Below are 72089 nucleotides of genomic sequence, written 5' to 3'. Positions count from 1 at the left end.
TCTTTGTGATTTTTTTCATGCTTGGATCAACTGCTTTGAGGTTCTTGGTGGATTCGATTCCCCATAAGTGAATTATATTTGGACCAGACCATGAGTGGCTGGAACAAACTACTTTGCACCAAATTGCTAAGCACCATTAATGGAACGTAACTTACAACACCCCATAGCCCTAACAACAATATCCACAGCTTGTTTCCTCCACGATATAACAAGGGCACCCAAAGCATCCAAGGTGCCATCCATTCAATTTCATCCCTAATAAGCCTTCGCAAAAATAAAACCCACTCTTTCTTAGTCTTCAATGTCGATCATTAACTTATGTAGAACTCTTTGATTGGTGTCTTATTTTGAAGATAAAGCTTTGAGAAAGCACTCTTCCCACTCTTAAAATGACTTCTGACCCACACTTATAATAGCAATACACATCCTATGAACTGTCCTTTTCCATTTCGTCAACAAAAATTCAATGACTAGATGGTTTTTGCTAAGACTGCTAGTGCAGGATTAATTGTTTGGGTTTTAATTTGCTCGAAAAAATCTATCACAGTTATCTCAATATAACCTAAAGTTTTCAAGAAGATTACATGCCATACAATGATAGAGCAAACACAGCCATGCGTTGATCATCATTTAAATGCTCTTGAATAAAATCTCAGAGAAAATCTTAATGGATACTGAGATGTTAATCTTTAGGCTTTGTAAAAGAATCTATGATTTCTATTTTTACCCCCATAAGCTTGGCCAACTTTTTACAATAACCTAATTTTGGCTTTCGGGTAAATACTTTATCCTGACACTGTAATTCTATCCCAAGCAAAGCTAAATACTCTTCAATAATTGGCACCAAATCTTCTTGATTAAAAGTGAAGCATCTATTTGATAGATCCCAAAACTGTATAGCTGCCCTGACTAGCTGTTCATCAATCACTACTAAAATGAGAGATACAATATGTCCGTACTTCTTGTAAAAGCTTTCTTTTCTTTCTTCATTTAATTGATCTCAGATGGTGGCTAAGTCTTCTAAATCATTCTGTGTGAGATCTAAATACACTTTCTCGGGTAACTCAGACACATAACCGATAAGCAAACAATCTCCACTTTTTTGTTTGACTTTTTTTAACCAAACATGTACTTCATTATATGGCTCACATGGGGCACTGACTAAAGATGAGCAAATATTAGTTCTATGGGATCCATGAAGACTTTTTGAGAAAAATATCTCCTAGAGAAAATATCTCGATGCAAAACTGCACGATATGATTAATGTAAAAGGAAAAGGAAAGAAAATAAAATTGAGTTAGTATGAGGATGTAATTTGAGAAAAAAATATTTTTTTTAGATTTTTTTTTTGTTTTGTTTTGTATTCTTACACGTTTCGGACTTAAGTATTTTTTACAAGAGGGTGGCCAAGGCTCTACTTAAGGTTGGCTTCTTACGGCTTATTATATACTTGATTTAGATTAATATGTGTCTAAAAGTTCTCAAATTGTCTTCATTGTTATCCGTGCTGGACTAGTAAAGCACCCCGATCTTCACCCATTATAGGCTATGAACGAAAATGGTTTAATTTAAGTGAAAGTATTTCACTAGCCATTACGAAAGTTATCACCTCACGAGGGCATAAGTACTCTACTTTCTCATATAATAGACGAAACTCGGGTATAGGGCTCATGCATGAGGTGCATCATGTCATTGTGTGTGCAAATGTATCATAATTTATTGAGAGTAGTATATACAAAAAAATAAAGCATAAAAGGCGTAGTAAAAAAAACGCATGTGAATTTTTTTTTTTTGACTTTTTTATTGAAAATGAAAAATAAAAATCTAAAAAACCGATTAAGACTGTTTAAATCAAAATTTAAGGATAACATGTAGTTAATTTTGGCCTGACTCTTGAAAACAAATGGCATCCCCAGTGGAGTCGCCAAGCTGTTGTTACGATTTTGTGTTCGCCCAACGAATTTGGAAAAAAAAAAGAGTTGCCACAAATTTTTTTTGGTTAGGTGTGATTGGTCACTTATTAAAGTATATCCTTTTAATGAAATCTTAAAATTAATTAAAATTTATTCAAAGGATAATTTTAGGGTTTACAAAACAGTCTGGGTTCAGGGAGTCGGTTACGCGTGGGAAAGATTAACACTCTCACAACGCCCGTCTAAAATGGTATCGATTAATTATGTGTTATCCATTAATTTTAATAAAAACAATCTTATTTTTGGTGTTTGAAAAATAATTTTCTTGATTTTTCATTTATTGAAATTTGATTTTTTTTAATTTAATTTAATTTATTTATTTTTTAATGCTCAAATTTTATTTAAAAAAAATAAATTAGAACCATTTTTATTGAAATAATTCTTAAAATATTTCAATACGTTGATAACATTAGAAGAACATTTTCTCATCTAGAGATTTTTTAGGCATCGCTTTTTGAAATATCTTAGAATCTCATCCTTGGATGCTCGAATTTAGTTTTTGCAAAGACTTTATCATGCATGCAATGCAAAATGCTGATATGTTGATGCATGTATTTTATTCTCTTTTTTTAGAAATTTTATTGATTGTTTTATTAATTGAATTATTGTTTTATTATTATTAATGTTTTATTAAAGAAAAGAGAAATTTTTATTATGTTGACGATTTTTTATAAATATTTCAATACACTGGTAATATTTACAAAAAAGCCTTTCACCTAAGGATTTTTTGAAGCATCTCTACTCGAAATACTTTTAAAATCCTATCGTCGGATAAAATTTCTTTTTTTTTTTTCATTTTTATTACTTATTTTTCAATAAATTAATTAATTTTATTTTTTTATTAACAAAAAGAAATATTTTATTGTATTGAAAACTTTTTATAAATACTCCAATACACTGGTAATATATTAAAAAATTTTCTTATCTAGAGATTTCGTAAGCATCACTTTTCGGAGTACCTTTGAATCTCATTGTCAGATAAATTTTATTTTTTTGATTTTTTTTAATTTTTATTTAATTATAACTTTTTTACCAATTATTTTATAAAGTTTATTCAAAATTATAAAAAAAATTTATTATATATTTCATCATTTTATTTTTATTAATTATTATTATAAAACAAAAAAATTTATTTTGATAAATTTAAATATTTTAACATGTATAAATAATAATAATAATAATAATTAAAATAACAAAAATAATATTTAAAAAAAATTTTTTTACCTGAACCAGACTGATCAACAGTTCGATCAACGCGCGGTCTGGGCTAGTGATTTGGTCTGGTTAGGTCGGTTCGACGTTAGTAGTTCGAGGGTCGATTTGATCTGATTCGATTCAACTGGATTGATCAGAAGTTAATTGAATAAGTGGGTCGCAGGTCGAGTGCATGGACTCCAGGTCGGGTCACGGGTTCATGCGCGGATCCTTAAGGCTCAAAATGATGTCATTTTGATCCTTATTGAAACGACGTCATTTCAGTTATGACGGTTTATATAAAAGGCCCAAAAATTTTTTCAATCATTCTCTTATCTCCTAGAAAAAAAAAAACCTCTCTTCTCTTTTTTTAAACAAAATCCAAAAGGGTCGATCAATCATCGTCACCACCATCGCCGCCGTCACCACTGGTCACCGATCGCCATCATTGGTGATCGAAAAATTCAATAAACACCAAAATGTTTCACTCAATCTCTGAGTCCAAATCTGATCCTATTTTTATGAAAAGGGGCTTCAAATGACGTAGATCTAGCTTGAAAGGTTCGGCCAATTTTTTTTTTATGTTTATGTTGTTTTTTTTGTTTTGGCGTTGTGGTCCTCATTTCCGGAGGCTATTGTTTTTGTGTTTGTATATGTTTGGCTTGCTTTGGATTTTTTCGTTTGACAAAAAAAAAATTTTTTGAATCTGATAGATTTTTTTTGCAAGGTTTTTGGATTTTTTAATCGATGGCCTTCTCCTTTTATGTGCAAGCAATGAGCTCTATTTATAGAATTTTTTGGGATTCAAATTTTAGATTTTCAAGCTAAAATTCATGCTACCAAGTTAGACAGGGTGTTAGGCGACTACTGATGGTGACGATGGTTGGAATTTTAGATTTTTCGAAAAAGTGCGTTTAATGCACTCATATTTTTATCAATCTGAACCAGATAAGAAAAGAAAAAGAAAAAAATTAGAAAAATAAAGAAAAAAAATATTATAATAATAATAATAATAATAATAAATACAAAATGGTGTTTACATTATGCTAATGTTGTGACAATGTTTGTATCTATCAAATTAATACCAAAACCTTTGAGTTCAATGGAAAAGGCAGAAGCCCCATTTTCTCCAATTGATCAATGGTTTTATACCATCACCAAGCTTTAAAGCCTTTTTATGCTCAAATCTTTTGATTTTTTTTTTGAAATGGTAACACCTTTTTTTCTTTCTAAATTTTATCAATCTTTTTTCTAACCACAGCACATTTATAACATATTTTTGAAATTTTGTAAGATTATTAAGTATTAGATGTATATAAAAATAAAAGTAAAAATCCAAACAATTAAATATTAAATAAATTCATGAAATAAGAAATTAAAGAACTATATACATGAAAATTAAATGTAAAACCCATCTTAGTGCCTGTAAAAATTTTAAATCAATTAAAATAGAAGATAATAAGTATCACATTCAGTCAAAAAATATCAATTAAAATAAAAAAAAAATGACATTAGGTTTGCTTATAAATTCAAATTCTTCATTTATCACATGACTGTTTATCTATACTTCCACTGCCAATTGGCTGTTCATCTATCCTTCCACTCCCAATGTAACTATTGCTAGCAAAATTATAGCTTATCTTTTTTTTGTTTTTTTTTGAAATCAGTTTTCTTTAGTTTGATGATAATAAAATCATTAAAAAATAAAAAGATAAAAGAACAACAAAATCAAAAATAAAATTACCTTTAAAAGTTACTGATACTTGGAAAGGCAAGATTGCACCCGAAAAACTAAGTCAGATACAGTGTTCGCGAATCATCTTTCCTTTTTTCTCTTCCTATCTATCTTAACTCTATTTCTATTTATTTCTTAGAAAAAATTTTAAAAGAAAAAGAAAATCACTTGAAAATCTCATAGTCAAAATAAAAAAAAAAGTAAAAAAATAATAAAAACGAAAAAAAAGTATGGTCTGACCAGCCTGATCTTTTATGTTGAGCTTGGTTCTTGGTTGTTTTTCATTTCAACCATTTCTTCTCCCGATTCATCTTCCTTCGTTTTTGTCCTTTCCAGTGGGCTGGTTGAAAATCCAAAATGGGTTAAGATTGTTAGCTTCTTTTTCAATTCTAATACCTCACTCTTTTACATTTGAAAAAAAAAAAAAAGCAAAATCGATAGAAGATCATAAATGATGTGAAGGAAACAACTGGAAATGGAATAGGTTGTGCGTTTGAGAATGAAAATAAAGAAAAATGATGAAAAATGGAAGTCCTATCCCACCCACCCCTATGCCATTTTAAAAAGCAAAATTGATAGAAAAATGGCGTGAATAAGACGAGGGGAATGGAATACGTACAGGATAAGAGAAAGAAAGCAAGAAAAAGGAAGAAAAATGAAAGTCCTTTTTCACCCACCTCTCTGCCATTTTTTTAGATCAAAAGGTTGTAGAGATTTGTTATGTGAAGGGCAAAAAAAAAAACAGAAAAAAAGGCTTGTTTTGTAAAGGCAAAAGAGATAGGAGATAGAAAAAAGAGAGACACCAAACGTTTGACACAAGACTTGCCTTAGAAGGAGTCAAAGATCAGTCAAAATAAGCAAGATTTATCTTATGGATTTGCTTAAAAATGGCTAGTCCATCACTCTCCTATTATCAAATTCTCTTTCTACTTTCATTGCAATTCATCGTGATCACAGGTTGTCCTCATCAATGCTGACCTATTGAGGCCAGTGATAAGGATTAAATTCAATTTGCTCGAAACTTGGAATTCCTAGAAACAGAATTTTCACGAATGGTGTGCTGACAGAAGTCTAAATATTTTTGCTCCAAAATTGGCTAAAGGTGGACCTCCTTCAATTGACGTCGAGAAGGCCAATCTTGACCTTGTTACTCGTCGAATCATCGAGGAGTTTGATTATAAAGAAATTGGTCATCTCAGGTAACATTAATTTCTCAATGAAAGAACTTGATAATTAAGCCATATGCCTAAATTGATGCCTTTAGATAGTGTCATGTTGAAATGATAAAATATTTGTCCACTTTTGTAAGGCCATTGTGACAACAGTAGGTGGCATCCTAAGGCCTTTGTTAGATATCAACTCTGAAAATTTTTCCAAACTGTTTGACAAAACAGTAGAGTACTGCCTAGATCCACCATTCGACCCATACGTAGGCACCATCAACTTTCTCTTAGCATCATATGTTATGTGGTACTTAAATTTTATATCGAAATATTTTAAAAATTTATTATTATTATATATAAATTTAAATTTAAATTTAAATATGTTAAATATTTTTGTGACATAAAATCATAAGATTTTTAAATTAAAACGAACAATACTTTATTAATTAGATGTAGGTCTTTATAAATAATATTAAAGTAGTTACTAGTCAAATAGAAGCTAAATTCTATATATGATAGTTACTTCTAAAATCTCAAAGGAGTTAAATGTTGCACGATGAAAACCACTTCTAAAATTTTAATATCTGATGTAATTTTGATTTTATAATTTCATATATACTTTGTATTGTACATGACGAAAATATCAAATTTTAATGAGAAAGAGTTTATAATGCTTTAATCTCACATTAAAATATTATGAAAATTTATAAATTTAAATTTAAATCTAAATTTATAAAATATTTTTTATAAAATAAAATCATAAAAATTTTAAATTAAAATAAATGATATTTCATGACGTGTGGTTTTACATGCTATCCCCTGTGTGAGACTTGTCGGCTATGTAGGTACTATTATCACCGGCTCCGACCTTAGACTCAGAAACCATGCGGCCTTAGGCTTGGAATATCTTCTTTTGTGCCTAAATCAGCTTAAAACACAAGCGTGCGAACACTAGAACAATGAAAATGGCTGATTACGCAAGTTAAAGAGAAACAAGATACAAGGTATAATGCTGGAATATGCTATATATTCACTGAAACAAAAGTGTTTGATGATGTACAAATGAGAGTGGAGCAACCCTCTATTTATAGTTGAGGTTCCAGTTTATACTTAATGGCAATATCCCTAGAATAAAGACTAAAATCAAAGGATTATACAGATTATAATCAATCAAAATTCTAACTCCTGATTTCTAGGGTCAATCAAATCTGTCAAGAAGATCTTGCTGATCCTACAAGGTTCCAGAAGCTTCATTTGCGTATCCAACACCTTAGGCCCCTTTAAATGTGGTGCGAACAGCCTGCATGCTAGGCCTTAGCCTCACGGGCTAGTCTGCAAGTTGGACGGGCGTTCTGGCCTCATCTCTATGCCTTGCGTGCGAATATTCGTCAATGCACCTGATCTACGGGCCTTAACTTCTAGCTCACGTGCTGATGCATCTGATGTGCTTGACGCGCGTGCCTAGGGTGTTACATTATCCCTTACCTCGCTAACTACACTTCAAGAAGGGTAACCGCCTATTCATTAAATTCTGAAGTCAATCTCTAAGCCAAACTTTGTTATTTACAAATATTTTAATGTTTTCTCACGTTAGCTAAAATTTTTTCAATGTTTTTCCATGTCATGAATAAGTCATAATTCTTATTTGCTTGAATTTGCCTACTTTAATTTTTATAGTTGGTTGCAGCATTGTTAAGGGTGGAATCTAAACAAGATTTAGTTTTATGAGCATTGCTCTATGAGAAAAGCTACGAAAAGTATACTTATGACATAACGGTGGCTGACTTCACAAACAAGATCTCAGGGCTAAGAAACAACCTTAGCAAGTGCAGTATTAAAGATGAAGGGCTAATAGTACCCCTGGAACTTGGGACTGAGAACCGAACTACCAATAACATCCTGTCAGCTGACACCAGTTTACTTTTCCACGCAAGAAATCCACCAGAGATTCTGAGGATAGTGTACGAAGTTGACACTGCGCATAAGCTTGATGAATTCTTTCCTGAGGGAGCAAATGGGAACATTATAGAGCCTAACTCTAAAGATCATCATTAAAATATGAATTGATATCTTTTGTAAGATCTCGTGTTAATATAATTATTGGAGTAATTTTATTATTAATAAATTTTTTATAATTATAATTTAAAATTATTTGATTTGTTTAATAATAATTAATTTTTAAAAATTAAATATCACTGTTTTGATATTATTAAAATTTAAATATTATTTTATTAAAAAATATGAAAATAATTATGTATATTATAATAATTACACAAATTAATAATTTTATAGTTGTTTAAAGATAATAATTTATTAAATATTAGTAATATTTATTTTATAATAAAATATAATAAAATTATTAAATTAATAAATATATTTATTGATAGGTTAATTTATTTTATAATATAAATTAATTAAAAAATATTTGAATTAAAAAATAAAATCAATCTATTAAATTCATAATAAAAAAAATTTATGTTATATATAAAATATTAAAAAAAAGTAATAAATATACAAATTATTTTAAACTTGTTATAATAAATATTAGTTTAAAAATATAAAAAATTATAATATAAAATAATTATAATTTTAAGATACAATAAATTTTTAAATGACATATTAAATGAGTAAAATTAATTATTATTAATTTTATATATCACTTCACCTTAATAATAAAAATTTCTCATATTTTTATATAAAAATTAAATTATTTTTCAATACAGTGATCTGATTACTTTCGATGATTTAAGATTATCATCATATAAGATTATCAAATATTTATCAAACACAATAATTTAATTATCATGTTTAGTTACCATAATTTTTAAAATGATTATCCTATACCTAATACTACTTAAAAACTTTGATTAATTTATTTAAAAGCTCTCAACCACGCTATATATGCTTTGAGATGCTTTAATTAATTAGAATAATCTGGCAGGTGTCTCCGGAGGAGGTTTAATGTATTGCTTATAGGAAACTAGTAACTACGAATGATTGGCATTTGATAGTAAAATCTACCATTTGTTTGCGTGATTGTTTTTTTTTTTTTTTTCTTGCCTTGGTACAACTAGAACCTACTGCTACATTCATGAAAACCCATATCTAAAGATCGCTTGGGCTGAGCTTAAGCCCAAAACATTTGGAAGTTATCCCTTGTACTTCTTTGAGGATTCTCCTGGTATGATTGTCTCGACTTTCATGATGGGCATATTTGATGTCCCCTGGTCTAATGCTTGTGTTTGTGAGTAGATTTTTGCCTTTATACCAAAAATATATTTGTAGGGATGTTGACAACTTATCTTGGAGTCGGGTGGCTTTAATTTTAGCCATTTGGCTAATTAACAGACTTTAACGTAGTACTTTAGTTAGAAATATACTATTGGTTAATTAATTGTTAAAATCCTGGTTTAATTTCGGTTAAATTAAAACATTTTTAAGAACCTAAGATTGGTTTAGTTATTTTATATAATTATTTTTAAATAATGATTTCTAATAATTTTAAATTTTAAATTTCAACACGAAATATTTGCAGCCTCTTCTTTATCAAAAGCTGTATGGATAAAAGTTTACACCATTATTTAATGTTGAAAAATATTTTTAAAATATAAAAAGTTAATTAACGAGAAATCATTTTAAGCTATTTAATAACTTAAAGTAAAGTTTTATGTTCAAAATGATTGATTCTGGGCTTAAAAAATTAATTTAAGAAGACATTCCATAAAATCAGTCTACTACATTAGCAAGAGTAGTCGATGACCATATACTTACATGGAGGAGCAATCGATTGCCATGCATTTAAGAAAGGTACAAACAAAGCTTAACAAAGAAGCAACTAACTGTTTACCCTAAGATAATCGATTACTATGGCTGAAATCGATCGTGCTATTAATTGCTATCAGTTTTAAGTGTTTTGGAATTTGAGCAAATTGATTAGTCTAAGATAGCAGTTGACTACCTTATTTAATGAAATATTTTAGAAATAGAAAATACAAAAGGATAATCGATTATCTTATAGGAGCAGTTGGTTGCTCTAATGAAAAGTTGTAATTTTTAAAACGTGAAAAATAATTTTTATTAAAAAAAAACTTTTTTTATTGGAACAACATAATAAAAAAGGCATAATCTTAATATTTAAATTCTATAAATAAAGATGATATGAATTCAATTGAAGATGTTGAATAATGAGTTTTTTTCGTACTCTCATTTTTTCTCAATTTGAAGCAAATGTCTTTAATTTTGTTTCTATAGAAAACATTATTCAAAGATAAATATTTTTGTCTCTCATCGAAAGATATTTAATGATTTAATATTATATGCACAATGTGACGTTGAAGAAAGTTTCATTGTATCTCGAAATCATTTCAACTAATCCCTCTTACATATTATAAATAATTGAGAGAAAATAAATTAAAAAAAAAATGCATTACAGTACGTCTTGAAACTGTTCTTTGAAATTTTCATTTTAAGTTCAACACGAATTGAAAAAATGTGTTCTAGTGAAAGATCATTATCCAAAGATGCATGGAGAAGCAAGCTTTGTACTCAACATTTTATCTATTATTTAATGCAAAACATGAGAGATGGGGCGTTGATATTTCAGCCGCCCCGCCCCCCCCCCCCTAAATTCAAGCACCCCACTCACAGAAAATGGGAATAAAAAGTAATTTAGTTTTATTAATTAATTTCTTAATCTGATCCCATCTGATCAACAACCTTATCCGAAAAAATTCGCATTTGAAAATTGTGTGTGGTCACTTTTGCAAAGAACATTTCCTTGCCCTCCTGCGGTGTCGATTTTTCAATAGTAAACGAATCTACTTTCATCCTTGTCTTTGCTTTTACCCTCCAACTTTGTAAGTGCATTTTCTTTGGACATTGCTTACTTCCAGTTTCACCCTCACCTTTATTCTCATCATTTGCACATGGAATTTGAAAGCTGTTCTTTGAAAATATGTTTCCAACCATATATAGACGAATCAAAATTCTAAGATCCGAAATATCAACCCGATGCATACCTCATGCGATGAATTTAATGATAATGAATTGATCCCTTAATAATCCACTCTTTAACACCCTAAAAAACCATTGTTACAATTTATTAATTTTATCTTTTACAACATATGGTTCAAACACAGGAAAATGTGAGAAAATAATAGTACTGGATTTGACATCAACATTGCTAAAAGATGCTATGTATTCATACTGTACCCTTTTAAAGTAGTTTAAAAGTCATTTTCTTCTTTTTTGTGAATTTATTCTGGAAGTGGAAACTACAGTAATGGCACTGCATGTGGTAGGGGGAGCGAGTGACGGGTGAACTGAGTGTGAATGAGAGGGGAAAATGTTTGTTTCTTCATAAGAAAAAAAAATCCCTGTTTTTTTTTTCTTTTAAAATCATACCTTCTTGAATAATTTCAACAGCATACTATTTTCATGTTCAGATCATATAAAAACTTGTTTTGTGCCTCACTTTCTAGGATAAGTGTGTTTGAATTTTTGTTTTTTGAAGTTCATTAAAGATTGAAACTTTAGATTATCCATTTGAGTGTGGTGTGATAGTTAGCCTGTTCAATTCCAAACATCACAGAGCAGCATTGCCTAATAATGTAGGTATAATTATATATATATATATATATGTAGACATTTAATTTGGTCTAGGCTCGGATCAATTGCGTCTGGTCCAAATGAGTAGGTTCATTTTATTTTTTATTTTTTATATTTTTTATATTATATATATTTTTTGTTTTGTGTATCTTATGTATTTAGTATGTATTTATTATGTATTTATTTATTATTACTATTTATTAATATATTTTTATTTTTATATTTATCTGTTAATATATATTTATTATTATTTATCTATTTATATATTATTATATATATGTATTTATTATTATTTATCTATTTATATATTATTATTTATCTATTAATATTTTATTTATCTACTTATTTTCTTTTAATTATCTATTAACATTTTTATTTGATTTGATTTTTTTTTCTTCTTATTCGGATGGGATTGGGATGGAAATTTAGAAATTATACCGTGAATTAAGGATTCAATCAGAGTCCATATTGGATCCAAGGATTGAATCTCAATCCAATCAGGAGTTGGGATTGATTAGAAACTCTTCTGATCAATTCCTATAAATAGATCCACGAATCACAAAGACAAACACACAGAAAGACAGACATTGATGGAGAGAGAGTGAAAAGAGAAAGAAAAAGACGTCCAGAAGGGTCAGAAGCAATTTCAGGATTTTGTAGAAATTTTGGCGAATTTTTTTTCTAAAAATTTTTGAAACATTTTCAGATTTCGGTTGAATTTTTCGACGAAGTTGGAATTTTTTGGTGACTTTTCCAGCCAAGTTTGAATTTTTTGGCAAGCTACCCAGTTTTCGACGACTATTTTCATAAACCCACCAGCTTTTCGACGAACTTCAGGCGAAAAACTCAGATTTCGACAAAAATTTCCAAAATCCGATGAGATTCAACCGGAGTTCTTCGTCTGTTTAGAGAGAGAGGAGAGGACAAGAAGGGAAGAGAGAGAAAAGGAGAAAGGAATTCTGAAAAAAAATTGACCTTCAACCTTATATACCCTTCCCAAAACGATGTCGTTTTTGCGTTTGTAAACTCACAGGATCCGCGTGTTTTGCCAAAATCTGACCCAACTCGAGCGCCAACCCACGTGCAACCCGAATGCGAAGTCGAGCTGAGTCAAGTCGAGCCGCCTACACCCGAGCTGCATTTTCGAAGCCGTTTTTCTTCCTCAAGCCAAGCCGAGCCGTTCCCAGTTTTTTTTTTCATTTTTTTATATATTTTATTATTATTATTATTATTGATTAGATTAAAATTATTTAGTACTTTTTATTTTATTTTATTTTTAGTTTATTTTTATTTTTATTTTTTTTCTTTATTTTTTTTTCTTATTCTTTTTTTTTTCTTATTTCTTTAAATAAAATTCAAAAAAATATTTTTAAGGAAAAGTTGAAAGTATCAATTTTCCTTGAAAATAAGCTTTCTAAAAAATAGTTTTGAGAAAAAATTGAAAGTATCAATTTTCTTTGAAAATAAGCTTTTTAAAAAATATTTTTGAAAAAAAGTTGAAAGTATCAATTTTCCTTGAAAATAAATTTTTCTTAAAAAATATTTTTAGGGAAAAGTTGAAAGTATCAATTTTCCTCGAAATTAAAGTTTCTAAAAAATATTTTTGGAAAAAGTTGAAAGTATCAATTTTCCTCGAAATTAAAGTTTCTAAAAAATATTTTGGAGAAAAGTTGAAAGTATTAATTTTTTTCATATAAAAGCAATCATTTTTTTTCTTTTTATTTTTTTGAATTTTCTTTAATGTTAAATAATCCGACGCTGCAGCCTCTGCAAGTTAAACAATAGTTTTCTTGCATACTTTTGAGGTGAGGGAATTTTTTCAATTTTTTGCTAAAAGTATTAGAGTCAATTGAGAATAATTTTCAATAATTAATTACTTGGTAAAATTTTAAGGCTTATTGGATAATACAAAATTAAGCTGGTACCATCTTTCGATGGGTGTTGTGAGGGTGTTATAACCTTCCTCACATGTAATCGAACTCTCGAACCCTATTCTGATTAGTAGACCTGAACCTATTCTTTTAGAGACCCTTAAACTTAGGTGTTTCCTGAAAGGATAGATTCTTTAGGTAGTCAATCGCATCTAGATAAAAAAAGATTAGTGACAACTCTTTAAGTTAATGTCTAGCGATAGATCCTCGGATCTAGACGTTATGACAGCTTGGCGACTCTACTGGGGACGTCTGAGAGTCACGCCAGCAAATAAATTTGTGTTATCTAAAAGCCTAATAAAATTAAACCTTTTGTATAGATTTTTTTATTCATTCATGTTTATTTACTTTATTAATTACGTCATTCATATGCATATGCATAATATGAGCTTTATACCTAAGCTCTGTCCTTCTAGGAGGGAGTAAAGTACCTATTGCTTTGGTGAAGTTTAATGCCTCCGCAGTGGCTAGCGAATACTCCCACTCAAATTGAACATTTTTCGCTTATAGCTTGTAATGGGTGAGGATTAGGGTACCTTACTAGTCTGTGATGGACAATGATGTAAGGAGCAATTTGAGAACCTTTAGACTTTAACCTCAAATCACATATAGTGGACCTTAAGAATGCCTAACCTATAGATAGAGCCATCATCCTTCCCTTTTAAAATTAACCAAAAGCATAGGGTTCATTCCTCTTATTCTATGTGATGTTTTAATTTACTTATTTATTTATTTATTTTTTCTGGGCATACTAACCTTTTTTCTCATTCTTTTGCATTGGTTCATGCTCATATCATAAAGTTGCATAAAGAACATTTGCTTAAAAGACGGTCTTCAACAAAATTTTTCATGGACTCCATAGAATGACTAGTTTGTTCTTCATCTGTATTAGCACCTTGTGAGTCACCCAACGAAGTAAGGGTCTAGTCAGAAAAGATTCAACTGAAGATGGGGGCTTGTTTACCAATTGGATACGATTCTACCTTGTTTGAAGAAACATCTATCCTCTTCAAACAAAATAATCTAGAGGATTTGGTTGACATATGAAAAAAGATGAGTCCTTCAAGACAATAATAGTTTTGCCAGAGTCACGGGCATATAGCACACCTTCTTGCAGTAGTTGTCGACGATAAACTAATCAGAGCTGCAGCGTAATTCTGGGATCTTGCATACAAGTGTTTCATCTTCAATGAAATTGATATGACACCAACCATCGAAGAATATTTGATTTTATTGGGTTTGCACCTCAAGGCTCTTGATAAGATATATGTCAAAAAACACAAGTTAGGATTTCGTAAGGGTTTGGCTCAACTCATGGGGATAGACAAAGAAGTTATGGATTCTCATACAAATAAGAAACAAGAACAGGTTTGCCTACCTTGGAAGTTTTTTCATGAGTTTCTAGTGCAACATGCCAACGAAGAATGGGGATTAGATGTATTTGCCTTAGCTATATATGGAATGGTGATATTTCCAAAGGTTTTGGGTTATATCGAGATAGCAGTGGTTGACTTCTTTGAGAGTGTGATCAACGATTGTAATCTTTCAACGGTAATATTAGTAAAAACTATCAGATCTTTGAGTTACTATCGTCGAAATGGAAGGCACTTTATAGATTGCATACAGTTATTGTACTTAGGGATGAAAAGCCATTTCGAATAGGGAAAAAGTACTTTCTCGAAGCTTTATGTTCGTAATCGAGCTCCGATCAAAGAATTTTGTGAAAGTGGGTAGTCAGAATGAAAGTCTAAAAAGGAATGGATAACTTTCTTACAAAAATTGACCAGTGCCAAAGTAAGATGGTTGGCCCCATGGATGAATCGTGAGCCTATATTGTATTAATGTGGGGATAACACAATGGTCCCACTTTTAGGTTTATGGGGAGCGATAAATTATGCACCATTCCTAGTGAAAAGGTAGTTTGGGGTAGAACAATTCATTCCTATAACGCAGGGACTTCATCGGTTAGATTTTTTTTATATGAGCCAAAAGCATTTCAGAGGATGAATGAGATGATTAAAGCATGAAAAAATCCCCGAAGAGTGAGTCATAGACCGTTTACTGATAAAGTCACTACAAGGTATTTGGATTGGAGAGCAAATAGAAGATAAGAAATGGTATTCACTTATGAAAGCTTTCAACTGCCAACAGAAAGAAAACTTGAAGAGACACTATCAGAATTAGAGCTTGTGACAAAAGAATTTGAGTCTGAAAAGGGTAAGTTAAAGCAAGAAATCCAAAAGCTTTAAAAAGAAAAAGACCAATGGAAAGATAAAGCTGAAAGTCATGAATCCAGAGTTCGCAAGATTGCTAGAGAACATGATACAGCTGTTGAAGACTTAACAGAGCTACACCAAGAACATAAAAGGTTATGTGTGAGAGAAAAGGCCAAAAAGATAACCATTGTTAAGCTGACTGAAGAGAATGCAAGGTTGAAGCAAGAGTATGCTGAATTGGAAGAAAAAAGTACCTCAGTACAGACAAAGAATAACATGCTGAATAGCTATCTAAGTAGGTTGAGACAAAAGTTAAATGAACAAGAAGACCATATTACTATGTTGGTTAGAGAGCATAGAGAGTTATCATACAAAGTCTGGTGTGGTAAAAGAGAGAACTTAGGAAGACAGAAGTACATTGAGCACCTAGCGACCCAAATTTATAAAGGGGTATGCAAGGTAAGAGAGATGGTAGAAGAGGCAGAGACATTAAAACAAGTAGTGACCTCAGTAGGAGAGCATGGGTAGCGTCTATTAAATTTCATCGAAGAAGCCAAGGCCCAATATAAACAAATCAAGCAATTTTATGGTTATAATTCTAGGATGATAAACTCAATGTAAATAAAAGTTTTTTGGAATAAATGAAATCTTTTAGTTAAATACCATCTTTAAGGTAAATGTTCTTTACATACATGCATTCTCATTCATTGCATTCTCACTCATTACACTTAACAAAGTAACCATGAGATAGTCATGCAAATTTACTAATTCTAAGATATGGTACTCAAGGTTTAAGGATAGCTCTATCTAGCAAGAACCCTGTCCATCGATACAACACAAGAGCCAGAGTCAGACAAATGGAGCAAGAAAACTCTCACAGATTTGAAAAGCTAGAAAAAGCATAGAAAAAGATTTAAAATGAGTTGAGCAAGATTTTAGATGCTCTCAATAAGCTGAATAAAGGAAAAAGAGTAGAAAAAAATACAAACCAACAAGTTTCCCCATTATAAGAAGTGGCTGACCCTTTGTATCTTCTAGGTTTTAGTCCACCTTAAGCTCAGTCTACACAAGAGATTCCACCACAACACTTCGCATATCCTACATATCCTGGAATGCCATCAGCCTCTAATCTAGGGTATTACTATAGCTATATAAATCTTATCTTTACTGAAAAGGTAGTAGAACCGATTCCTGATCTAGATGACTTGAAAAATAAAAAAAAAGTAAAAATGACAGAGTCTCAGGAAGATCCAAAGATTAGTATGCTTGAACAAAGATTACGAGCTGTAAAATGGATTAGATTTTATGGTTCTATTGATGTTGCTGGGCTGTGCTTAGTCCCGGATGTATTCATTCCACCAAAGTTCAAAGTGCCAGGATTTGAGAAATATAATGGTACGAAATGCTCCAAAACTCATATCACCATGTATTACCGAAAGATAGTAGCCCATGCCCATAATGAAAAACTATTAATGCATGTTTTTCAAGATAGCCTTACAGGCTCTGCTGCCAAGTGGTATGTCCAGCTAGACAGAAATCGCATTCACTCTTGAAGCGATATGGCTCATGACTTCATCAGTCAATATCGACATATTATCGATCTAGCTCATGCTCATTTATCTTTACAGAACCTGAAGAAAAAGGCAAATGAGTCTTTTAAAGAATACGCCCAGAGATGAAGAGATGTAACTTCTCAGGTACAATCTTCTCTGACTAAGAAAAAGACTATAGTGCTGTTTGTCAGTACTTTAAAACCTCTATATTATGAAAAGATGATAAGAAATGCAACTAAAAATTTTACTAACATGATAATTTTAAAAAAACTTATCGAGAGTGCCATCAAGAATAGCAAGTTGGAAGAAAGTGAAACATCTAGCAAAAGAGTCCCGAAGAAGAAAGAGACTGTAGCTCAAGCTGTGAGCTTTGATAGACAACAATTTGGGGGTTATCAACCCTACTCACCATAAGGATACCTTCCATATTACCCTACTGTAAATAACACTTCCCCTTACCCATACCAATCATTTGTACAATCATATTATCTCCAAACATATCAACCTCTTCTTAGGCCTCAGAATCCCACATATAGTCCTAACACTCATCCTACCCCAAGGCCCCAAACTCGTCCAGCTAACCCAATAGGTGGTTCGTAGGAGTAATAAACTACTCGTAAAAAATTTGTATTTAATCTAATCCCAATGACTTATACAGAATTATATCAAGAGCTTTACAACAGTCATTTGATTGCTCCTAGTAAGTTAGAACCCCTCAAGCCACCTTACCCTAAGTGGTACGATCTCACAGCCCATTGTGACTATCACTATGGGATTGTCGGTCACTCCACTAAAAATTACACCGCCCTAAAACACAAAGTGCAATGATTAATTAAAGATAGAATGATTAGCTTTGATACAGGAGGGGTGACTGCACCAAATGTTAGTGACAATCTCGTACCTAATCATAATGTGAATGCTTTAAGTGAAGAACATGAGCACCATTTGAAGAAAGAAGTGGCAGATATTAAGACACATCTTAGTCAGCTGTTTGATATTTTATGAAAAGTTGACATCATACAACCAGTGAGTCCACACAGCTATCATAAAGTATATATAATCGGTACTAGTTGTAAATATCATAGCGGGGCAATGGGTCATTCTATCAAAACTTGTGAGCAGTTTCACCAAGAGGTGTAAAACTTCTTGGATTCATACCAGATGAAGGTCTATGAAAGAGGAGAAGACTTAGAAAGTGTTGAAGTGTTCATGACTGATAAGCCTGCAAAGCTGTTTTCAAAGTCGGTGACAATTCATTGTGGGAACAAGCTAATGTCAATTATAGACAAACTCATTCCTAGGCCAATAACTTTTAAAATTTTGACTCTCTTTCCATATAAGGATGATAAAGCTGTACCCTGAAAATATGGCTGTGATACAGTAGTTCAGGGGCAAGAAAGAGATGTCTCTAGAGTTGACACCTCTAATATAACTGGTGTAGGAGGCATTACCCAAAGTGGAAGGTGTTACACTCCAAAAATATTAGAGAAAGCTAGAAAAAAGAAAGTCAAAGAAGGAGAAGAACGAAATAACCCTGAAGTAAAACCTGAAGAAGATCGCCTGAAGTCAGTGTCAGAAAAAAAAGGTTGTGAATTTCTGAAGTTGGTAAAACATAGTAAGTATTCAGTGGTTGAACAGTTGAACAAAATGCCAACACGAATCTCATTATTATCACTACTATTATATTCAAAGCCACACCGAAATGCCCTGCTAAAAGTATTGAACTAGGGATATGTGGCACATAATGTATCTATTGAATATGTGAACCACCTGGCTAAAAATCTAGTCATATCGAATCACTTTTCATTCAGCGATGATGAGATTCCCTTAGAAGGAAAGGAAAATGCCAAGGCTTTGCATATCACGATCAAGTGTAAGAGCCATATCATAGCTAAGGTCCTTATTGATAATGCCTCTACTATCAATGTCATATCTATGTCAACTTTGGCGAGGCTACCCATTGACTACTCTTATATAAAAGATAGTCAAATAATTGTAAGAGCTTTTGATGGGACCAAAAGAAAAGTCTTGAGGGATATCGAGATGCCTTTATAATTTAGGTCGTGCACTTTTAATGCGAAGTTTCAAGTGATGGATATCTCTTCCTCCTACAACTATCTACTGGGAAGGCCATGGATTCACATGGCAGGTGTTGTTCCCTCTACCTTGCACCAAAAGATCAAGTTTAATGTAGAAGGTCAATTGGAAGTGATAGTTAGAGAGAAAGACATGCTAGTGACCCAATCGTTGAATGCTCTATATGTAGAGGCTGTCGAAGAAGCAGTAGAATACTCTATATGTAAAGGTTACCGAAGAAACAGTAGAATGCTCCTATCGATCTTTTGAATTGGTTAATTCTGTAGGTGAAAGACTTAAAAATTAGTCTTTTTCAAGGATAGTGATGAGCCAAGTCATCAATAAGGGCTGGTATCCAGAATTAGGGCTGGGCAAGAACTTGCAGTGAATAAAGGAACCCCCGATAGTGAATAAACGAATCTACTTTCATCCTTGTCTTTGCTTTTACCCTCCAACTTTGTAAGTGCATTTTCTTTGGACATTGCTTACTTTCAGTTTCACCCTCACCTTTATTCTCATCATTTGCACATGGAATTTGAAAGCTATTCTTTGAAAATATGTTTCCAACCATATATAGACGAATCAAAATCCTAAGATCCGAAATATCAACCCGATGCATACCTCATGCGATGAATTTAATGATAATGAATTGATCCCTTAATAATCCACTCTTTAACACCCTAAAAAACCATTGTTACAATTTATTAATTTTATCTTTTACAACATATGGTTCAAACATAAGAAAATGTGAGAAAATAATAGTATTGGATTTGACATCAACATTGTTAAAAGATGCTATATATTCATACTGTACCCTTTTAAAGTAGTTTAAAAATCATTTTCTTTTTTTTTGTGAATTTATTCTAGAAGTGGAAACTACAGTAATGGCATTACATGTGGTAGGGGGAGTGAGTGACGGATGAACTGAATGTGAATGAGAGAGGAAAATGTTTGTTTCTTCATAAGAAAAAAAAATCCTATTTTTTTTTCTTTTAAGATCATACCTTCTTGAATAATTTCAACAGCATATTATTTTCATGTTCAGATCATATAAAAACTTGTTTTGTGCCTCACTTTCTAGCATAAGTGTGTTTTAATTTTTGTTTTTTGAAGTTCATTAAAGATTGAAACTTTAGATTATCCATTTGAGTGTGGTGTGATAGTTAGCCTGTTCAATTCCAAATATCACAGAGCAACATTGCCTAATAATCTAGGTATAATTAAATATATGTATATATATATACATATATTTTGTAAATAGAAGGTTGTATCATGGGAATAGAGTAAATGGTTATAGGTATTAGGATTAGAACTTCAAACCTACTGAATACTATCTTTTAAGAGTAAATATGTCATGGGCCAAAGCTAAAGCTCTAGCTCGTATGGCTCCAAGAATCGGGAATAGGCTCATTTTGCATCCCAGATTAGCTTTACAATCAAATCAGTGCACAGACACTCAATACTCCAAGGCCAGCTGCCCAAGTTGAAGTGTGTACAATGAGGGTAGGGGCACCCCTTATTTATAGGTGAAGCCCATTTACATCAATGGTTGATATTGTTCCTATCTAAGACTTACAAAGAGTCCAAAGTATATAAGAGATTACAATAGGATTACAATGAGAGTATTCTAATTTATATGGAGTCTTTTCATAAAAGAGTTTGAACCAGGTTGGACTTCTCCTTCAACAATGCCCGCGAGAGACCCACGCTTAAATCAATTCTGCTCGTGTTTATGCTTGGGTCTGTCTGAAAGCTGTCGAACTAGATGCCTTGGCTTGAGCTTCTAGAGCTTGTTTTCAGTGCCTGCGCACCCATTCTGGGTCAAAGTTATGCCCACAGGACCTCTATTAAACCTCTGGGTTTGTTTTCCATTGCATTCTAACTTGGTCCCACTTACTTTAGAACTACTCCCTATCTCTGCAAGACCCTTAGGCCTGATCCCTTTTGTGAACTGTGACATTCTTTCCCACTCATTTTAGCAATGCCCTCGTTACTAGGGGATGTTATGCCTGGACTACACGCCCTTGTGTACGTTGGCTCCATTTTCTACCCTACAAACCAAATTTCCAATGTTTCGGTCCCATACCCTAACAAGTACTTTGTTGGTCTCCACTGATCTCCCGAGTATCAATAGCCTTATGCTACACTAGCCCTTTTGCTTGCACACCCGATGCTTCTCCCGTTTTCTTCGAGTTACATGTCGCATACTCTTTTTGGAAAGATCTAGCTACACCTAGGGACTTATACTGTGGCACTCCACTGTCACTTTTGTTTCATCTCCTAGAGAGGTTCTGCCCTCTCAACAGAATTAAAAAACATCGAGTCACATTATCTTGGGCTCTTATTGGTGCTCATCACCGCTATTGCTCTTACCTATGAATAACCCTTTATCTGGTTGATGATTGAAAGCCTTGCATAGCTTGGGCACTTCTTAACCCTATGTAGACTATCGTATAAAAAATAACTCAAGGGCTTCTTCTCCTTACCCCTGCTGGTGGCTTTATTGACTTTATAAAATCTAGGCTTTCCCACAACCTCTTCTTTTTCTGAGGAACAATCACCAGTGTCTCCCCCACTCTGGCTTTTTTTCCTAGGCCTTGGAGACTTGGCGCATTTAACCTGAGTATTTGATCTCACAACAACACTAGCCCAATTTGATGTCTACCCACCTCTTTGTTGTAGCACGATCTTTACCTATGGCTTTAGGCCTTCCAATATATGCTTAAGCATTTTTACCTTGGGCTCTAAGCCCATACTAGCAACTATGACAGCTCATAACGCTACATGATCAACCTTAAGCCTCACTAGCTCCTTTCACAAAGTTGACAACATGGCCTCCCATGCCTCATTCCGCTGCATGAGCACCTCCAATGTCTTATTTAAGGATCATTCCTTATCACCGAACTTGTCTCTCAAGTCAGCAATGTTCACCTCACACTTCTACAGTCGAGTGTCCAGGGACATCATCATGTCTCTTGATCTAGCTTTCTTTTTTTTTTTGTAAGTAGGCACTCATCAAGGCCTTAGCTCTAGCCTTTGATCTGGTTTTCCCTAGCCATGCCACAAGCCTAGAACACATTGTCAGTCACAAATACACAAAACCAAAAGAATTACCTCAACCTTCTATGGCACTTCAGTGATCAGGTCTTGGTTCCAATGAACCAGCACCCCAGTCTGTTGACACAGCACACCAGCACACATGCTATTAGGCATCAATCTATATACTGGCTTTGCAAGCCTTGCATTCTCAGTCAAGCACCAATTTGCATACCTGTGTAGCATGCCAAGCATTCCCACAACACCATAGCAGCAATCAATCAAGCACCTAATTTGCACTCTCGCACGCCTACACCTTATGCACTAAAGGACGTATCACCAGCACACGAGCACAAATTAAATGCTCATACCACACAATTGAATGCCCACATCAACATGTCCGAACCTCTCCTGAGGCTAACTCTGGTTCCAGTAGCACCCAACATTGATCACCTAATCTAGACTAGCTTTCATTGTCGTCTCTGAACCAGCTCTGAACTTGCTCTAATACCACTTGTCACTGGCCAAAACTCAAGCTCCAACTCATGCAGTTCTATGACTAGGGAATAGACTCATCTAGCAGCTTAGTGATGCCTTACAACTAGATCGATGCACGGACATTTAGTACTATAGACAAGGCTACACATTAAATGTTTGATGGAAAACTAAAGAAAAACAATAAAGATAGGCAAAAGTAAATTTATATTACTCCAAGTTGTGATGTGTACAATGAGAGAAGGGGCACCCCTATTTATAGGTGAAGCCCCCTTACATTAATGGCTAATATTGTTCCTATCTTATGGCTCACAAAAAGTCCAATATATACAGGAGATTACAATAAGATTACAATGAGAGTGTTCTAATTTACATGGACTCTTATCAGAAAAGAGTTTGAACCAAGCTGGACTCCTCATTTAGTAGTGCCCGAGTAGAACCCTTCCCTGGGCTTAGGTTTGGATCGGTTTTGCCCGTGCCTACACCTGCATCTGGGCCTGTCTAAAAGCTGCCAAACCAAATCCACTAACCTAAGCTCCTAGAGCTCGTTTCAGTGCCCGCGCACCCATTTTAGGTCATGGCCCTACCCATAAGACCTCCATTGAACCTCTGGGCTTGTTCTCCCTTGCATTCTAACTTGATCTCACTTGCCTTAGAACTACTCTTTGTCTTTACGAGAACTCTTAACCTGATCTTTCTCATGGACCATGACAAATGCATGAACCAATTGAACTAAAACTCCGATTCAATTAAACATTATTTATTAGTAGTACTACATAATTAGCAACCATATGATAATACCCTTGAAGCAAGAATGAAATGTGAGTCATGTAAACTTTCCTCCTCCCCTTGAAACAGGACGAATTCCAGACAATTCTGTTGAAAGCTAAGCTTCATGGACATGGCATATTGGCAGCTCTTCTCAATCCATCATTTCAAATCGCATTGCTGTGTGTAAAAGATGAGAGAGGGAGGGTGCATTCACATCATGAGGCACGCTCGAGTTAGAAATATTGCAGTAAATGGTTATGTTATGATTATGTACCAAGACCTGCACGGATTTCAAACCGAGTGGGGCACTTACAGAAGGTCAAATATATATCTGAATTGGATCGAACTTTTGGATCCGATGGATGGGATGAATACGACTGTTATTGGAAAAGAAAAAGCTAAGTGCCAAGTTATCCGGAAAATTTCATCAAGCACAAATCACGTAATATCTTAGTGACGCATGCTGCACCCAAAGTGCTCATGGCTTTGCGCTGCATGATGGAGCAAACCCTCAATACTTGCAGGGTGTCAAATGCACTTGGAGGAAAAACGAGCTAACCCGGAAATTTTGCATAAGATTCTAACAAAATATCACACTTCTATGTTCTCACATGCACTCTTTTTGGCTGAAATATCTATTGGGGTCGATCAAAATCCAAGTGCTGAGGGCTGAGGCCAATGAAACAAAGGGAAAATGCGGTCATTGTGGTAATGTGTTCTTTTGCTTTGTCTTGTCAAACTAATTTTGCGTTGAAGAGTATATAGATAGGCAGCAGCTTTCCTAGTCATCCGGTAGCAGTAGTAGTCCTTGGCAAATCCGTGCGAACAGAAACTTAATTGCTTCATAATATATACTCATGCAACCATTAAGCACATGATTATGGCTTATTATCTTATCTACACAAACCTTTACCAAACTATATATGTAAAATTTTGTAGTTAAGTGCTCATTAAGCTTTCATCCAATGTGTTGAGAAAAAGTTTCCTTATCATTGAGGGACTTCTATCTTAGATCTATACGAGCTGCTGTTAAAAGGATTGGTTGATTGGATAAAAATCAAATATTTTACTTGTAACGCTTATATTGCACTCTCACTTAGAGGCAGTGTCTTATTGGAGCTTTGAGAGCCTGACCCCATCAAAAATTTTGAAAAAATTTTTATACAAATATTATTTTTTTCAATAATTTTAAAATTTTTTATAAAAAAATTAATTTGACCCCTCAAACTTTCCTCAAACTTAAATTTATTGTCTTCATATATATTATTTTTTATTTATATATCTATTGGATATATTATATATGGTAACAAAGTTATTTATATTTAAACATTATAACTCTTTATCTTGTTTACTTACTATAAATTATTTAAATTTTAAAATGAATAAATTTTTTATTGTTATATTTTCATAAACATGTAGATTGAAGTTTAACATATGTATACTCCTCAGGTCCTTGACTCAGTGGCTAAGGAGCTCTTAAGAGGACTTTCTCTTATAATAATTAAATTCAATTGTAATTTTTTTTCAATTAAAATTTTTTTTATTATGTCATGCATGCTCTTTTTATTAAAATTGTTAAATACCTAAATTATTAACATGATTTTATTTTTATAAAAAATGTTGCTAATGATTAATATATTTATTTTGTTATATTTATTTTTATATTAACATACTTATAATTGTAAGCTTTATTGTTATACGTTGCATATAAAAATATTTTTTTCTATTGTTAATTGATTTAATATATTTTAAGAAAAAAATTTGTTATTGTAAAATATTACTTTGACCCCTTTAAAGTTAAAGATCAAAATCTGTCACTGCTGTCATTACTAATAAATTCTTTTAATGAGCGATCTATAAATCTAACGCAAAACTTATTTAAAACTTGTGGTCTGTTTTAACTCTAGATCGAAAAAATCTTCCCTTGTCCTCCAATTTTTTTCACCAAAAGAAAAGGCTGAACGGCTGAAAATCACAATTAATCATTGTATACGAAGCACTATAAGTTGAATTACCTGAATAACTAACGCCTACTTATCTAAATTAAGTATTTGTTTGTGATAATATTTCTTGCTTCCTTCAAACTATATATTTTTTTTTTTAACTTTTTATAGTTAGGACAGAAACTTCAGAATTGAAACTTCTTTTTGGAGACAGAGTGTCCATTATCAATTTATTAATACCTTGGTAGAAATTCAAAGTGGCATTTAAAGCCGTAAAGAGGATTAAGAAGTGTAATCTGATCTTTAATCACTTTAACACATCCAAGAAGGGTTTGAAAAGGTTAAAGTTTAAAGTTATAATCTGATCTTTTCATCAATATGACAAACTTCTGCAAAATTTATGGGACCAAGGTAGAAAATAGAAAATATTCAATTGCACATAAGATGAAAATGACAGGTTGATTCGATGACACAAATATAGCATTGGGCCATACAATCGCTTGTGATGCAATCCATTAGAAACAACAACAATAATTTACCTAGCTAGACAGAGAAGATAAAACAAACCAAACCAAACAAAACAAAACAAAGTTGGAATTCGCGAATTAGCCATTCAAGGGAATCCATTTGGGATCTCTGGGACTACAGAGCGATACCAAGACATGAGAATTAAGCAACTTAAGAGCAGTACTAGATTTGATGCACCTTGGTGTTTTATACTGATTGATTGAGCCCCCTTGGTTAATGAAGAAATCCATCAACGCCTCGAATGTTCCAGGCTCGACCACCCGTATCTCAAGTGGTCCTACAGTCTTTTCCCGGCTACGGCATTGCCTGTAAACATAATCGAGCTCTTCTTCCACAGTAATGCAACATTCTTCTAGAAGCTTAGCATCAATTGAGGTGGCTGAGTCTACCATTTGAATTTCCCAGAAGAGTACATAGTGTCCAGGGACAGAGGATGTATCAGCATAGCTGGTGTATTCCACAAGCAAAGCGTTGTAGGGTTCTAACAATTTTTTTGCTGTGGTGACACTTCTTTGAAGATCTTCCTCGTTGGTTTTGTCATTGTCGATACTAAGCACAACATTTCTCCTGCAGATGAATCGGAATTGTGGGGCTTGATTGTGAAATCCAGCTACCTGGAGCACATCTCCAATACGATATCGACACAGACCTGAATTATTAACCAAGCGTCAACTACTCAGATGGTGACAACTACGATAGCAACATTGAGAGACATTTCTGTTCTAGAAAAGAATTGTTTAATTGCGACTAAAAAAAGAAAATCTGTTGTCAAGCAAACTAAAGGAAACATGAATTTTCTTGTGGAATTAATGTGAATTTGAAAACTGAAGGACAGAATCCCTGAGATCCTTTTTGGTCTAATTAATTATCTTAACAAGAAACAAACGCTTTTAAAGAATCTTGTGTTCTTACCAGAAAAAGTAGTAACCACCAATTCATAATAGCATCGGACTTTAACATTCACCAAATCCACAAGCTTGTCATTCGACACCCCTTCCTCTTCATCTATATCCATGGAAAGTGTCCCATTTTCTCCCAATGGTAAAAATTCAAAGTAACCCATGTTAGGCAAGAGGGTAAATGCTACTTCGGCAGGGTCACATAAAGGTTTCAAGTTGACACCAAAGTAACACTCGGAGGAAGCATACATGGTACAGACCAAGGGCAACTTCCCTGCACTGTAATACTCAAGAGCTGGTATATACTGTGCCATGGAGCCAGTGACTACAGCCTCAATGTACTTGGCCCTAGGCCAAAGGTGACACAGTATTCCTTTCCAAGATGGACGGCTACAAATGCCCTCAATCTCATCAGCTAGATGGGGGTTAGGTGATGATAGTATGGCTATCATTGAAGACCGGCATGCAGGGTCTATGATTGAAAGGTCAAGCTGGCCAGTGCGGATGTCATTGCATAGTTGAACCCATTTACGCTCAAGAAAAGAGATGACTCGAAGAAGAGCCGATGCAAATACAGCCCCTAGCCGCATGACCTGGTGACGATGGACTAGACCAGCTAGCAACTGGCAGTACATGCTTTGGTAGCTATCATTGCACAAGATGACTTGACCTGGGCTTGTAAAATCGTTAAATGGATCTCGTGTTCGGCACTTGAAGTGCTTGCTCTTGTAGTAACTGGTCAACACGGTCCGAAATGGCAGGCCACAAGGTGTAGAAGTTTCAGCCTTGACAAAGTATAGATACATGGCCTTGCCCTCATCAAGACCGGAAATGTACCTGAAAATAAAAAATGTTAAGACAGGGATCATTTTAGCCAAACATCAGCATATCATGGATAAATCAATCTTAGTGTGTGCTTATTGAGAAATTTTTTTTTTTTATGATTATTATATATGAGACATTATAATAATGCTTTTATTAACCTAAATGTAGAAGTGATGTCTCCCTACGCAAAAAGTCTCAACGCAGATGGAAGCAAGTTTTTTTCATGTATTACACGCCAACTTGCACTAACTTTTTATGTCGAAAATACAAGAAAGCGATAGTGAGATGAGGGACTAAAACTAATTGTACTAATACTTTTCTGACCTAAAAGGAGAAGGGCATTATGCATAGACCCAAGATGCTTTCACTCTTAAGAGGCTTTCTCATGAAATAACTCCCACATGGTTAACCAATATTTGTTTTGACCTGAAAAGTTTTGGCGGCTTCAACGCAAGTACGGGTTATTTTCTAAAAGGTCTGAGTTAGCAGCAAATTCTTCTCACAATCTGGTTAATGGATGGTAATGTATACCCTTCAAGCACTATACAGTACGGCTTATCTGCATCAAATCATGCCATCCTTGGACCTCGCTCAGAATGGAGAATCCAAAACTTATGCTGGATGGGGAAGATCCAATTAACTTTTAAACAAAAAACATGGGATAACATCTCAATAGCAAAGTGATAAAAGGAAGCCAGCCACTTCAAGAAAGAACAGATGGTTGAAGAAACCCTTCCATGAGGGTATTAAAATGCTATCCAGTCAAATACGTGAACAAACACGCATGCACGCACAGTCACAGACACATTGATGAAATTAATGGAAAAAGATATAGAGGAAAAAAGGAAAAAGGGAAAAGATGTAAGGTAACTGGTTCATAATTGGCATGATGAGATTATAAAGAAAGGTGCGACGGTCGAGATCTTCTGCTATTGATGGCATTATTTTAGGCTCTCCAGCAGAGGTCCCTGAGCTGCAAATTGAGAAACATGTTTCAATTAACTTACAACATAGGGCAGATAATATGTCCAACAGTTAGAAAAAATAAACAATCACTAATAGTACAAAGATTGGAAACAGTAAGAGAGAGGAAACCTGCACAGCATTTCAGTTATGGCCTGACCAGTAATGAGGGAAGAGTCTTCACCATTAGCAATTCTCTGGATATAAGGGTAGATATTCTTGTAGGTAATAACCGGGACACAACTTCTAAACTCAGAAACATCTTTAGATCCTTTCATATACTTATTCAAATACTCAGTTGCCACATTTCGCTCTAATATTTCTTTCAAGATGCCATGCTGTACTTCACCAGCCTTTGCCGTTAACTTTTCAATCTCCTTCAAGGCATCCTCACCCTTATACTCCAGTTTCTTCCCATCCATATTATTGATAAAAAAGCGAATGAGTGGAAAGTCTAAAGAAGAAATAAGAAGAGCAATATTTCTGGATCACAACTTACAAACTAGGTCTATATATAATAAGTATGGTTTTGTCATGTTCCTGTTGAATGATGGATATATTTTCTCTCCACGTCATTACAAGCCGATAATCAGAAGCAATATTGTGCTGATTTCTTTTTGTTTTGGATAAATTGATATTGCGCTGATTTGATCTGTACTGTGGACCCTCAGTTGTTTTTCTTGATTAGAAAACAATGACCTCATCCAACAATTTAGTGGAAATGATTTTCATGAATTGTACAATTATTCAATTAAATAGCCCATGATTTAATGATTCAAGAGAGCAGATTATAGTTATTCTATCAGTCATTTGATAAAAAATGTTAAAGATAGGTGGAAAGAATGTACGTACCTCGAAAAGTTGTAACCACTGATCACGATATTGTCATTTGCGCAATAGTATTTATACTGGTTCTTCAAATTTGATTGCAGATAAACGTGATAGATTTCAAAAAACAGATAGTATATTCTACATATCATGGACATTGTCAAGATTGTTAGCATCTGGTTCTAGCTCTAACATCACATATTGTCCATAAAATGGAGCTTTTTCACATTTCTTTTCCCCATAAAAGCCAAGAAAATCATTCTCCCTCCATTTAGTATCTGTTCTCTTTCTCATCCTAAACAACAATATGAAGAAACCATTTGTTGCTGTATAAATCATATTGTTGTTTAGAATATGATGTTAATCAAAAGTCTAGGGGTTAAAAAGCTGCCATAGAAAGATCATTCAAAACAAGAGTCAAGTTGCAGGTATAAAATGGTCAATCACAGCATTCATTAACAAAAAGTTATTCTTCAATGCCATATAAATAGCACGGAAATGAACTGCAAGAAATTCTAGCCTTGTCCTCAATGATAGAATTTAATCAAAAGCTCCTGAAGGAAATCAGAAACAATCTAGACCGTTCAATCAAATTTGAGATGCTCGAGGGGATTGCCACAAAGAAATATCCTTGCAAAAGAGCCTCTAACATGCATTATCAATATCTTTAGAACATATGCCATTCAGTAATATTGTGTCTGCCGCTTATGTTTTCAGAATGGTGAGAGACACGTATGCTTAGGTAGTGCCAACAGGCCCAACAATGGCCCTTTCCCTCCCCACAAGAAAATTTTGCAAAACATTGCTGTTGTCGCAATACTAACCTTTTTTCCATATCTGGGAAGCTTTGTGATGATGCAGAAGAAAGTAATTAACTAGGAATTATTTTCCAATGACTATCTAATTGGAACACGTGGCATACCAGCTTTAAGAAAAAGGTAGGTTTTTTTTTTTTTATTTTTTATTTTTTGGAAATGATGTGAGGATGAAAAATGTCTTTCCATAAACTTTAGCTCATTGATCAAGGTGACTCATTTAACTTTAATTTTGCTCGTGATATCGTGAGACAAACACTGTTGCTGTCCAATTTAAATGGCCATTAACACTTTGGCTTCTCAGTGTTCGTCGAATCCACTGCTTACCTAATCAGTGTCAACTCTGTGGGAGTACTATCTTAAACATTTTAAGGTTCATGAAACATAAACCCCAAACTGATGATAGAGAGATTCCTCTTAGATTGGGTTGTTAAAGCAATTCCAAAACCAAAAATCCTGGTTGTCTGAGACAACTAAATCATCTTAAAATATCAATATATTTGTTTTTGTTACGCTAAAAAGCTTCAATCCAATGACATCAACGAAAGCGAATTCAAACAATCGATCAAACATACAAGAAATAATAATTTAACGTGGTTCTACTTAACCAACCTACAAATATCAAATCAAACACTCATAATCAATACTTATAAACCCTTTCAATCATCTCTAATCTTACGAAGTATTTTCAACCCAAACAAATATATACTTATATGTATCCCTTCAATAAAAACAAACGCATATCCATATACACCCACACATCATATTTATGCAGATTATTTCAATCTCCTTTAGTGCACTCACAAACATATACTATACTTATGTTGATCATCTCAATCTCTTATAATCTACTAACAAACATATAAACATATTCACTTATAATAAGATGTAAATCTCCAATAATCTTATGGAGTATCTATTTTATTAAAATCTTATAACTCTCTTACATCATTTTTTTATAACTAATTTTATAGAGATTTCACTTATTTATAAATATACAAACTTGCTTATCAAAAATAATTTTCTTTTTAGAATTTTTTTTTTGTAAGTCTTTTTATCTTAATAATGAAATTTGAGCTACTATTCCTAACAATATTAAAAATATTTTTTTCTAGATTTGAATCATGCAAGCTTCAATAAATGAATTTTAAAAAAATACCTTAATCACCATCAGACAAAGAATTGTGCAAGTTTTCAAGTCTAAACCACTGAGCTTTGTCCTTGAAAATGAGCCAAACAACTAGGTTACCTACTTTTTTTTTTTTTTACAAATTTTATTTATCAAAGTAAATCTCATGTAGACAATCGGGATCAATCCAATTCTTTAATTAACCAAAGTAAAAATAAAATATCACTAAAAGATTTAATTCCGCTCTAACAAATGAAATGCCTTGGTTTCATCCTGGTGTTCAGTAGGCAGCAAATCTGGAAGTTCTTAGTTTTACTGCTTTTTCCTTTCTTACCACACTACACCAGTGAAAAATCATATGAACTAATCATGGTTTTTACAATAAATGCAAATTCTTATTTTGTTTCCCAGGGAGAGTAGAAATTTTTTTTCTTAACATAAGTTGCTTCTGAGTTTTTAACTGAACTCTCAACAAAATTCACTTTATCATTGTGAAATTTATTTATTCCACAGAAGCTCATATTATGCTGATTTTGAAGTAGTTATTTCAAACCTTGTTCTATGTATTCCACGCAGAAGGCAGCGCCATGGTAACTTGGTGAGATGCCAGAAGCCTTCCTCTCAAGTATTTGGTCCTACTATAACCCTCATGTCTCAACACTACTAAACCAGCGCGATCTCCAAAACTCATCTATCAAAAAAGATATTCTGAAGCACCTAATTTTCCAAACTGTGCCATATTTGTGCTAAATCTTGAAAAAAAGAAGGTAGCACATTCAGAGATAAATTAGACTGTGTAAGCATAATGTCAAATGCTAAGAATCATATTATGGATCATATAATTCAATAGGAAAAATACCTCAAAAACATGCAAACTTAAAGGAAAAACTAAGTGGATTAGTGATCAGTGAGATTGAGAAGAATCTTGCTTACGTAGGAGGCAAAAGACCTAAAGTGGAAAGCACACCATCAATTATACCCTATTGCTGCTTTTCTGGACTCCATTTTCCTCTTCTGCCAGGGACAAACAAAGAATTTGTCAGCATCTGCAGCAATATTACTCATGATTGTCAGCATAATAAACTTTCTTTTAATAGGTCAGCTAATTTTTATCAGTTCACTTATTAATTATTTCAGATATACATTTTTTTTTCTTTCCAACATATTTCCTCAAGGTCTGAGGCAGCATTATAACTCTTTTACAGCTCAAAAACACGGTAATGAACCATTTTAGGAAAGATTGAAAATGTCTATGATGCAAATAAAATCATTCCAGTGTCATTCTTAATCAATGGATTGACTTGGTAGCAAGGTTAATTTAATTTAAGCATATACTTCAAATAAAAAAAAATTACATATACGTGCTAGAAAATTTTGAGGGGATAATAGATCAAATATATTTAATATGCAAAACAGAATTATAAGATCAGAGCATAGCCTGATCAAGTTATTTACATAAGAGTTGCACAGGTCAGACATAACACAAGTATTCATGCTTTGCAACCTAAGTCTATAGGCCAATGCCACTAGAAGAATACCATCCACGCCTATGTCCGCATACATGATTGTTACAACAAAGTCTATGTATCCTGGATTTGTTTCAATATATATGGTACATGCCCCTTTTTTCCCTATTTCATTTATTGAAATAGATTACAAATGCTATATCCATTCTATTATGTCCATGGCCTAAGTACCATTGGTCCACACCAATCCTTTGCAACTGACCTAACCAATGTTTTTCAAATAAAATTTCACTGAATGGAGACTAATTTAAATAGTTATAAGAGAATAGACCATGTTGATGTAAGCTTAAATCGGAGCTAACTTTGAAGTATGAACACTTTAACAGTACATGAAAAGTCATTGAACTGGATTTGGACATATCCAGAAGGAGCATAATGAAATGACCACAGCACAAGCCCCTTCCATCAAAATACTCAGAATAAGTTAGCACAGATTGTGGCCGTCTCGTAACTAGCTTGCCTATTGCGAACTTCAAATGGTTCCAATTATAATAATCATCGGGAAATCAAAAGATGAGATTACCATAGTTATGAAAAAGGTTTTAAAAACCCGTATATCATTTTCCAAGGTATGTTAGCCTCTTTAGAGTTCATTAATAATAGTTCATTTTTAATATCAAGAAATTCACATTGAGACACAAAAACTTGTTAATTCATACGCCATATGGCAAACAAATAGTACCAATTGATCTTTTCTCCCTCCTCTTTATTGACGCTACCCCTGTTTGGACCCATCCTTTATCCTCAGTAACAATGATCCATATCATCAAGAAAGAATATATCTTGATGGATCAAAATTTCTCTACAATTCTAATTGCACATCTACCGTCTGGCAAGCTTAAAACCTGCAAAGGGAAAAACATGATTACTTACTTGAATAAACTTTTGACTTTCAGTATAACAAGCTTGCTAAAAATACCACTGTGGAAAAATCCCAATGTAGGCAATAGCAATGAACTAGTGCACCGCTTTCATCACATCATTAATCCCTACTGCCTAATCCACCAATTAGTCAAATTGTCAACCGGCAGAGCCATCAAAAGGCGACACTATTTAACAACTTTAGAGCAATATCCAACAGCAGCGACACCCCAAAACCCCAATAACAACTAAACAAGAAATATCACCTCAATTCCACTAACATGGCCACCAAAGCAGTGTACAGAACATCATGTATGCTTATTATATGAATGGATGTAAATGATACAAAATGACTTCTCCTTTGTCACTCATAGATTATCACATATTTTTTCGTAGAATATATGATATAAATTGTAGCAAATGATTAAATGTGAGTGTTTGGTTGATAAAAATTAAAAAAAAAGGCAAAAATTGAGAACAAACCCAACCATTAGAAATTGAGACTCCAACTTCTCATGTTTGAACTCTCATTGTGTACTCTAAAACTCCATAGATCTTTCATCTGTTAAAAATAAAATAAAATTTTATTACTATAAAAAAAAAAAAAAAAAACCGAAATATGGAGGGGTTGATTCAATATAATAATAAAATAACTCCCCTCCCCAAGACCCACCATCAGTACATAAAATTGTCACTTGTCATTCACATGCAAAAATATACGTGGAAACGAAATCAAAATTTTATGGCTAAAACAATGTAGAATTCCTGAGTAGTTATAGGACAGGATAAGGAAGATATGTAGCTGGAAACGAAAGAGCTTCGGGGTTCACTTTCAAGTTTCATCCCTAGGAGCCATGGTAAGTATGTAACTTCCTCGGTAGACTTCAATTCTTCAACAACTCTACGCCTATGAGTTATGCGTAAAATGACAACGTCTCAAGAGTCAGTCACCAGCGCCAGCGAGTACGCGTGGCACTCTGGCTAAACTGTCTAGTTTGGTCGGGAGTCGGGACACGCGAAATCTCAATGGCTGTGACTACTCTGGCACTGAACCAGCAACTCCTCTTCTTCTCAAACCCAAAGACGAGCAAAATCAACGCCATGGTTCCCCAAAAAAGCAACCCTTTTGAATTCTGAAAAGAAGGCTCATTTTTTTATAGTTGCTTGCTCTTCCTATTCGACTTCCCCTTCACCAGAGGCCAACACACGGACTGTAGGATTTGTGTCAATCTGGGTCTCTCCCACTTTTTCAAAGGACGAGTACGTATTACTCTCTTGCTTTTGCAGTATTTTATGGTTTTGTGATGTAGGTGTCTTCAGTTTGGGTGATTTTTGGTACAATTAGAGCCAAATCGTTTTTTGTTTGCAACATGGGTTTTCTTTTCTTTTGTTCTTAATGACTCCCAAGGATGCTACACTAGATACTGATTTACTTTGAACCTGTCTCTCATGGCGAATGTTTAGTCAATGTCAGTTGTGAAATTGGAATGCTAGGATACTAAGTTGAAAATACCTTTTCGAAATTTTTGCAAATAGTTTTCGCACTTCTCTATGCTATTGATATGTCGGACAGGTTTCTAATTTGTTCAAGTATTGAATAATATCCTGTTTAAGGTTGCTGCATATAGTTTTTGCCATTTGGTATATTAAAGACCTTAGCCATTTGGCATATTAGAGACCTTAACTCTATCTCCTATTAAATTGCGATGTACTGAGCCATTCTTGCAGTATCTTGACCCGCATTGTCTGATACTTCTCTTTTTCCTCATACTTTAATGTTTATGTTTAATCATACAGTGCACAATTCAATGAGCAAAACCTTGCTGGTTTTATAACACATGCAAATTCCTCCTGGCTCGATGAACATTAAACTTTATCTAGGACAAGTTTGCTTCAAAGTACTCATGGTTTATGAATTTATTGATCACATTTTTCAGAAGCTCTCCTTTGGTCTCTGATATAGCTCACCCCAGAGTTATGGGATATGAGGCTTAGTTTATTCTTCTTCTTCTTCTTCTTGTTATTTTCCAGTTCATATTCTCAGATAGCTCATTGTTCTGCATTGCTGGCAAAAGCTTATCTTCGCAAATCATACTTATTATTTGTAAATTCAAATTATATTCTTGTAAAACAGTGCCTGTTATGTTGAATGGATATTTCAGGCTAAAGATGCTTTAGTCCAGTTTGAAACAGCTCTTAGTTTAGATCCTGTGGAAGCCCAAGCTGCTCTCTATAACAAAGCCTGCTGTCATGCCTACCGGTAGGGATTTCTGATGCTTTTTCATAGTTAGAATTTTAAATCACCATGCCTGATTTTAGAAATTCATATGTACTTTAGGGAAGAGATGGGTTGCCAAACATAATGCAAGCTTAACTCCTTCCAGCTGCACTATAAAGTATAGCTTATCTATATGATTCAAAATTACTTACTCCTAAAATGTGAATTGATACTCTTATCTATCCGCCAAATTCCCTGGACTCTTCGGATATGAAATCCCTCTGTACATATCTAATAGAAGGTTCTGGGAATATGGGTTGAGGCCACATCTATATTTATGTTATAATACTCTTCTCCAGTAATCTCAAGCAGTGATTTATTATTAAAAAGGGATGCACTTAATAACAATCCCTTTTTTCGTTTTTATTGAGGAAGAGGGGAAGGAAAGAAAGCTGCTGATTGTCTCTGACTCTCCTTACTGCTTTGAGAGACAACAAACCTCGAGTTTGGCACAATATATACTAAATGATCTTTACCTGGCCCCCTTTAGAGCATAGCCTGAGTTTAAGGAATTGCAAGAGGTTTGTTGCTTAAGTTTTCTTCCAGCCACTCCTCTTTCTTTGTTCCCAGCAAGATATCCTAAGTGCAACAGCCATGGAATCAAATGAAAGTAATTTACCCTCATAAGGATCAAATTACTAAAAGTTGTTATTGCTCATAATTATTTGTTATCTTTCCAGGCCAGGCTGGGTGTAGAAGATGTAGGCTACAGTTTTCGAAGAGATCTCAAACTTATCAGTGAAGGCCAGGCCCCATTTAGCAGGAGATTTTTCTATATGGCATTCTCTGCAGCTGCTGGAGTTTCACTGTTCTTCACCGTACCTAGGCTCTTTCATGCTATTAAAGGTGGTGATGGTGCTCCTGACTTTTTGGAAACTGCCGGCAGTACTGCCATAAATGTTGGAGGTAAATTAGGATATGCGTATATTAGATATATATACATGTGTCATTTGATGAGTTAATCTTTGTTTTTTTTATTTGAATTTGTTCGGCCTGACCATCAAGCTAATTGTTTGTCATTGTAACAGGCTTTTTAAAATGACCAAGTTTTCGAATTAGCTATCTAAAGGTATCATTGTTCTTGTGGCCTTATTTTTTGGGGACAACAAGGAAGAGCAACTTGCATGAATATCCCGAGATGAAACTTTCTCTAGGTTTGCCTTTGCACCTTTCCACCAATCGGGTTGTTGAACTTTGGCAGCAAAGAGACACTGTTAGGCCAGTTAGTATTAAATTTTCATTTTTTGTTTGAATTTTTCTTCCAAGTTCTTGCTGCTCCATGATTGCAAACTGCAGATTGATCATTACAAATATTATGCCTTCATTGTTCTGTAAAATGTATAGTTGAAGAAATTCATGAGGATTTTATTTATGAATTCTTAAGAAATTTTCTAGAGCACAAGAGGATATATATTGTTAAAATATCAAATCTGGCAAATCCCATAATATCTTAGAGATAATAACAACTCATCTAAAAATCCTTTAATAAAAAATGGAAACTACCAAGTAGGAATTTGGTCAATGAACCAAATTCTTTTTTATTTAGGAAACAATAAAAATACTAAATGAATGACAGTTAATCAAATCTAGTAAAGAATCGGTTTTTCACACTTTCCCTCAAGTTTGGTAGTAGATATCAATCATGTTCAACTTGGACTTCAAAAATTTGAAATTGCCATGATGAAAAGCCTTGGTAAAGATGTCAGCTATCTAATGTTTTGTTAGAGTGTAGACCAGTTTGATTGTGCCTTCTTCAATCTTTTTTTTGATGAAGTGGCAACCAATCTTTACTTGTTTCATTCGATCATGATGAACAAGTTCTTGGCAATGGTAATAGCTATTTTATTATCACAAAATAGCTTCATTGAATTCCTAGTTGACTTCTTCAGTTCCTATAGCATTCTCTCAAGCCAAATTTCTTCACAAATCCCATAAGACATAACCCTTAGTTGAGCTTCAACACTACTTCAAGCTGCCGCTGCTTGTTTCTTGCTTCTCCAGGTAACCAAGTTGCCCCACGCATATATATAATACTCTGTAGTTGTCCTTCGATCTGTCACATAACCAACCTAATTTGCATCTAAAAAAATCTTCACATTTCTATTTAGTGTTTTTCTAAAGTGCAACCTTTTGTCATAATTTTTTTTCAAGTATTGAAAGATTCGGTATACTACCTTCATATATGTCTTTGTAGGATTGTTTATAAATCAACTCACCATACTAATAGAGAAGTCAATGTCAAGTCTAGTGTGTGCCAAATAAATTATTTTTTTCATGAGTCTCTAGTATCAATTTTGGTCTAAAAGAGGATTTTCATCATTGGTTCCCATATTGATATTTGCGTCTGTCGAAATATCCATTGATTTACACCCAAGTATCCCTGTCTCTTTGAGAAGATGAAGTACATATTTTCGTTGTGAAACAAAAATATCATTTCTTGATCAATCTACTTCCATGCCTACAAAATAATAAAGCTATCCCAAGTACTTTATTTCAAACTCTTTAGCTAAAAGAGTTTTCAATCTAACTATTTTCTTTTCATAATATCCTGTAAGGACAATATAGTTAATATAAATAATCATAATAGCAATCTTGCTATTTATTGAATGTTTGTCAAACATAGTATGGTCAAATTGGCATTATAGCCACTCATGTTAGATAATCTTCCTTACCTTTTTCACAAACAAATAGCATCACTAATTGAAACCATTGGATAAAGTTTTATCCATTGAATTTGTAACTAGTGATAGGCAAAATAGGAGACTCGAACATACCAGTGTTGCTTACGATCGCATTCCTCAAGTTAGATGTTACTTTTAAGGTGGAGCCTTTTTTGCTGCTAGCCATGACGTAAATAGAGAGATAGAATATATATATATATATATATCATCTTGTATTCTTAAAAGTTTCTTAAGAATTCATAAATAAAATTCTTATCAATTTTTTCATGGTGTCGGAATGTTCACCTTAAATAATCAAAACCTCTGTATATATGTGTGTATGTGTATTCTTGAAAGTTTCTTAAGAATTCATAAATAAAATTCTCATGAATTTCTTCATGGTATCAGAGCTTTCACCTTGAACCATCAAAACCTATATATATATATATATATATAGGTAATGTATCAAATCTGACATATCCAATAATATCCTAAAGATAATAACAACTCACTTAAAAATCCTCTAATAAAAAATAAAAATTATCAAATAGAAATTTGGTCAATGAACCAAATTTCTTTTAGTTAGGAAACAATTAAAATACTAAATAAATTACAACTAATCAAATTTGGTTAGGAATCGGTTTTTCATAAAAGTCTTTAACAATAATTTTGCTAACCATAAGCAATTAAGAATTGAAACCTTTATCTCAATTGAAACCTTCATCTCATTTCACCATGAGATAAAATTACATTTCTTGTACTAGTTTTAGTAAATATACTTGACATATCCAAAGTAATCAAAGTATTAAAATTTAAGCTTATAATTAACAAATGAAATGGGACAGCTACCTATCATTCTAGACATTCCTGTGTTGGAAGCAGCCAGAACATTAGTGACCATAACAATTGTTGTTTTGTTTTCTGTTTCTACATTATTTTTAGTGAATGCTACTGCTTGGTGTCATAACATCTAGATCCAGGGATCTATCTGTAGACATTGACTTGAAGGAGTCACCACTAATATTTTTTATCTAGGTGCAATTGGCCACCTAAAGAATCTATCTTTTTAAGGAACACTTAAGCCTAAGAGTCCATAAAAGAATAGGTTCAGGTCTGCTAACCATAACAGGGTTTGAGAGTATGGTTACCTGTGAGAAAGGTTGTAGCACCCTCACAACGCCTATCGAAAGATGATTCCAGCTTAATTTTGTGTTATCCAATAAGCCTTAAAAATTTACCAAGTAATTAATTATTGAAAATTATTCTCAATTGACTTTAATACTTTTAACAGAAAATTAAGAAAATTCCCTCATCTCAAGAGTATGTAAGGAAACTACTGTTTCACTTGCAAAAGCTCTATCGTTGGATTATTTATCATTAAAAAAAATTCAATAAACAAAAATAAAAAAAATGATTCAACTTTAGATATAAATCCTTTTAGCTTCAAAAACTCATTGCTTTTGTACAAGAAAAATTGATACTTTCAACTTCTCCTCAAAAATATTTTTCTAAGACTTTAATTTCGAGAAAAATTGATACTTTCAACTTTCCCTCAAAAAATTTTTTTTAGAATTTTATTTAAAGAAAATCAAAAAATAAATAAGATAAAATAAAAAAAAATAAGAAATACTAAATAATTCTAATCTAATCAATAAATAATAATAATAATAATAAATAAATAAAGAAAAACAAAACCTTGGAACGGCTCGGCTCGAAGAACACGGCTTGGGAGTACGCGGCTTGACTCAGCTCAGCTTTGGCTCGGCTCGAACCTAGGTGAAGAAACGGGTAGTTAGATTGGGTGCGCTACGGGTCGGGTCGTCCGAATGGGAACGCGCAGATCCTGAGGTTTTCTTAAGCGCAAAATGATGTCATTTTAACAGGGTATAAAAAGCTCTAACCTCAATTTTTTCACCAGATCTCCTCTTCCCTCTCTCTTTTCCCTTCCTTTCCTCCTCCCTCTCTCTACCTAAACCAAGAACTCCGGTTGAATCTCGCCAGATTCTGGAAAATATCATCAAAATATGAGTTTTTTTGTCGAAAGTTCATTGAAAAGTTGGTCTATTTTCTGGAAATAGTACGTTGAAAACTGGATAGCTAGCAAAAAAATTCAATAGGTGCCGAAAAAGCCACCGAAAAATTTAAACTTCGTTGAAAAATTCATCGGAATCTGAAAATTTTCCAGAAAAAATTCGCCTAAAAATCCTCCAAAATCTCTAGAAAACTCTTAAAATTGCTTCTGATCCTTCTGAATGCCCATTTTTCCTTCTCTTTTCGCTCTCTCTCTTTTTGTGTGTGTCATTTCTATGTTTGTTCCAACACCTATTTATAGGAATTGATCAGAAGAGTTTCTGATCAATCCCAATTCCTTCTTGGATTGAGATTCAATCCTTGAATCCAATATAGACTCTGATTGAATCTCAAATTCACGGTAGGACTATGATTTTTTCATCCTAATCCCAGTCGAAAAGATAAAAATAAAAAATATATATATTAATAGATAAATAATAATATATGAATAGATAAATAATAATAATAATAATACATATATATATTAATAGATAAAAATAATATATGTTAATAGACAAATAAAAAAATAAAAAATATATATTAATAAAATATATTAATAGATAAATAAATAAAAAAATTATATATTAATAAATAATAATAATAATAATAGATAAATAAAAAAATACAAAATATAAAATAAAAATAAAAATAAAAACAAAAATAAAAATAAAAATGCAAATGGGCTTGCCCATTTGGACCAGGCCCAATTGATTCAGGCCCTAGACCAAATTTGGTGTTTATAGCTGCCCCTCTTTGTACATTTTCTGTGAAACAAAAATTACGTAAAGACATAGACACCCATTCAAGACTTTACTCGCCTTTTTTTTTCATTTTTTTTTGTGTTACAATTTTGATCAAAGCTCCTCTAAGCAGAGGTTCAACGACTTTGAGAAACATAAACAAAGCTCTTCTAATCAGAGGCTCAACAACTTTGAAAATAAATGGCTTCTCTAATCAGAGGCTCAACGACTTTTGAAAAGTAAATTGCTCCTCTAATCAGAGGCATCATAACTTTGAAAAATAAATTGCTCCTCTAAACAAAGGCATCACAACTTTGAAAATAAAAAGCTCCTTGACAATCATATCCAAAAGAGTTAAAAATCGTGTTTGAAGGAATTTCAGGAGATTATGCTCAAAGATCTTACAAATCAATCCTGATATCGAGAGATATCCTATTTCAAGGATTAGAAACTTACCTGACAAGTTTTTTTCTCAAATTTGAAAATGTCTTCGCATCATCTTCTCTCTGTGGGATTTTGGAATACCCCTGCTTCTTGAATTTATTCATTATATTTTCTTGAATGTAGTATATGCTATGCAATGCGTGTGAAATTCAATGCATGCTATGCAAATGTTGGCTAATTAGTTCTTATTCAATTGTGGTACTCAAGTTTCTCAAGCCCTTTTCTTGGACCTCGAACCCTTGATTCTTCAAAAACCAAGTTGTGCTATTCTTCTAATATCGAACCAGTGTAACTTTAAATCATCTCTTCCATTTAGTTCTCACATTTTTTCTGTAAGAAATCTCTTTTCGAATCCAATGTCCTTATCAGGAATTGAACATCTCGATTCTGTCTTTATCACTCTTGACTTTTTCAATGTAATGTAAAAATCTTTCATGCCATTATTCATTTATCAATCATTATTTCAAACTCAAAAAGTAAGAATGCATTTGCACATTTCTTCCATTGTAGGGTATTAAGAAGGAAATAATAAGAATGGTTGGGAAATAGTCAACAGAAGAGGCACACAAAGAGTAAAATAGAATATCTTTTATTAGCAAAATGTTGGTAAACTTTGGCCAAGAAAGAATTACAAGGATAAGTATGGGGAGACAAAGCCCAAAGATGAACAATCGGACAATCATGATAACACATCTCAAGATTTTTCTAAAAACCCTAACCATCTGATACATTCAACAACTTAGAGCTCCTCCGAATTTGCTAATCTCCATGCCAACAGATTTTCAAATTTGATGTTGTATTCTCCTTATCTAAGCTACCTTTTCAGGTTTTCAACTTAGATAAAGCCCTTATGACTCAAATCGCCCTTCTAGGGTTTTCGCCTTGAGTGTTCTTTTTCCATTCACTTTTTTTTTCTTTTCATTTTTTTTTCATTTTTTTTCATTTTATTTGCTCTTTTTTTCAAGCATAGTATTTTTTCACAGCATTAGAATTTATATGATAGGGTAAATCATTTCCATTCATCTCAGTCAGATTAGTGCTCCACCCGAGAAAACTCGTTTCACCACATACAACCCTTCCCAATTCGAAGTTCATTTTTCTCTATTATTGTGCTGGGTTGGAAGGATTCTCTTTAAGACTAACTCTCCTTCTCGAAAGTAATGGGATCGAATCTTTTTGTCATGAGCCCTCATCATTATTCTTTGATATAGTTAACCATGGTACAATGCAGTTAATCTCTTTTTTTCTATGAAATTTAACTGTTCATAGTGTTCTCTAATCCATTCAGCTTCTTTAATCTAACTTCTTTTAGAACCCTCAACGATGGGATCTCCACTTACACTGGTAGAATAGCTTTCATCCCATAAACCAAAAAAAATAAGGTTGCCCCAGTAGAGGTACACACTGACGTTTGATATGCATATAGTGCAAATGGTAACTTCTCATGCCAATCTTTATAAGTCTCGATCATCTTCTTAAGAATTCTTTTTATGTTCTTGTTGGCTGCCTCAATTGCCCCATTCATTTTCAGATGGTATGGTACCGAGTTATGATGCTTGATCTTATATTGAGCATATATTTTTTGCATCATCTTACTATTTAGATTCTTGGCATTTTTTTGAAATAATTCTCTCCAAAAGTTCATATCTACAGATGATCTCTCTTTTTATAAACTTACAAACCACAAATCGTGTTACATTTACATATGATGCTGCCTTCACCCATTTTGTGAAGTAATCTATCATCACAAAAATAAATCTATGCCCATTAAAAGCCTTTGGGGTGATAGGACCAATGACATCCATGCCCCACATTGAGAATGGCCAAGGTGGTGCCAAAACATGTAAAGCAGATGGTGGAGCATGGATCTTATTAGCATATATCTGGCATTTATGACATTTACGAGCATAGTCAATACAATCACTCTCAATTGTCAACCAGTAGTATCTTACTCTCATGATCTGTCTCACCATCATATGTCCACTGACATGTGCCTCACATATTTCATCATGCATCTCTTCAATGATTTTTCTTACTTCAACCTTATTTATGCATCTTAGTAATACTTGATCATGACTTCTTTTGTATAGAACATCCTCATCCAGAAAAAAGCTCATAGCTAATTTTTAGATGACCCTTTTATCATTCTTTATTGTTTAAATTAGGTATTGTTGATCTTTAATATACTGTAAGATATCATAATACCAGGGTTTCCTATCCTTTACTTTTTTTATATTGAAGCAATGAGCTGGCATATCCTTAATATCTAGCCTAATGGATTGAATGTCAGTATTGTCTTTAATTCAAATCATTACAGCTAGAGTAGCGAATGCATCGGTAATGAGATTCTCTTATCGAGGTAAATGGTCAAACTGGATATCTTCAAATTGCTTTATCAACTCTAAAATATACTTATGATATGAAACAAGTTTTGAATCTCTCATTTACTATTCTCTTTTCAACTGATATATAACTAGAGCTGAGTCTCCAAACACTTTTAATGCTTTCACTCTCCTATCTATAGTAGCTTGTAAGCCCATGACACATGCCTCATATTCAACGATTTATTTGTGCAATTGAAATTTAACCTTGCTATTACGAGACAATATTGTTCTTCTGGAGAGATCAGAATTACCTCAATTCCATGTCCTCAAGCATTGGTAGCTCTATCAAAATACATTCTCTAACATTTTTCTTAATGCTTCCCTTTTCCAGTTGGGAAATAGTCATTAGATCTTCATCAGGGAATTCCAATCTTATTGGTTCATATTCTTCAGTAGCACGATCTGTAAGGAACTCCACTATAGCACCCCTTTTTATTGCCTTTTAGCTTACATATATAATATCATATTTCGAGAGCATTACTTGCCATCTAACAATTCTTCTAGATAAAAAAAACTTTTCAAAGATGTATTTAATTAGATCCAGTTTTGTTATAAGCCATGTGGTATGATAGAGCATATGCTGTCTAAGTCTTTTAGCAGTCCACGCTAATGCACAACATATTTTTTTTAATGAGGAATACTTGGATTCATATTCTGTGAACTTTTTACTCAGATAGTAAATAGCTCTCTCTTTTTGGCTAGACTCATCTTGTTGCCCCAGCACACATCCTATTGAATTTTCATATACTGTCAAGTATAAAATTAAAGGTTTCCCTGGAACAGGTGGCACCAACACTAGAAGATTTGACGAGTATTACTTAATTTTATCAAAAGTCACTTGACATTTCTTATTTCACTTTCTGAGATTATTCTTGTGGATAAGCTTAAATATGAGATCATATTTATAGGTCAGCTGAGAGATGAATCGAGAAATGTAATTCAATCTTTCCAGAAAACCTCAAACTTTTTTTGGTGTACTCAGAGGTGACAAATTTTGAATGGCCTGTATCTTGTCTGGATCGACTTCAATCCCTTTTTCGCTGACCACAAAGCCTTGCAACTTCTCTGATTTTACCTCAAAGGTGCACTTGACTGGGTTTAACTTGAGCTGAAATCTTTTCAACCTCTCAAATAACTTTTTGAGGCTGGTGACATGATCTTCATTCTCATAAGATTTTGTAATCATATCATCTACATACACCTCAATCTCTTTGTACATCATGTCATGGAAGAGTGTCACTATAGCCCTTTGGTATGTTACCCCAGCATTCTTTAACCTAAAAGGCATGACCTTGTAACAAAATGTTCCTCACATAGTCACAAAAGTAATTTTTTTTTATATCATCTATAGTCATTTTTATCTGATTATACCCTGAGAACCCATCCATAAAGGAGAAAATTGAATGTCTAGTCGTGTTATCTACTAGTGTGTCAATATGAGGCAAAGAAAAATTATCTTTTGGACTAGCCCTATTCAAATCATGATAGTCTACACATATTCGTACCTTTTTATCTTTCTTAAGAACTGGTACTATATTGGCTACCCACTCTGGATACTTAACCACTTGTAGAAAACCTGCATCAAATTGTTTCTTCACCTCTTCTTTGATCTTTAGTAGCATTTCAGTCTTCATTCACTTCAGTTTCTGTTAGACTGGCTTACATTCTGGCTTTAAGGGTAATCTGTGCTTTACTATCTTCGTGCTCAACCTTAACATATCCTGGTAAGACCAAGCAAATACATCTATGAATTTTTAAAGTAGATCTGCCAAACGTTGCCTATCTCCTGATGAAAATGAAGTGCCAATTCTGACATTTTTCTTATTCTCTTCATCTCTCAGATTCACTAAGTCAACTATCTCCTAATGAGGCTCAATTGACTTTTTTTCTTATTCAATCAATCTCATTAGGTCTGAAGGCATAACACATTCTTCAAAATTCTTTTCATTGTTAAGTTCATTAGTGTTAATTGAATTCTCAAAACTAACCTCTTGATTGTTATCATAATTATCTTTATGTTCATTTAAGGACTTGAAATTAAATGAAATAGGATATGTTGGCAAGATGTGTTTGGAAAAATGGAAATAATGAAGACACAACAAGAAATGAATGAAAATGCATCCTTTCTAATCTTTATTAAAATAATAAAAGATAAATGGCCCAAACAAGAAAGATCACCCCAATGCCTTGGGCAATAACTATTAGGATGTACAATTACATTGAATTAGTTTCAAAGGTTAAAGGCATTTCAATGGCACTCCAATTGTTCAGCTCATAATCTGATGGACAAAGACGGACCCACCCTTCTTGATTAAGCCCCACTTCATCCTCAATAGCATGAATGGTTAACTGGACAAAAGCTCTTTTCATGCTTTTTTTTATCTCTGGGTACATGAATCCTTCAAGTTTGAAAGTCTCGTACAGGTCTGGAATAACCATTAGTCTTGCTGTTTTACCTGTTGGCCTTCTCTTGATCTATCATTCTACTACTTCATAGCCTAGGCCTAGCCTTTCACTATTGTCTACCACTGTCGAGGGTTTTCTTATTCTTTGTAAGTTCTTGTCCAGCCCTAATCCTGGATACCAACCCTTATTGATGACTTGGCTCATCATTATTCTTGAAAAAGGTTGATTTTTAAGTCTTTCACCTACATAATTAACTAGTTCAAAAGATCGATAGGAGCATTCTATTGTTTCTTCGATAGCCTCTACATACGAAGCATTCAACGGTTGGGTCACTAGCATGTCTTTCTTCCTAACTACCACTACCAATTGACCTTCTATATTAAACTTGATCTTTTGGTGTAAGGTAGAGAGCATAGCACTTGCCATGTGAATCCATAACCTTTCCAGTAGACAGCTATAGGATGGAGAGATATCCATCACTTGAAATTTCACATTAAAAGTGCACAGCCTAATTTGTAAAGGCATCTCGATATCTCTCAAGACTTCTCTTCTGGTCTCATCAAAAGCTCTCACGATCATTTGACTACCTTTCATATGAGAGTAGTCAATGGGTAACCTTACCAAAGTTGATATAGGCATGACATTAATAGTGGAGCCATTATCAATAAAGACATTGGCTATGATATGGCTCTTACATTTAATCGTGATATGAAAAGCCTTGGCATTTTCCCTTCCTCTGAAGGAATCTCATCATCGCTGAATGAAATGTAATTTAGCATGACTAGATTTCTAGCCAGGTGGTTCACATATTCAACCGATATATTATGTGCCATATATGTTTGATTCAATACTTTCAAGAGGGCATTTCGATGTGATTCTGAATTCAATAACAGTGATAATAATGAGATTCATACTGGCATCTTGTTCAACTATTCAATAACTGAATATTCACTATGTTTTACCAACTTAAAAAATTCACAAGCTTCTTTTTCTAACACCAACTTCGGGCGATCTTCTTCAGGTTCTACTTCGGGGTTATTTCTTCCTTCTTCTACCTTGGCTTTCTCTCTTTTAGCCTTCTCTAATATTTTTGGAGTGTAGCATCTTTCACTTCAGGTAATGCCTTATACATCAGTTATATTAGAGGTGTCAGCTTTAGAGATATCCTCTTCTTGCCTCTGAACTACTGTATCGTAGCCATATTTCTAAGGTACAGCTTTATCATCCTTATATGAGAATAGAGTTAAAACTTTAAAAGTTACTGACCTGAGAATGAGTTTATCTAGGATTGACTTTGGCTTATTCCCACAATGAATCATCACTAGCTTTGGAAAAAGCTTTACAGGCTTATCTGTCATGGATACTTAATACTTTTTAAGTCTTCTCTCTTTTTGTAGACCTTCATCTGGTATGAATCTAAGAGCTTTTGCATCTCTCGGTGAAACTAGTCACAAGTTTCGATAAAGTGACCCATTGCTCCACTATGATATTTACAACTAGTGCCTGCTATATATACTCCATGATAGCTGTGCGGACTCACTGGTTGTATCATGTCAACCTTTCACAAAACATCAAATAGTTGACTAAGAGGTGTCTTAATATCTATAACTTTTTTCTTCAAATGACACTCATGTTCTTCACTCAAAGTATTCATATTATGATTAGACAAAGGATTACCACTAACATTTGGTGCAGTCACCCCTCCTATATCAAAGCTAATCATTCCATCCTTGATCAACTATTGTACTTTATGTTTCAAGGCAGTGTAATTTTCAGTTGAGTGACCAGCAATCCCATAGTGATAGTCACAATGGGCTGTGGGATCATACCACTGAAGGTGAGGTGGCTTAAGGGGCTCTAATTTATTAAGAGTAATTAGATGACTGTTGTAAAGCTCATGATATAATTCTATATAGGTCATTGAGATTAGGTCAAATACAGATTTTTCATGAGTAGTTCGTTGCTCTTATGAACCCCCAATTGGGCTAGCTAGACGGGTCTGAGGCCTTGAGGTAGGTTGAGTGTTAGGACTGTATATGGCATTCTGGGGCCTGAATGAAGGTTAATATGTTTAGGGGTAGGATAGCTGTGAAATGGGTTGGTATGGATAAGGAGAGGTGTTATTCATAGCAGAATAATATGAGGGGTATCCTTATGATAGGTAGGGTTGATAACCCCTGAATTGTTGCCTATCAAAGCTCACAGCCTGAGCTTCAGTCTCTTTTTTTTTTAGGGGTTTTTTGTTGGATACTTCACCTCTTTCCAACTTGTCATTCTTGATGGCACTCTTAATAATTTCTCTCAAAATTATCATATCAGTAAAATTTTTTGTTGTATTCCCTATCATCTTTTCATAATAGAGAGGTTTCAAAGTGCTAACAAATAGCACTGTAGTCTCTTTCTCAGTCAGAGGAGGTTGTACCTGAGAAGCTACATCCTTCCATCTCTAGGTGTATTTCTTAAAAGACCCATTTGCCTTTTTTTTCAAGTTCTATAAAGATAAACGATCAGGAGCTAGATCTATAGTATATCGATATTAACTGATGAAATCATGAGCCATATCGCTCCAAGAACGAATACGGGTTCTATCTAGCTAGACATACCACCTTGCAGCAGAGCCTATAAGGTTATCTTGAAAAACATACATTAGTAATTTTTCATTATGGGCAAGGGCTGCCATCTTCCGACAATACATGGTGATATGGGTTTTTAGGCACTTCATACCATCATATTTCTCAAATTTTAGTATTTTAAATTTTGGTGGAATGACTACATCTGGGACTAAGCACAGCCCAGTAGCATCAACAGAACCATAAAATCCAATCCCTTTTATGGCCCGTAATCTTTGTTCAAGTATACTAATCTTTGGATCTTCCTGAGACTCCACCATCTTTACTTTTTTTTTCTTTTTCTCTTTCAAGTTATCTAGATCAAGAATCGATTCTACTACTTTTTTAGTAAAGACAGGATTTACATAGCTATGGTAATGCCCTAGATTTGAGGCTGATGGCTTTCCAAGATATGTAGGATATACGAAGTGTTATGATGGAACCTTTTATGTAAACTAGGCTTGAGGTGGACCAAAACCTGAAGGATACAAAGGGTCGACCACTTCTTGTGATGAGAGGCCTTGTTGGCTTGTATTTTCTTCTATTCCTTTTCTCTTGTTCAGCTTATTGAGAACATCTAGAATTTTGCTCAACTCATTCTCAATCTTTTCTTGTGTTTTCTCCAGCTTTTCAAATCTGTGAAAATTTTTTTGCTCTATTTGTCTAGCTCTGGCTATTGTGTTATATCGATGGATAGGGTTCTTTCTAGATGGAGCTATCCCTAAACCTTGAATATCATATTTTAGAATTAACAAATTTATATGACTATCTCATGGTTACTTTATTAAGTGTAATGAGTGAAAATGCAATGAATGAAAATGCATGTATGCAAAAAACATTTGCCTTAAGACGATATTTAACTAAAAGATTTCATTTATTGCAAAGAACTTTTATTTACATTGAGTTTATCATCCTAGAGTTATAACCATCAAATCGTTTGATCTGCTTATATTGGGCCTTGGCTTCTTAGATGAAGTTCAATAAAGACTGCTTATGTTCTCTTATTGGGGCCACCATTTGTTTTAATGCCTCTATCTTTTCTACCATCTCTCTTGCCTTGCATACTCCTTTACAAATTTAGGTTGCTAGGTGCTCAATGTACTTTTCTCTTCCTAAGTTCTCTCTTTTACCACACCAGACTTGGTATGATAACTTTCTATGCTCTCTAACCAATGCAGCAATATGGTCTTTTTGTTCATTTAACTTTTGTCTCAACCTACTTAGGTAGCTATTCAACATGTTATTCTCTGTATGTACTTGGGTATTTTCTTTTTCCAATTCAGCATATTCTTGTTTCAATCTTGCATTCTTTTCACTCAGCTCAACAATTGTTATCTCTTTGGCCCTTTCTCTCACACATAACCTCTTATGTTCTTGGTGTAGCTCTGCTAAGTCTTTAATAGTTGTATCACGTTCTTTAGCAATCTTGCAAACTCTGGCTTCATGTCTTTCAACTCTATCTTTCCATTGACTTTTTCTTTTCGAAGCTTTTAGATTTCTTACTTTAACTTATCCTTTTCAGACTCAAACTATTTTATCGCAAGCTCTAATTCTGATAGTGTCTCTTCAAGCTTTCCTCTTATTGGCAGTTGAAAGCTTTCATAAGTGAATACCATTTTCTGTCTTCATTTTACTCTCTAAGGTAAATACCCTAGAGTGACTTTATTAGTAAACAGTCCAAGACTCACTGTTTTGGGGTTTTTTCATGCTTTAATCATCTCATTCATCCTCTGAAATGCTTTTGGCTCACTGTAAGAGAAATCTAACTGATGAAGCCTATGCGTCATAGGAATGAACTGTTCTACCCCGAATTACCTTTTCACTAGGAGTGGTGCATAATTTGTCGCTCCTCATAAACCCAAAAGTGGGACCACTGTATTATCCTCACATTGATATAACATAGGTTCATGATTCATCCACGGGACCAACCATCGTACTTTGACACTAGTCAATTTTTGTAGAAAAGCTATCCACTCCTTTTTAGATTTTTGTTCTGACCATTCACTTTCATATAATTCCTTGATCGGAGCTCGATTACAGATATAAAGCTTTGAGAAAGTACCTTTTCTCCATTCGAAGTGGCTTTTCATCTATAAGTATAATAACTGTATACAGCCTATAAAACATCCTTCATTCTGACGACAGTAACTCAAAGATCTGATAGTCTTGCTAATATTACCATTGAAGGGTTACAACCATTGATCACACTCTCAAAGAAGTCAACCACCACTATTTCAATATAACCCAAAACCTTTGGAAATATCACCATTATGTATATGGCTAAGGCAAATACATCTAACCCCTGTTCTTCGTTGGCATGTTACAATAGAAACTCATGAAAGAACTTCCACGGTAGGCAAACCTGTTCTTATTTCTTCTTTGTATGAGAATCCATAACTTTTTTGTCTATCCCCATAAGTTAAGTCAAACCCTTATGAAATCTTGATTTGTGTTCTTTGACGTATATCTTATCAGGAGCCTTGAGGTGTAAACCTAACAAAGTCGAATATTCTTCGATGGTTGGTGTTATATCAACTTCATTGAAGATGAAACACTTGTATGTAGGATCTCAGAATTACACTGCAGCTCTAATTAGTTGATCATCGAGAACTATTGTGAGAAGGTGTGCTATATGCCCATATCTCTGGCAAAACTGCTTTTGTCTGGACGGACTCATCTTCTTTCATATATCAACCAAATCCTCTAGATTATTTTGTTTAAGGAAGATAGATGTTTCTTGATACAAGGTAGAATCATATTTGATTGGTAAACAATCATCCATCTTTAGTTGAATCTTTTCTGATTGGACCCTTACTTCGTTGGGTGACTCACAAGGAGCTAATACAGATGAAAAACAAACTAGTCGTTCTGTGGAGTCCATGAAAATTTTTTGTTGAATACCATCTTTCAAGCAAATGTTCTTTATGCAATTTTATGATATGAGCATAAACCAATGCAAAAGAATGAGAGAAAAGGTTAGTATACCCCAAAAAAAGAATAAATAAATAACTAAGTAAATTAAAACATCACACAGAATAAGAGGAACAAACCCTATGCTTTTGGTCAATTCTAAAAAGAAAGAATGATGGCTCTATCTATAGGTTAGGCACTCTTAAAGTTCATTATATGTGGTTTGAGGTTAAAGTCTAAAGGTTCTCAAATTGCTCCTTACATCATTGTCCATCACAAACTAGTAAGGCACCTTAATCCTCACCCATTACAGGCTACAAGCGGAACATGTTCAATTTGAGTGGGAGTATTTCGCTACCCACTGCAAAGGCATTAGACCTCACGAAAGCAATATGTACTTTACTCCCTCATAAAGGGACGGAGCTCGGGTATAGAGCTCATGTTATGCATATGCATATGAATGACATAATTAATAACGTAAATGAACAGGAATGAATAAATAAAAAAAATCTAAACAAAAGGTTCAATTTTATTAAGCTTTTGGACAACACAAATTTATTTGCTGGCCTGACTCTCAGCAGTCCTCAGTGAAGTCGTCAAACTGTCATAACGTCTAGATCCGGGGATCTATCGCTAGACATTGACTTGAAGGAGTCACCACAAATCTTTTTATCTATGTGCAATTGGCCACTTAAAGAATCTATCAAAAGATGATACCAAAATCTTTTTAAGGGTCCCTAAAAGAATAGGTTCAGGTCTACTAACCAGAATAGGGTTTGAGAGTACGATTACGTGTGAGGAAGGTTGTAGCACCCTCACAATGCCCATCGAAAGATGATACCGCTTAATTTTGTGTTATCCAATAAGCCTTCAAAATTTATCAAGTAATTAATTATTGAAAATTATTTTCAATTGACTCTAATACTTTTAGCAGAAAATTGATAAAATTTCCTCACCTCAAGAGTATGCAAGGAGACTATTGTTTCACTTGCAGAGGCTATATCGTCGGATTATTTATCATTAAAGAAAATTCAAGAAACAAAAATAAAAAAAAAATGATTCAACTTTAGATATAAATCTTTTTCTCTTCAAAAACTCATTGCTCTTGTAAAAGAAAAATTGATACTTTCAACTTTTCCTTAAAAATACTTTCCTGAGACTTTAATTTCGAAAAAAATTGATACTTTCAACTTTACCTTAAAAAAAAATTTTTAGAAAAAACTTATTTTCAAGGAAAATCGATACTTTCAACTTTTCCTCAAAAATATTTTTTTAAAATTTTATTTAAAGAAAATCAAAAAGATAAAATAAGATAAAAATAAAATAAGAAATACTAAATAATTCTAATCTAATCAATAAATAATAATAATAATAAATGAATAAATAAGGAAAAAAAAATCTTAAAACGGTTCGGCTCGGCTTAGTGGCTCGGCTCGAGGAAGAAAACGGCTCGAAGAACAAGGCTTAGGAGTACATGGCTCAGCTCGAACCCAGGTGGAGAAGCGGATCTCTGGATTGGGTGTGCTACGGGTCAAGTCACCTGAATCGAAACGTGCGGATCCTAAGGTTTTCTTAAGCGCAAAACAACGTCGTTTTAACAATGTATAAGAGGCTCTAACCTCAGTTTTTTCACCAGATCTCCCCTTCCCTCTCTCTCTCTTCCCTTCTTTTCCTCTTTCCTCTTTCTACCCAAACCAAGAACTCCAGTTGAATCTCATCGGATTCTAAAAAATATCATCAAAATTTGGATTTTTTACCGAAAGTTCGTCGAAAAGTTGATCAGTTTTTTAAAAATAGTACGTCGAAAACTAAGTAGCTAGCCGAAAAATTCAACCGGTGCCGGAAAAGCCATCGAAAAATTCAAACTTTGTCAAAAAATTCACCGGAATCTGAAAATTTTTGGAAAATTTTCAAAAAAAAAATTCGCCTAAAAATCCTCCAAAATCTCTAGAAAACTCCTAAAATTGCTTCCGATCCTTTTGAACACCCATTTTTCCTTCTCTTTTCGCTCTCTCTCTTTGTGTGTGTCCTTTCTGTGTTTGTTCCAGCACCTATTTATAGGGATTGATCAGAAGAGTTTCTGATCAATCCCAATTCCTTCTTGGATTGAAATTCAATCCTTGAATCCAATATGGACTCTGATTGAATCTTAAATTCACGGTAGGATTTTGATTTTTTCATCCTAATCCCAATCGAAAAGATAAAAATAAAAAATATATATATTAATAGATAAATAATAATATATGTATAGATAAATAATAATAAGAAAAACATACATATATATATTAATAGATAAAAATAATATATGTTAATAGACAAACAAAAAAATAAAAAATATATATTAATAGATAAATAAAAAAATTATATATTAACAAATAATAATAGTAATAATAGATAAATAAATAAAAATACAAAATAAAAATAAAAATGCAAATGGGCTTGTCCATTTGGACCATGCCCAATTAATCCAAGTCTAAATCAAATTGGGTGCCTACACTTGGGATGGGAACATAGACAAAGAAGAGAGAATAGAAGGAAATGCTTTCTAGGCTTACTATGGACAAAGAAGAGACTTGTACAATTAAATCAAAGTCTTTTAGACTTACCATAGAATATTTTCTTATTTACTACTTTGGTTGAGTGTAGATACACCTTAATAATTTCATTTCTTATTTTGGTCATCTAAATCCATGTCAAGTGTAACTATATGTTGTATATTGCTAACTTGCATGGGGATGCATTTTTTATGCTTGCTCTTATCTATATTTTTTTGGTCATTAAATTCTAATTGAAGGTTGGATTCAGGTTATTTTAGCAGGGGAAAAAGAATCTACTTCCTTGGCCATAGAAAAGGCTCAGAGATTTCAAACTGAGCTCCTAAGACGAAGTGCTCTTCTAGTTCCTGTCATTTGGGGGGTTAAGGTAGAACACCGCATGTTGAGAAGAAAGGTTTTGGTGTTTCTCCCAAGGCAGCAGCTGCACTTCATTCCATTGGGGTAAAATACAGGTTTCTAACTTATAGTAGATTAATTAGTAGCCATATGAAGATAATTGTTGTCCACTGATCACATTATTATCATTTGTATAGTTACTACGACTTCTTAGAAGTTTACTTTCTGCCGTACATCTGATATATTATACATGTGACTGTATATTTATGCTCAGGTGTAATTATCCTGGTTTGCCATATAAACGTAGGGTTGCTGTCTTACAGCAATGTATTTTACATGGACTTTATATTCCTTCCTTGAAACTTTTTACGTATTAATATTGTGGCAGGAAGACTTTGAGAAACGAGCTCAGTGCATCTGCAAAACCAAAGTTGAAAGCTGAAATTCAATTCAAGGCTGAGGTTGTATAACCGGAAGAATGGGAGAGACAACCTGCTATTCTATATGCATAGATGGTACTTCAAATTATCTTGAATTATTGGAAGAATAAATCGTATTTCAAATAGTATCAAATTCAAAGTTGGTTATGATTGTACTTGTTATAAGAGTACAAGTTCAATTCTTGTTTCCCACCCTCCATTAATCGGTCTATAATCATAACACTTACTATTGATTTTAGTTGTCATGTTAAGTCGGTGTTTTACTTGATGTTATTTTCATATCTTTACCTTCATAATTTGCCATTGGTGTTGCAGTTAACAAACAGGGTTGACCAGAATCTCCTCCCAAATAAACCAAAACGTCCGATCAATCTATCTTCTTTAACTGAAGCCAAACTGATTAAAACTTTGAAAGCAACAAATTAAAGGACAAAGAAACATGAAAGATTAAATGATAATATATCTAGGAGTTTATTCAACAACACAGAATCTCCACCTTACCTGAGGGAAGCTTCATATTCTAACTATATCCACTTATCCAGTGTATTGCTATATATATTTCTATCTTACAAAAAAGACAGGAAAAAAAACAAAGGGGAACCTCAGCTACGGCAACAAGTAATGTCGCTGCAGCCTTACAACGGTTGTAAGGGTTAGCTTCTTCTCTTGGCTGACAGTATTGTACTTCTGTTCGAGAGCATGGCACGATATTCTTCTGAAGAGCTCCATGGCTTATGTACTGCGTGGATTGTAATGTGCGTCTGTTACTATTGGAGTCCATGTCAAACTCATCGTTAGCCATGCACTCGGCCATCAAGCCTTGGCAGCCAGACTTGGTTGGCACCAAGCTGAAGTTGTGCTCCCCACATGAGTCGAGGGTCGAGAAGGCTATGATGAGAGTTGCGAGAACTAAGGAAACGGCCAGGAGAAAACCAGAGAGATTAGCATGTTCTCTTCTTTTTTGTTTAGGCTTTTGCTTATTTTTCTATCTTGCAGTTGTTTAAGTCGGGACAAGAAGAGAACAGGTATGGCAACTCGTTTTTAATGCTACACAGAAGAATGATGTTGGCAAACAAGAAATTCTTATTTCATTGTTTGAGAAAAACACTATGTAAAGGTGTCTTATTTATATATGAAAATTTTGATTAATTCAGAAAAAAAAAATCATACAATATCTATCATAATTTTAAATATTATTCTAATTATAATAACATAATCTCTAATATTAATAATATCGTAATCTCATAATATCTTAATCCTAAACATTATCCTAGTTATAATATCTTTATCCTATATATTTTTAAAGCTGCTAATAAAGGAGTTGGGAGAATGACATTGATATCTCTGTATTTATCCAATGCCACTTGACTTGTAGGTTGTTTCCCTTTCCAAATTCCTATTTTGCATTCCCAAATTCATGCTACTTTGGTTCTTGCCTTATTTTATTTAAAAAGTACCGGATGAAGCCGTAAACTTATTTGACACAGTGCAATGATAGGTTACCAATTCTACGTAAGGAAGACAGGACACTGGAATAATTTTACCAATATATCAATTTTAATTTAATATCTTTAATAATCATTTCACTTCTTATTTGAATACAAATCATTACCACCAATATATTTGCATCTAAATACATTTTTATCATTAATTTTAATCTCACATTTATAGTAAGTAATCTCATCTTTATCATTGTCTTTAATTTCACATAAAACAGTTTCACTACCTATCTAAATATGAATCCTAAATCATTACCTAAATCCTTTATATGATCCAAAAATCTTACTCTCACTTTTTTTCTTCCCTAAATGATTTAACCTTTTAGTAATATGTCACGATTTTAATTTTAAATACAAGGATAGATGGGGACGCTTACATGTCTCAGGTGTGGTACTTTTATTCTAATCAAGCTATATAATATTGTTTTTAGATTGTTTTAGTTATTACATTTTAATCAATGGAATAATGCTCCTTAAGATAGTGTTTGGTATGAAATATTTACTCAAAAAACTATAGTGATTTATCCGTGGTGATTAAATCATCATATTTGATAACCACTTAAGTGATCCTTTATGACAGTGAGTTTGGATTACGAATAATGATTAGATCATTTCCTTCAAAGGTGATCTAATTGCCACCCAAAAAGAAAAAAAAAACTTTTATTCTCGAGATGAAATAATATGTAAAATTAAGAGTAATCAATATTACTCATTTAATATATGAATTAAAAAATTTTTTCTTCTCAAAATTAATTGTAGCTATTTTATATTAGAAATTTTTATATTTTCAAACTCATAACAAATTCCAAAATAATTTGTGTATTTTTTAATGTTTTTATATATAATATAAAATTTTTATTTTTTATTATTTTAATGGATTAGTTTTATTTTCTAATTCAAATGTTTTTTTATGTAATTTATATTATAAAAATTAATTTACCTATCAATAAATAGATTTATTATTTTAATAATTTAATTATAATTTATTATAAAAATTACTAATATTTTACAAATTTTGGATAGAATGAATGATGAATCTTTTTAACAAAATTTGATGTATTCAAAAAACCAAAAGAATGGAGGAAGAACACTCTTGAGCTTTTATACAAGAATAAATGTAATATATAAAATTATTCAAACCATTGAGAAAAAAAAACTTATTAGATATATTATGAAATTTTGGGAGAAAATAATTAAATATAAATTACGACATGAGGTCATTATTTTCAAAAATCAATTTAGATTTATGCTAGGACACTTCACAATAGAGGCAATTCACTTATTGAGACTTTTGTTTGAGGATTTTCAGACAAGAAAGAAATATTTACATATGATATTTATCCACTTAGAAAAAGAATATGATAAAATTCTCTGATAGGTGCTTTGGTAAGCCTTAATGAAGAAATGACTTCTTTTAAAGTAAATTAACATAGGAGTTTTTCATATATATATATATATATGTGGACATGAAGATGTTTGGGAGCTTAACTGATAGTTTTCCCATTACTTCATAATTGCATAATGCTCAACACTAAATTCTTTTTTTGTTTAATTGGTTATGGACAAGCTCACTGGATATATTCAAGATAAGGTGCCATACTGTGTGTTATTTACCAATGATATAGTCTTACTTACTGAAACTAATAATGATTTTAATGCAACATTAGAATTATGGGGCATAAGCTAAAGTCTTAAAGCTTTAAATTGAATATATCTAAAATTGAATATATGAAATGTAAGTTTCGTAGTCACAGCAAAATGAGTATTAATGTGATTAAGTTGGATGGTGAGGTAGTACTACAAAGTAGTCATTATTTATATTTGAGATCAATTATTCAAAGTGATGCTGAGATAAAAAGAAATGTAAATCATAAGATTCAAGCATGATAAGTGAGGTGGTGAAGAGGATCGGGTGTGTTGTATAATCACAACATGCCTTTCAAGTTAAATGCAAAGTTGTATAAAACAACTTTAAGACCTACATTGTTATATGAAACTAAGTATTGGTCACTAAAAAACAACATGAAAAGAAAATGAGCTTAACTGAAATAAGGATGCTTAGTTAGATATTTGGTAAAATTAGAAAATATAAAATCATATATGAAAAGATTCAAAAAAAATTAAGTGTAGTCTGAATTGAGGAAAGGATGAAAGAGAGCCATTTAAGATAGTTTGAATATGTAAAACATAAGTCTGTCTGTGTACTAATTAGAAGAAATGAGTTTTTGGATTTGAAAGAGATCAAAGCTTTTAAAAATAGATTACAAAAAACGTGAATGTAATAATAAGAGATTATATGAAAGTTAAAATGTTAAATAAAAAGGTTTTTTTTTTTTTTTTTTTTTACAAAAATAAATGGTGTAAGAAAATTTAAAACTATGACTTAACATTATTCCTTTTCTTTTTTTTTTTTTTTTTGGCCTTTCATATAACTGATTCTAGAGTTATGAGATATAAGGCTTAGTTTGTTATTGTTGTTATTACTAATATTTTACAAACTATTTTTTTTAAATAACATTAAAATCATTAACTTGTGTAATTATTACAAGATAAATGGTTATTTTCGTACGTTTAAACAAAATAATATTTATTTTTAATAATACCAAATGCATTGATATTAATTACTAAAAACTAATTATTGCTAACTAGATAAAATGATTTTAAATAATGAATTATAAGATTATCTTGGTAATAAAATCACGTCGGTGATTACATTACCATTATGATTTTGTAAAATATACCAAATGCTATTTAAGAATGGCTAACGATATTGGTTTGTTTCATAAAAAATGATTTTCAAAAAATGATTTTTGTAATTTTAAATGTTTGTTTGATAAAAAATTGGCTAGTATTAGAAAATGACTTATTAGTCAACAAAAAATTAGATATTTTTTAAAAATTGTTTTCCCTTTTTTGAAAGGGAAAGACAATTTCTAAAACAAAAAACTACATATTGGCAGTAATACTTACAAAATTTGTGAGCATAGTTTTACATAAGTTGAATCTTGGACATGATTTTTAAGCTCAAATTTAATTCGACTCAACCTAAAATATTATTATATTAATAGCAAAACATTTCTATTTAATTGCAATTAAAATTTTTAAATATTAATATTAAAATTTTTTAATATTTTAATTTTAAATATTTTTATAATTCTACTCAAGCCAGTCTTTCGATATGAGATTTTAAGCTCGATTTTGATTTCCCTCGACCTAAAATATTATTATATAACAAAAATATTTTATTTAATTTCAATTAAAAATAAAATATTAATTTTAAAAGATTTTTTGGTATTTTAATTTTAAATAATTATATCTTGCATACTATTAAACATTAATATTTTTAATATTTCAAAAATAAATAGTATTATATTATTTTTTAGTAATAAATATTGTTATAGTAAATGATTTTTTTATTTAAATAAATAATTTTATTTAATATAATAATATTATTATTTTAATAAAACAAATATTTTTAATCATTTCTTAATATTTTCCATTTAAAATATATTATTTTTATATTTTATTGACTAATGTATTTATAGTACACTTTTAAAAATAAATTAAAAAATCATTATTTCATTACAATTTAATGATAGATAGTTTCAATATAAAATGTAACTATTTTAATAGTGTAACTATTTTAATAGTATGACTATTTTAATAGTAACTTTTTAAAATATTTTAATAATAAATTATTATTTTTAACATTATTATATTAATAAAAATAATATTTTAAGAATAGTAATATTATTCTAAATATTTTAAAATATTAATATAATAATAAATAGCTTTATTTTAAATGTTTAATATTAATATAATATTTTAATATTAAATATTATTATTAAAATTTAATAATTTTTTAATATTAATAATTTTAAAAATAAATAATTTAATATATTTCAATAATACATAATATTTAATATTTTAATAGTTGCATTGATATTATTTTAAAAATATTTCACAAAAAAACCAAATAATAGAAAATATTTTTTATTAATTCATCTAAATAACAAAAAGTTTATTTTTCCAGACAATGTAAATATTTTTTAAAAAATAGTTTCTGAAAATCGATATCCTCTAAACAATGATTGTCGTAATAGTTTTGTATCCGCCTGATGAATTTGGAAAGAAAATAAAAGAACGAAAAATGGAGTCGCCACCAATCTTTTTTGGCTAGGTGCGATTGGCCACCTATTAAAATATATCATTTTAATGAAATCTTAAAATTTATTAAAAAGATAATTTCATGGTCTACGAAACAGTCTGGGTTTAGGAGTCGGTTACGCGTGGGGAAGGATTAGCACCCCCATGACGCCCGTTTAAAAATGGTACCACTTAACTACGTGTTATCCTTTGATTTTGATTAAAAGTAGTCTCATTCTCAGTGTTTGAAAAAATAATTTTCTTAATTTTTTTATTTATTGGAAATTGGTTTGTTTTTTTTTTATTTTAAAAAAATTATTATTCAAATTTTATGCGAGAAAAATAAATTAGAACCTTTTTATTAAAATAATTCTTAAAATGTTGTAGTACGTTGGTAACATTAGAAGAATTTTTTTCTTACCTAGAGATTTCTTAAGCATCACTTCTTGGAATACCTTAGAATCTCATCTTAGGAGTTCCGAATTTACTTTTTGTAAAAATTATGTCATGTATACAATGCAGAATGTTATCATGTTGATGCACACATTTTATTCTCCATTTTTTTTAAAAATTTTATTAATTATTTTATTTAATTATTATTCTCTTTTTTTTTTTTGAAGAAAAGGAAAACTTTTGTTATATTGAAGATTTTATATAAATATTTCAATACACTGGTAGTATTTTTAAAAAATCCTCTCACTTAGAGATTTTTTAAAGCATCTCTACTCGAAATACTTTTAGATTCTCGTTATCAGATAAAATTTCCTTTTTGTCTCATTTTTTATTACTTATTCTTAATTTATTAATTAGTTTTTATTTATTATTATTTTATAAGAAAAAAAATTTTTACTATATTGAAAATTTTTATATAAATACTCCAATATGCTGATAGGATTTAAAAAAATCTTATTACCTAGAGATTTCTTAGGCATCACTACTTGGAATACCTTTGAATCTCATCGTCAGATAAAAATTTATTTTTCTTACATTTTTATTATTTTGGTATTATTATTAAGTTTATTTTTATTTTATTTTGTTTTTTAAGTTTATTTTAAAAAATATTATAAAAATTTTAATTATAATTTCATCATTTAATCTAACAAATACGAATATTTTAATACGCATAAATTTTAATAAAATAATTATAAAAAATAAGAAAAAATTTTAAAAGGTAAAAAAAAAAAATATTTTTACCTGAACTGGACCGTTGACAACGCAGGTTCGGTCCGACGGTTCGAGGTAATCCGATTTGGCGTTAGTGGTTCGAGGCTATCCGGTTCGATTCAATGGTTCAGACGGACTGGTCGGGGCTGAAGAAGACGCAGGTCGCGGGTCGGATGAGCGGACCCCGGGTCAGGTCATGGGTTGACGCGCAGATCCTCATGGGTTAAAACGACATCGTTTTGGGCATTTATTGAAATGACGTCGTTTTGGCTATTGACAGCTTATATAAAAGCCCAAAATTTTTTTTGATCATTTCCTTCCCTCTTCAGAAAAAAAATCTTTTTTTTCTTTAGTGAAACGTAGGTGGTCGGCCTGTTGCCGTCACCGCCGCTATCGCTGATAAACGAAAAAAACCAAAATCACTTAAAATGTTCTCTTTAACCCTCGACCAAAAATAGTCCCAAATTCCCCAAATCTACTCTTGAAGTTTCGGTCAAACTCTTTTTTTTATTCTCTCTTTTTTTTTTTGAAACTGACTCTTTTTTTTTCTTTGTGCAAGAAGCTTCTCGGCGCTAGGTTCTTTCATACGGGGAAGACTGTGTTAAATTTTTTTTTTGTTTAGGCAGAAAGTTCCCTTTTTTTACAACTTTTTTTACAGCTTCCTTTTTCATTTTCTTTTTTTTGGGTTCGGCTAGGAGCTCTATTTATAGAGCTCCGGTCGTGCGTGACACATGGCTAGCATGGGGTGCAAGCACGAGCCCCATACTTTTTATTGTTTTTTTTTTATCTGACAATGGTAGGGTTAGGAGCCAGCGGGATGGGTGATCAAAGGGGTGGAGGGTAGGGCATGATGACAGTGGTACCGAAGAAGGCATCACTACCATCCTTCATTTTTTTCTGTTTTGTTTGTTTTTTTTTTGTATTTTGTATTTTATATTTTTTTTATATTTTGTATTTAATAATATTATTTTTTTTTTGCTGGACAAATTTAATGTCCACAATTGCCCCTCTTTGCACATTACTGATAATCAATAATAGGGCAAAGACAAAGACAACAACTTTATTTGGAATCCAAATGGATTTTTCTTTTTTTTTCCTCTTGTTTTTAACATAGACTACTCAAAAAGTTTTTTTTTTTTTCAAATCGAAAATGCTCCTCTCACTTGAGGCTCGACAACTTTTGAAAATTTAAAATCTGAAAAAGACTCCTCTCAGCAGAGGTTCAACAACTTTAAAAATTTCATTTTGAAAATGGCTCTTCTCAGCAAAAGCTCAACAACTTTAAAAATCTCATCTTGAAAAGGGCTCCTCTTAGTAGAGGCTCAACGACTTTAAAAATTTTATCTGAAAAAGCTCTTTTCAGCAGAGGATTAACAATTTTTGAAATCTTATCTTGAAAAAGCTCTTCTTCGTAGAGGCTCAACAACTTTAAAATTCTCATTTTGAAAAAGGCTCCTCTTAGCAGAGGCTCAACGACTTTAAAAATTTCATTTGAAAAAGTTCCTCTCAGTAGAGGCTTAACAATTTTTGAAATCTTATCTTGAAAAAGCTCATCTCAGCAGAGGCTCAACAACTTTAAAAATTTCATCTTGGAAAAGTTCCTCTCAGTAGAGGCTCAACAACTTTAAAACCTCATCTTGAAAAAGCTCCTCTCAGCAGAGGCTTAACAACTTTAAAAATCTCATCTGTTCTCAAAACTAAGTTTTTATCTTTGAACAACTAAATTTTTCTCTTTTGAAATCTTTTGTTTGATCAAGAAATGGAAAGTTTCTATCCTTATTATTCATGGATGCATGTACTGAGTGCTCTAAATGCAATGCATGTAATGCAATCAAAATTATTCATTATGGTAAAAAGGTTTAAAATTCTCAACAATTGCCATATGACTAATCTATTCTTAACATCTGACCATTGTATTCTTTCCTACCAATACTTTTCTTCAAAAGTCTGCAACATCAATGTCTTATCATGCTTTTCTCTTTTTTTTTTCATTTGCCTTTGTAAACTTTTAAAAAGTAATGCTAAGATCTTTCATGTTTGTTTTTCTTTTCATCATTTTAAGTCAAAGGCTAATAAAATGCAATCACACATTTTTTCTATTCGTATGGGGGATAAAAAATAAGAATAAAAAAAATGGATAGATGTTTTCCAAAGGAAAGATAGCATATTTTATTAGACTGGTAACAAGAGCATGGTAAAGTATTTGAGTTGAAACAAATATGCCCAAGTAATGATCATAAGATAATCATGAACAAAATATTCCCAGATTCTTTTTGTAAAACTAAATTAGATGACTTCCTTGATCCTTCAGAGTTCATCAAACTACACTTACCCTTGTATTATGGAATGATGCTTTTTTTTTCGCATCTAAGCCACCTTTTTTAGGTTTTCAGCTTAGATGAGTCATTATTTTTCATTTTTTACTTTTTTTTCTTCCAAGCAAAATATTTTTCCACAACATCTGAGTTTATCGAAGTAGGTTCATCCATTTTTGCCAAAATCAATGCCCCACCGAAAAAAGCCTTTTTCACCACGTACGGGCCTTCCTAATTTGGTGTTCATTTTCCTCGATTGTCATGTTGATTTGGAAAGATCCTTTTTAGCACTAAGTCTCCTTCTCTAAAGCAACGAGGATGGATTTTCTTGTCATGTGCTTTCATCATCCTCTTTTGATATAATTGACCATGACAAAGTGCCGTAAGCTTTTTTTCTTCAATGAGGTTCAACTGTTCGTAGCGATTTTGAACACATTTTGCTTCTTCTAACTCTACCTCCATTAAGACTCTCAGCGAGGAAATTTTCGTTTCGATCGGTAGCATAACTTCCATTCTATATACCAAAGAAAAAAGGTAGCCCCAGTAGATGTTGGGACTAATGTTTTATAAGCATGCAAAGCAAAAAGTAACTTCTCATGCCAATCTTTGTAAGTATCAGTGATTTTTTCCAATATTTTTTTGATATTCTTGTTTGCAGCCTCTACTGCCCCATTCATCTTTGGATGATATGATGCTGAATTACGATGATGGATCTTGAATTGAGTGCACACTTCATTCATCATTTTACTGTTTAAGTTTTTGGCATTATCAGAAATAGCTGTCTCTGAAAGCTCATATCTGTATATTATCTCTTTTTTTATAAACTTGTATACGACAGATCAAGTCATGCTAGCATATGATGCTGCTTTTACCCACTTAGTGAAGTAATCAATCATCACAAAGATGAATCTATGACCGTTTAAAGCTTTTGGAGTAATGGGACCAATGACATCCATGCCCCATATAGATAATGGCCATGGAGGAGCCAAAACATGCAATGCTGTTGGAGGAGTATAGATCTTGTCAGCATAGATCTGACACTTATGACATTTTCTAGCATAATCAATATAGTCACTCTCCATTGTCAACCAATAGTATCCAGCCCTCATAATTTGTATAGCCATCATATGATTATTTATATGTACCCCACAAACTCCATCATGAACTTTTTTAATAATCCTCTTCGCTTCCATTACATTCACACACCTTAAGAGTACTTGATCTCGACCTCTTTTATAGAGGACGTCTCCATCAAGAAAAAAACTCATAGCCAACCTTCTAATAGTCCTCTTATCATTTTTTGTTGCATGTTCTAGGCATTGCTGGCTTTTAATGTATTGCATAATATCATGATACCATGGCTTCCTATCAATTTTTTCTTCAACACTTAAACAATGTGCTGGTTTATCATTCACATTCAGCTTGATGGGTTAGATTTCAGTATTTGCATTTATTTTAATCATTGCAGCTAGAGTAGCCAGTGCATCAGCAATTTGGTTTTTCTCTCTAGGCAAATGCTCAAATTAAACTTTTTTGAATTGTTTGACCAACTGAAAGATGTATTTATGGTACCGTATCAACTTAGAATCTTTGGTTTCCCATTCTCCTCCCAACTGATAGATGACTATAGTTGAATCTCCAAACACATCTAATACTTTAATTTTCTTTTCAATTGCTACTTGCAGACCCATAATACAGGCCTCATACTTAGCCACATTATTTGTGCAATTAAAATTTAACCTGACTATAATGAGATAATAATGCCCATCAAGAGATATTAAAATTACCCCAATACCATAACCCAAAGCATTAACAGCTCCATCAAAATACATCTTCCAAGACTCTTCAACATATTCATTTTCTTCAATGGCCATCACATTTTCATCAGGGAACTCCAGGTTCATTGGTTCATAATTTACGACAGCACGATCAGCAAGAAACTCGACTACGACACTTTTTTTTATAGCTTTTTGAGTCACATAAATGATATCATATTCTAAAAACATAACTTGCCACCGCGCTATTCTTTTTGTAAATGAGGTTTTTTTGAAGATATACTTAATAGAATCTAGCTTTGCTATGAGCCAAGTAGTGTGATAAAGCATGTATTGTCTAAGCCTTCGAGTTGTCTAGGCTAATGCATAACATATCTTCTCTAATGGTGAATACTTGGACTAATAATCAGTGAATTTTTTGCTCAAGTAGTATATTGCTCATTTTTTCCTGTCAGTTTCATCTATTTGCCCCAGCACACATATCATAAAATTTTCATGTACCGTTAAGTATAAGATCAAAGGCATTCTTGAAACATGTGGTACCAATATAGGCAGATTTGATAAGTATCTTTGATTTTATCAAAAGCTTCTTGGCATTCATCATTCCATTCTCCTGGATCATGTTTTCTAAGAAGCTTGAAAATAAGATCGTACTTGTAGTTGAGTTGAGAGATGAAATGAGCAATATAGTTTAGTCTCCCTAGGAAACCTTGCACTTTTTTTGGGGTACGAGAAAAAGATAAGTTTTAGATGGCTTGTACCTTATCCGAATCCACTTCAATTCCTCTTTCACTGACCACAAAGCTCAATAGTTTTTTTTATTTGGTACCAAATGTACATTTAGCAAGATTCAACTTCAACTGAAATCTTTTCAACCTGCTAAATAGTTTTTTAAGATTGACTATATGATCTTCTCCTTCACGAGATTTCACAATCATATCATCCACATATACCTCTATTTCTTTATGCATCACATCATGAAAAAGAGTCACTATTGCTCTTTGATAAGTGGCACCAGCATTTTTTAACCCAACAGGCATGACTTTGTAACAGAATGTCCCCCACATGGTCACAAATGTAGTTTTTCCATATCATCTTGAGCCATCTTGATCTGATTGTAGCCTGAGAAACCATTCATAAAGAAAAATATGGAATGTCTAGCAATATTATCCACTAAAGTATCGATGTGAGGTAAAAAAAAATTATCTTGATAATCGACACACATTCTGATTTTTTCATCCTTTTTAGGAACTGGCACTATGTTAGCTAACAAGATATTTTGTCACTTTAAAAAATCTAGCATCAAATTGCTTCTTCACTTTCTCTTTAATTTTTAACAGTATCTCTGGTTTCATGTGCCTTAGCTTTTGCTGCATCGACTTACATCTTGGTTTTAAAGGTAACTTATGCTCTATAATATCAGTGCTGAGTCTTGGCATATCCTGGTAAGTCCACGTGAACACATCTACATATTCTCGGAGTAACTTTTCTAGCTTCTATCTTTCAGCTTCTATTTTCACCATCTCTCAAATTCGCTAATTCGATAATTTTTTGATGGGATTCAATTGACTTATCTTCATGTTTTATTAATTTTAACAAATCAAGAGGTAGCTTGTAGTTATATGAATCTTTCTTATTATCAAGTTCATCAACATGAATTAAGTTTTTGAAATTAAATCCAAGATTATTGCTATGACTATCTTTGTGTTCATTGTTTAGGACCCTACAAAGGGTAAGATTAAGAGAATATTGGCACACAAAAATAAAATGGCAAGAAAATGATGAAAAGAGAAGAATGGAAAGCAAAATGAAGATGAAAACAATAGAAAAAATGTGGATGCATTTTCTAAGTCTTTTATTAAATGACAAACATAAACACACCACAAAAGATCTCTTAATACTCGTAAAAAGCATTTAGGGATTTAAAGTTTCACATTACATTACTTTTCTAAAGTTTTAAAGATAACAGGCAGCTCTATAACTTTCCAATTATCCAGCTCAAAATTTAAAGGACTAAGGTACACAAACAGCTTTTCACTTTGATTTTTCTTTTCTCCATCATCCACCATTTGAATGGCCAGCTCTGAAAATTTTTCCATGAATCCTGCACTTAGAGCTCCTGATAAATCTGGATAAATATATCCTCTCGAGTGAAAAGAATCATAGAGGTATGGAATGACCATAAGCTTTGACTCTGGCTCATATCCCCTAAGATTAGCTATCTTTTTATCTCTTTTCTCATTCACCATTCTTATTCTGTCCCCTTTTGTTGGTTTATATCTCAAGCTAAATCTATCTCTCTTTTCATATATGGTCAATGACTTCGTGATTCCTTACAAGTTTTTCCTAAGTTCAGCTTCAAGTCGCCATCCCATCTTGGTAAACTGTTTGACTACCATTTTAGTTATCGTAGATAAGTGCGGCAAATACAATTTAGATCCTTCAGCTATATATGTTGCATTAGCAATCTCAAAAGATCTATAAGAGTATTCCAGAGCTTTATCTGTTGATTCCACATAAAAAGTATTTATCGATTGAGTTACCAATAAATCTTCTTCTCCTGCCATACATGTTAGCTTTCCTTTAACAATGAATTTAACTTTCTTATATAATGAGGATGGAACAGCACCTACCATATGAATCTATGACCTACCCAATAAATAACTGTATGAAAAAGAGATGTCCATAACTTAAAATTTCACGTTGAAAGTACACGGGCCAATCTGTAATGGCACTTTTATATCTATCAACACTTTTCTTCTGGTTCTATCAAAGGCTCGCACTATCATATGACTAGGCTTCATATAAGATCCATCAATAAGAAGTTTTTTCAAAGTAGTCACAGGCATAACATTGATGGATGAGCCATTATCAATCAAAACTTTAGTCATTATATGACTTTTACATTTAACAGTAATGTGGAGAGCCTAGGTACGTCTTTTACCCTCAAGAAAAATCTTTTCATCACTAAAAAAGATATAATTTAAAATCGTCAGATTCCTAACAAGCTGCTCAACACATTCAATAGAAGCATTATGAGACACATATGCTTAATTTAACACCTTCATAAAGCATTACGATGTGACTCTGAACTGAGCAATAATGACAATAGCAAAATTCTAGCTGGTATCTTGTTAAGCTATTCTACCACGTTATACTTGCTATATTTTATTAACTTTAAAAATTCACATGCTTCACTCTCAGAGACTGGCTTTTAACATTCTTTTTTTGAGGCTGCGTCAAGACTACTCTAACTTTTCTTTACTTCTTCTACCTTGGCTTTTTCTTTTTTAACTTTTTTTAAAGCCTCTAGGGTATAACACCTCTCACTTAAAGTCATGCCTCCTACACCCGTTATGTTGACAGTATCTAGGTTGACTATGATATCATAATCATACTTTTATGGTACTATTTTATCATTTTGATATGAAAAAGGGTCAGAAACTTTAATTGTCACCACTGGTTGGGAGACAAGCTTTTCTAACTTCAGTGTCAGCTTCTTATCATAATAAATAGTATCTGGTTTATGCATAAACTTATTTTTTGAATCAATGGTAGACACTTCAGCTTTTATCAACTCTTCTCTCTCTTGGTAAAACTCTATTTGACCCATATCCATCAACTTTTGCACCTCTTGATGAAATTGGTGATAATTCTCGATAGAATACCCCAAAATACCTTTGTGATAATTACTGCTTTCAGTTGAGTTAATTGCTTCAAAGTAATTTTGAGGTTCTATTTGCTTCAATATGTCAGTTTTAACTAAGACTTCGAACACCTTAACCATCGAAGTCTTAACTTTATTTATTTTTTCTTTCACGTGGCTTTTTTACCTATCAATTAAGGCATTTATTAATGGTTTGGTATAATTTGGTAGAAGGTTCCTATTAACATTTAAAGTTCTTTGTTGGTTGGTATCAAAGTTTAATACCCCTTCATTGATTAACCCTTGCACTTTACACTTCAAAGTAGTATAATTCTCAGTGGAATAACCTGAATTTCTATAGTGATAATCACAATGTGCATTGGGGTCATACCATTTGAGAAATAGAGGTTTCAAGGGTTCAACAATAACAGGAGTAAGCAGATGTTTCTTAACAAGTTAAGAATACAAATCTGTGTATGTCATGAGAATGAGATTGAAAGTAATTTTTTTTAGGTATTTCTCGGGGCTTTCAAACCATTATTAGGACTAGGTCTCCATTCTGGTATGGTGGGTGCAACAGGACGATTGTAGGTGTGTGTCTGAAAGGATGGTTGAAAACAGAGTGGATAAGCTGATTGTGATAATGGTTGGTATGACTGGTATGGATAAGGAGTGGATGTAATATTATTTATAAAGGGTAATGGGTTAGGTAGACTGGTGCAGAATAAGGTCTAAAACCTTTGAATTGTTGCCCTATATAGTTCACTGCTTAAGCTTCATTCTCTTTTTTTTTAGAAGCTCCTTATTTCTTTTCTCCACTTGTCTCTCTTGCATCGAGCTTGTCATTTTTTATAGTACTTTCGATAATTTCACCTGATATCACCATATCTATAAAGTTTTTTGTTGCATTACCTATCAATCTCTCATAGTATAGTGCTTTTAGGGTGTTCATAAATAAAACAGTTATTTTTTTCCTCAGTGAGGGGAGGTTGAATTTATGTAGCCATATCTCTCCATCTTTGTGCATACTCTTTAAAGCTTTCAATTGCTTTCTTTTTCATACCTTGTAAAGATAGACGATCTGGAACCAAATCTCTAATATGCTGATATTGTGTAAGAAATGCCCTTGTGAGCTCTTACCATGAATGAATACGAGTTCGGTCTAGTTGGACATACCATCTAACTGTAAATCTTGTAAGGCTATCTTGAAATATGTGCATTAATAACTTCTCGTCACGAGTATGTGCTGTCATCTTATGACAATACATGGTGATATGAGTCATTGGATATTTTGTGCCATTATATTTTTTAAATTCAGAGACCTTAAAATTTGGTGGAATGACCACATCCGAAACTAAACAAAGGTCAGCCACATCTGTGGAGCCATAAAAATTCATTCCCTTTACAGCCCTAAGCCTTTCTTCCAATAACTTCATCTTTTCTCGGGCATTGCTATCTTTCACTTTCTCAGGTGTCTGTATCCCTAGCTTTTCTCTTTCCTTGGGATCATTCAAATCAAGAACTAAGATTGGCTCAGGTGGTTTTTCCATCATAACAGGATTAACAAAATTTTGAAATTATCCTGGAGTAGGTGTGGATGTCATTCCTGGATAAGGATTAGGATATCTATCAAAAGTAAGAATTG

The 72089-nt window shown here is 32.7% G+C and overlaps 1 protein-coding gene and 2 pseudogenes across 1 annotated transcript; 1 reads left to right on the top strand and 2 right to left on the bottom strand.

Moving 5' to 3' along the window:
- Positions 1 to 26140: 26140 nt before the first annotated feature.
- On the bottom strand, positions 26141 to 29387 carry LOC111283758 (putative indole-3-acetic acid-amido synthetase GH3.9). Its single transcript, XM_022872371.2, has 4 exons — positions 29041 to 29387; positions 28817 to 28918; positions 27134 to 27957; positions 26141 to 26870 (listed from the first exon to the last, which is right to left on the bottom strand). Exons 1-4 carry the CDS (start codon positions 29328 to 29330, stop codon positions 26299 to 26301), a joined length of 1788 nt encoding a protein of 595 aa, XP_022728106.2. The 5' UTR covers positions 29331 to 29387; the 3' UTR covers positions 26141 to 26298.
- A 5373-nt stretch (positions 29388 to 34760) lies between these two features.
- Positions 34761 to 55971, top strand: LOC111283536 (protein LOW PSII ACCUMULATION 1, chloroplastic-like; annotated as a pseudogene).
- Positions 55972 to 56339: 368 nt separating this feature from the next.
- On the bottom strand, positions 56340 to 66927 carry LOC111318490 (rapid alkalinization factor-like; annotated as a pseudogene).
- Positions 66928 to 72089: the final 5162 nt, after the last annotated feature.

This window comes from Durio zibethinus, chromosome 3 (assembly GCF_047325235.1).
Source record: "Durio zibethinus cultivar Kanyao isolate XHJ-2024 chromosome 3, ASM4732523v1, whole genome shotgun sequence".
Taxonomy (NCBI): domain Eukaryota; kingdom Viridiplantae; phylum Streptophyta; class Magnoliopsida; order Malvales; family Malvaceae; genus Durio; species Durio zibethinus.
The sequence above is the reverse complement of the archived record's forward strand: the minus strand, read 5'-3'. Positions and strand labels throughout refer to the sequence as shown.

Excerpts from the sequence above, each read along its gene's own strand:
- LOC111283758 (XM_022872371.2), bottom strand. The coding sequence starts at position 29,330 with ATGGATGGGAAGAAACTGGAGTATAAGGGTGAGGATGCCTTGAAGGAG. Across the intron at positions 27,958-28,816 it reads ATCATGCCAATTATGAACCA|GTACATTTCCGGTCTTGATG; the intron begins GTTACCTTACAT and ends TTTTATTTTCAG. Across the intron at positions 26,871-27,133 it reads GGTGGTTACTACTTTTTCTG|GTCTGTGTCGATATCGTATT; the intron begins GTAAGAACACAA and ends TTAATAATTCAG.